General features: G+C 47.7%; 1 long non-coding RNA gene across 1 annotated transcript; it reads left to right on the plus strand.

Moving 5' to 3' along the window:
* Nucleotides 1–3383: 3383 nt before the first annotated feature.
* Nucleotides 3384–39632, plus strand: LOC146834633 (uncharacterized). The gene is made up of 3 exons (XR_014960316.1): nucleotides 3384–3436; nucleotides 23424–23509; nucleotides 39214–39632. It is a non-coding gene; the product is annotated as an uncharacterized LOC146834633 (long non-coding RNA).
* The last annotated feature ends 32457 nt before the right edge of the window (nucleotides 39633–72089 follow it).

A 72089-nucleotide genomic window follows, 5' to 3' on the forward strand; every position in this document is an offset into this window, starting at 1 on the left:
GAGAATGAAGAACTGACAAGAGAACCTGATCGAATACCGAAAACCTACAACTAATCATTGTTTGATGTTTATTTATTATCTGTTTGGGATACCGGGTTGGGCATGAGAAATATTTGTGTAATGTTGCCCCAAGACATTTTTCTTGTATTTAAGAAACAACCCACTTAATGCAATTTGAACAGTCTCCTAGATTCTGCCTCTGTGTGGTTCCTATGATTTCTGTATCCCTGCAGTAAATAAACCTTGGTCTTTGACGCCGCCATCGAGAAGCCCGTGTCTCTGTTTGTTTGTGCACCGGGACAGGGGGAACTCAGGGGTCTTCGGGTGTTGTTTCCCTGACACCTCTGGACTCTTAAAAGTCCAGAACCTCACCGGCTAATTGTGCTGCTGGACATCCATTATAAAGCATACGCCAGCATACTACTTCAGGAGCTAGCACAATGGGCTTGTACAGAAGGCCTTGTACCCTTCAACCAAACAGGGTTTCATGTAGGATGCTCAACCATGGATAATATTGTTGTCCTCTCATACTTTGCTAATCATGCAGCAAATTATAAATCACTCCCATTGTTCGCATGTTTCATCAACTTGTTGGCCGCTTTTGACAGAGTCGCCCGTAACATCTTATGGCAGAAGCTAGAGAGGTGGAACATCTGACCCAAATTGTTTCCTGCATACACTAGGCTTGGGTATGAGTAGAACTTAAAGGGCAGACAGCCACTGCTAAGATTGGCACAGACCGTGGATTAAAAAAGGGCTGTGTGCTGGTCCCCATGCTCTTCAACCTCTACACTGCGAATTTGGATCCAGTGTTGGCTGGAGCGGCCCTGGTCTCCACGATAGGAGAATTTCACTCATGCAGTATGCGGACGATTTAGTGTTGCTAGACCACATAAAAACTGGCCTGCATAAAAAGCCCTCGATACCCTGAATACATATAAACTTATGAATAAGCTTGTCGCCAATGGGAACAAAACAAAAATAGTGACCTTTTGGAGACATCCAAAGAAGATGTCTACTAGATGGTTTAAACAGTCACACACTGTTTGTGACTTAACTATGCACTTTAAATTCATGGCCTGCATGGTTTGCACCTTTAAAGTCACACATTTTTTTAGACTTTGCTCTGGACCTTAAATTCATGGTCTGAATTGTTGCAACAAGCTTTTATTAACCTTGTAGTCTGGGCCCCTTAAACTGTAGCACCTTATATTCGAATGTCATAGCACACAATTCAGCATATATGGCCTGCACTAACCTCTTATGGTATCTTAGGAACATTCATGTCCGGCCGGCTAACCCTGCAAACAAATTTTACTGACTTCACCTGTAATTTTCAAGCAGTATTCCTGTAGTCGCTCTATTTCGCACTTTATCTTTATGGCCTCCTGCCACCTTTCCCAACATGATCTTGCGCTGCTTTGGCACACATCTAGTCTATTTTTTTTATATGCCGCCTCCACCTTAAAAGTGGCATACCCATTGAGACTTCATTATGCATCTTAATGTCATAATCTAGTAGCATTTTCGAAGTAAATATTCTTTGCACGATCATCACGCTCATTCTTATTGGCATGTATTTTTATCGCTTTTAAGGATTTTAAAAGACAATGTTTTACAGCAGGATATTTTGTACTTCTATAAATTCTTAATCTTATACTGTGATTTTAATATAAGCTCCCACATAGGAAATGCCCCTTTTAAAAAGTTTTTTCTTTTCCTATCACTGGATACTTCTTTAGTATAATATTTGCTTTTATGGAGTTTGTAATGACTTTAAGTGATCATAAAATAAACTTGAATTTACTAATTTCATATCGGGGACCCTAGTGAGAAACCCACCACAAGTAACTTCAGTTGTGCTGTGAGGGCTGCTACTTGATTACTGCACATGCAGTGGTAGAGCTTCCTGTTGTCTAGGGTCACATTCTTGCTTGCCAGAGCAGCTTCTCCATTTTGGACACAGTTCTTAAGACCAATGAACTCCCATAGGTTTAAGCTTCTTTTGATGGTTTAGGGCAGTAGAGCAAGATTCTAGTCTCCTTAGTGTAATATGTTGGGGTCCTAGGCACCCATGCACATGAAATGATGACACAGACACAAGAATATAGTTAGTGGACCTGGCCCAGGGCACGTGCGACCAGCCCCTTTTATGACAAGGGTCACATGTCCATTGACACCTGTGTTGGATGGGTGTGGGGTGGAGTATAAGCCAGCCCTCAGAGAGAGTCTGTTACAAGAAACACTCAAACAATGACCAGCAGGTCACTACATCCCTCCCCAAACTTTATTAAAACTGTAATAACAAGTCCCACCTATGGGAGAGAATATAACAACAATTGAAAACTTCCACTGAGTCTATTCGGCTGCTTTCAGAATAGGACGATGGTACAACTGCAGCTAGGATCACAAGTTCTACTTGGCACCGTTCAATGGTGCACTGCAGATCTGGTCCTCCCTGGACTCAGCATGGAAGTTCACAACCAAAGTCTATATGCACATTTTACGGAGACTGTGCATGTGGATTGATAGTAAATATGAAGGATGTTATGTTTCCCAAATACGTCCTGGTTCCATTAACCTCCAGCCTCCGACAACAGATTACATCATGGTTGTTTTGAGTCTTCCACAGAAGCAGCAGCCTTTCCAGCTGCAGGATGGTGGAGTAATTCCAGACATCCTTCTCTCACCAGGATGCCCCACTCATGGGTATTCCCCTCTCACGGGATGCCCCTGCGGTCCTCTTCAATAGGCTTCCACTGGACTTGGTTTACTTTGCCGTGTCACTCCAACACCGTACTTTAGGCTTGTGGAGGAAGCACAATGAGCCGCACCTTCAAGTCCCTCTATCCCCCTGGATGGTACTTGTTTCTCGAATGGACTCCTCCTGCCATCCAGTCTCTGGTTTACCGGCATTGATATGATGGTCATTGGAGTAACCAGCTTATGACATGAGATCTTCGTCTTCCTGGGACCTGCGCAGTGGCGGTGCGTCCATTAGGGCGCTGGGGCATTGACCCACAACAAGGCCGCGCCAGCAGCTCCCTCGGCGGCATGTCAGTCAGCATGATGCCAGACCGCCCACCACCTTCAGAGTCTTCAGAGTCGGAGCGCACAGCAGGCAGCAGCACAAGTGCTCATGCTGGGTTTAGGTCGGAGAATTTATCCAACCAGCCCAGTCATGCGCACTAGTGTTTGCGCTGGCTGACGGCTGCGCATTAGGAGAGTGAGGGTGGATCAACACCGCAACCCTCGGTCTCCTAATGGGCAGGCGGGTGGAGAGTATCCCTGCTAAGCCAATCCTATCTCTTCTGGAGCAGCGTCAGTATTGGCTGAGAGGAGATACTCGCCGCCCGCCTGTGACGCGGCTGTTCCTGTTGAGAAGAAGTTGAAGGCGCCAACCGCCCTGGAGCTGAGGTGGCGCGGACCCGGTCTGGTAAGTTAAGTTTGTTTTGTTTTTTATTGTGATTTTAAACTCCCATGGCCCTCGCCCAGACTCCGAGCCGTAGTACACGTGTGCCCACAAAAAACACACGCAATCACTCTGCTCTTGTCAGCTCCATGCAGGAGCTTAATAGATTTAACATTGAGTGCCGTGTGATGACTGTTCCGATGAAATCTGGCGGACCACAGTTAGAACGTCAAACAACAGAAATGATTAGCATGTAACAAGCTCCTGAAACTGCAATCATCCTTATAAAAGAAATTAAAGCAGTTACAATACAAACGGATTCACCATGTGAACTGCCAGCATAAATGGAGATTTATATTTACAGCTAAAAAATAGCATATTTCTAATGCAAAATAAAAAAAAGGTAATAATTGCATAGTTTTGCCTGTTCATGTACGGTTTGAAATAGTGGAAAGTTCATAGGTATGGAGGCGCTTATGCCTCACAGCATGGCTCTTGGCATTTTTGCAGCCGAATTCCCGCCGCTCATTTGCGTACTGCTAGCCACTTTACTGGCGCCAGTAATCCCTTTAATGGCGCCGACAGCCATCATTACCCTGTGTGTAATGGGCCCCGCGCAGAAGTCTGCGCCCAATATTCGTAGTGCAATTTCTCAAAATGTTGATGCTACACATTCAAGCCTCACAGTGAAAGCAAACCTTGCTCATCATCTAACACGCAAGCAGCTCTGTGCACAAGCTCACACTGAGAACCGCAAACACTCGAAAACAATGCTCTCAATGTTTACAAGATGCCGTCCAGTAGTGCACGCTGCACAAGTACTACACACACACTCTACTCAACACCAGCATGCCTCACAGTCACAGTGCAGAGAGCACACCAACCCTTGCTCACATGCCTCACTCACTATGCACAGCTCCCCCTCCCCCTTCGGCAGCCCGCACTGCACTCCCCGTTGTTTACATCACACCCACTGCACACTCTCTTGGCGGCTGAGCACCGCACACTCTTAACTGTTTACATGGCTCAGTGCGCACAGCACAAACAGGCTGCTACCTCAATGCCGAGCCCGGCCACCCACGCGGGGGCTCGCAACAAAAGTAAAGCTTTGTTATTAACTTGTTCTTGTTTCCGTCCCTTGGGCTGCGGGTACATGGCAAGGGATATGGCAAAGCTGATGCCTGGCACGTCTTTAGTGTGTGTGCTGTGGGGGCTGCGCCTGGACGGGGCTGTGTCATGTGACATGTCTTCACCAGCGTGGAGCTGTGCCTGGACGTGCCCGTGGGCAGCGCTGACACCTGCGATTGTTTAGCATGGAGATATGCATAATTGTGTCTTTGCCTTCCTGGCTGCGGCAGTGAGCTGTGCCACACGCAGTGCTGTCATCCATATCACTAGTAGCCAAGAGCTGTAGTCGGATGTGTCTCGTGAGCAGAACTGACATCTCTGCCACTCTAAGGCATGGTGCCCTGGATATGCAGAAGTGCCTTTAGCAGCATGGTGAAGTGCTTCGTCGTGCACTGTGGCGCTATGCTTACACGTGGCACATGTTGTCTTGTAGTGCAGTCTCGTGCACGCAGGTATACCATGGAGCGTTAGCAGTTCCTATAGTACCCCCAGGGGCACCCCGCTGCCCCCCCTCCCCCATAATAGGTTACCCAAATGACACACACAAGACAGTTGGTGTTGGGTAACAAAATGCCGCAGGTTTATTACATATTTCCAGAATATGTAATGGGTGGGTTATCTTACGGGCGATCCAAGGGCAGGCAACCAACTGGGTCGCCTGCCCGCCTGATGAGCCGGGCAGCGCGGGAGCGATGCCCGCCGTTGCTGCCCTCCAGGTGATTCTTTCTATGATCACGTGCCGTTGGTAATTCTACTCACGCCCCCCCTATCGGGGCGGAGCGTCGCAGAGCAAGCCCCCGGTTGTACAGGCCCACAACCGCCCGCAGGACTAGCGGGGCGCCGACACGGCTTCCGGGACCTCCCATGAGGCTCCTCGTTTTGGCTCAGGCACCACCTCTGGTGCCGCGCAGAGGTACCCTTTGTACCGGCCTGCTTCCAGATCGCCCTGTAACTCCGCCTGCAACGAAAAAGGAAAACATTACAACGCTCAGAAACCCCCCCCCCCCAACGCCTATGCCGGGTAAGCGGTAGGGAGGGAAAAAGGCGAGGTGGGCGACAAAGAGGTCGCCAGGAAGGGTGGGAGAAGGCTAAATAGCTTCCACCTCACATCAGGGCCAGAAGTGACACGCATTGCGCGTCACTTCCGGCCAAGCCCGAGGAGGGGGGCTCCGCGTCTGCGGCCCCGCCCCCAGGGGGTGGGGAGGGGTGACCGGTGCCCCGGGCCCACTAAGGCGCCGACCGCCTATTGGCCCCCTGCGGGGGCCGCGGTCAGCGGCATAGTACCCCCAGGGGCACCCCGCTGTCCCCCCTCCCCCATAATAGGTTACCCAAATGACACACACAAGACAGTTGGTGTTGGGTAACAAAATGCTGCAGGTTTATTACATAATTCCAGAATATGTAATGGGTGGGTTATCTTACGGGCGATCCAAGGGCAGGCAACCAACTGGGTCGCCTGCCCGCCTGATGAGCCGGGCTGCGCGGGAGCGATGCCCGCCGTTGCTGCCCTCCAGGTGATTCTTTCTATGATCACGTGGCGTTGGTAATTCTACTCATGCCCCCCCTATCGGGGCGGAGCGTCGCATAGCAAGCCCCCGGTTGTTCAGGCCCACAACCGCCCGCAGGACTAGCGGGGCGCCGACACGGCTTCCGGGACCTCCCATGAGGCTCCTCGTTTTGGCTCAGGCACCACCTCTGGTGCCGCGCAGAGGTACCCTTTGTACTGGCCTGCTTCCAGAGCGCCCTGTAACTCCGCCACAGCCCTGGAGGCGGCTCACCGTCGCAGCCAGGGCCCCCCACCAACCCGCTATAGTCTTACCTGCCGCCTCTCCTATCTAGGGCTTCCTGCAACTAGCTGGAAGGGAACCATCCTAGCAGAAGGAAGAGTTCGAAATTCTGCCACTTCATGACATTGTGACAGCGCTAGCGGGACTCAACCCTGTGAGATCCCTTATATCCACAGGCCCAAGACTTACTAGTGAGCTATAGCTCCTGGTGTTGTAGATGGCCCCATCTAAGCCCCCAAGGCCCGAGACGCTATCCTAATCGGAATAGGGTCTGCTGAAATAAAGGACCAATTGGGCCTGGGGAGATGTGCCAAGAACTATTCGCCCCCCATGCGGGCAGGTTACCCTCTTCACAATTCTGGGCCTGCCCTCTTAGGCTATGAAGGCGAGAAGGGGTTTACTTAACCTTTGGCCAGCCCCCTCTGATTGCTAAACCTGGAGCACAGGAGTGCTCCTCGCTGCCAGCGCGTGACCATGGGCAAGGGGCGACTCCTGCCCCTGCCCACCATCCCCTATTCCTTATGGGAATTATGCCCCTACAGATCCCTCAGTGATGTAACCCCCTAGGCATACCAGCTTCGGGAATCTGTCTGGCTTAAACATTGCGCGCTGTCAGTAAAGTTCAAGCATTGAGGATTGACTAAGTCCTGCTACGCCCTTCCCATCATGCTCCTCAGAAGGAGGGTGGCGGGGGGTGCCCCCCACCACACACCCAGAGCATCCCCAGCGGTGCCAAATTCCTGCTCCGTTGAAGTGGAGATTTAGTGCACCCTGGGCGTGTCAAATGTACTATTGACATACTGTCCCCTTGCGATTGCCCCGCTGACACCCCAGTTACTGGGACAGCAGCACCCATGTTTGCTGGCAGCGCCCCTAGCGCGGTAACGTGTCCGTAAACCCGGATCCCGGTCTCCCGCAGCTGCGGTATGCGACCATTGAATCCGGTGGGGGCTACCCCTAACCGCAATGGTCCTTTAGACATTAAGAAAAGCCCTATTTTACCTGGGCCTATCTCCAAATGATGGTGGTTTCACCCAGCTGTAAGGCCCGAGGCCCGCCTATGGAGCCTATTTACTTGTTTTGCTGCTCGGCCCCTTTATGGGTGGCCTCAGAATTAGGGCAACGCGCGTGCTCCCAGAAAGCAGATGTCCGATACCCACACGCTGATACTTTCATCTGTTGCTAACTGCCCTACGGCTGGAAGCTTCCCAGGAACCGTAGACTTCGAGGTCCCACCTAAAATGAACCCATCGACTGGCGGGAACCCAGTGGAGGCAGGACCTGCATGGTACTCCATCCCCGCGTAGCTAACGCTTATTTGTGACGCCGGAGCAGGAGATGCCCCCTTAGTCTCAAGTTCTACCCCTAAAGGGTAACCTCGGGGGCGGACAAGTCTGTGGGAACCAACCGGAAACTTTGGTGCAAATACCGGCCCTATTCTGAATGTTGCGAATTCTGCATGGTCCATAATGCCCTGACGCCATGAGGCTCTACGTGGTGTTTACCAAACTTTTTGAATGACCACACCCTTGCTATATAACAACTATACCACCCACAAGCCGCCCTGGCTAAAGCGCGGGTGGAAGGTCCTCACTGAAGCAACCCGAAATCTGTCTTTGGTTGCAGTGGAATGCCCCCCAAAGTACCCTGGACCTATTCCTATATGGTTCTTTCAGCTACTTCTCCTGCAGGCCTAACTCTTGGTTATGGTGCCCAGCTCAGTGTGCTGCAGGCTAATCGGCTTAACAATGAACTATCGGTGGGTTTGAGACAGAGGGACACTCCAAGACACCGAAATAACCCCGGGTTAAAATCTGCTCGCGAGCGGCGCACCCGCAACCACTTGGTCGATCACGCCGGTAACCTATGTGGTGCTAAGTCAGTGCATCCCCGTATTCAATGCGAATGGGGCACTGAGCTACACCCATACCTACACCCATCTAGTGGCTCAATCCAGACTTCCTTTAGCATTAGATAATAACTACCAATCTATCTCGGTTGCGTTGCCCTGCCCGACTAGGCACCCACCTGGGTGTCTAGGTTACAGTTAGATATGTGTGATTTCCCCCCTATCAGTGCCACTATGAGTGACAGGTAAAGGCGGCCCACATAAGCATGTTGGCGGGGCAGGGTTGCGGGCTTAAGCATGCCTCTTTTAGACTGTCAGCAGCGACCCGTGTTTAACTGTTACTAACATGGCAATGACCGTTCGTCCATGCGCCCCATATCTACATACATACTCGGGCACAGAAGTGGGATCATGAGCCGCCAAGATTCGTGACCCTCGGGGGTCCTGGCAGACCAGGCCCATCAGCACGCATGCATATCTGGGCCTGGGGTGATCAGTGATTTGCCCAGTCACAACGACAGCGAGAACTCGATCCGAAGGTAATGGCGCGCCGTTGCTGAGCACCGTATATACATACCTATTTGTGCACGGTGGATTAGTGATTAGCTCAAACCGTAATGCTCGCAAAATTATTAGAGCGCCGGACACAAGCACCGGCCAAATAACCCATTCGGGTGCAGGGGGTGTCGTAATGCCTAGATTCACCTAATGCGCGCGAATGTGGGCACGAGCAAATTCTTGTTAATAATACATGCACTTGTATCATGTGCCTGCATTATAGGAAACCCGCCCATACATGTTGCATATTTATCTTGCGTGAACTCGACCCGAGGGTACTGGAGCAAAATCTTGTGAACAATGCCTGCACTTGTATCAAGTATCTGCCTCATAGGAAGCCAGCACATACATGTTGCATGTTTGTATGGCGCGAACTCGCCGCCAAAGGTATTGCACCGCTTTAAATGAGCGCCGTAATTACGTTACACATACAGGCATGGGGAGCGTGAGGGATTCGTACCATAGAACACGAACCCCGTGCCAGGTCACGCGAACACCGCACCAGATTAACCCTTGAGGTGCGGGGGGCCCAAAGCACAACTATGTGCTCACCATACTGTGCGGGCCGACTTGTAATTTTGCTGTTTCTGACCTTGCTCCTAGCTGTATGATACGCGTAACATCATACCTACCACAAGTCAGCACTATTGGCTTCGTTCGTGACTCGCACAACTGCCCCCTTTACATCACGCGACAGTAGCGGGGGCGCTTCCCCCAGCTCAGCGTATGGAGCAAAAGGCCATAACGTCAATCTACCGGCCCTAATAATATACGCGAGGCCAAACAACCCGTTTACGCGAAGCCTCTGTCGCTAACGCCTCCGCGCGCCAAGGCAACTGAGCCTGGACGTGAGCACCGTACCACCTAACTCAGGTCAGGTGAGTGCGCATGTACTGGAGCGCTGGACGCCCGCTACATGTTACACATGCCTGCACGGGGAACGACGAAGTTCCTTAAAACAGTAATACGCGCCAAAGAGTAATGTCCTGAATCGCCTAATGCGCGCGCATATAGGCACGATCGAGATCCTGCGAACAATGCCTGCACATGAGCTCATAGGCCTCCAGCAATCGTAGCTTGCATATTCATCTGGCGCCAACACGGCCCGAAGGAATTGGCGCCAAATTCTTGTGGCCAAGCAATCTATGCATCGCGCATCTGCCCATGTAGGCCGCAAACCAATACCTGTTGCCTACTATATAGCCCGAAATCGACCCAAGGTATTGAGCGCTTTGCATGAGCATCACAAGGCACTGGGAGCTCAGTACCGTATTAAATGTTCCAATACGAAATCGACCAGAGGTATTGGAGCGCTTTACCTGAGCACCGTAGTTACATCACACCTGCAGACACGGGGAGCGTGAGAGATTCGTACCATATAACGCGAACCCCGTGCCAAATCACGCGAGTACCGCACCAGATTAACCATTGAGGTGCGGGGGGTTTAGTAATGCCCGTAAGCGCGTGATGTGAATAATGCTTGTACTTGCATCATGTATCTGGCTTATAGGAAGCCAGAAATTACATGTTGCATGTTTATATAGCGCGAACTCGACCGGAAGGTATTGGAGGATTTTACATGAACACCGTATTTACATTACGCATTCAGGCACGGGGTGATTTGGCCAGAATCACCGGATGTGGGCGCGACCCCCACTGATCGAACTCTGGTTACCAGCACCCAAATCAGCAGTCCAGCCGAGGCCCATCCCTTCGCATCTAGCGCGTGTTGGAGCGCTTCGCACCGCAACGCGTTTCCATCACAGATTCAAGCGCGCGGTACAGATAATGTTGCTTCATTGCTAGAGCGCTTACCCAGACCACGTTCAAATTACAGCGTCAGGTGCAGGTAAAGAAGGGCTCTGCGCAAGGATATTCTTGAGCACGAGGGCGCCCTGACGGTAATTGGAGCGCTGCAACTATTACGCGTTCACAATACCGCCACTGCACCAGGTATAGCAAGCCTCTTAAATTTTTGGGCCCACCATAACGCGAACGCGACTCCGAGGCACGAGGCTTGGTGTCCTACCCTACCGGTGTCGCAGCCTACGAGCGAAAATCGAGCCCTGCAAGTTAACACCCTATCTGCGTTACCGCCGACCGAGCGTTTCGGGCCGGACGCCAACCCAATTATTATGCGGTAGCGCCTTGCGGAGGAGTACACCCAAACCAGTTATGTTATAAAACGGCACATTCATTTCGCAGTAGGCACGGTGAGATTAAGTGAGTTGCCCAAAATCAATGGCTGTTGCGGGGCTATATAGCCAAAAGTCGCGAGGCCAAACCAACATGGATGCGCGAATGCCTGCATCCGGGTATGTATATATTTGCCCCTAGAATGGTAGGCCGCCTAGAGGTGCAGGGGGGGTGTCGTAATGTCCGGAATCGCCTAATGCGCGTGACTGTGGGCACGTGGGAAAACCTATGAACCATGCATACCCATGTATCCTGTATCTGCATTGAGGCAGCCAGCAATTACAGCCTGCACATTTATATACTCGACCCGGAAGTGAAATCGACCCGTAGGTATTGGAGCACTTTACGTGAGCTCCGTATTTACATTACACATCCAGGCACGGGGAGCTTAGTACGCTGCTACCAGCTGAAATGTCCCCAATCTTGAGCACCGTCATAACATTACACATCCAGGCCCGAGGATTTCAAATGCAATCCTACCAAACAAAGCTGCTTGGAGAATGCGGGCACCGATCCCGCTACCTCACACATGCTAAGCGATCGCTCTACCATGTGAGCTAATGCCCGTCCTGCTAAATGTCACGGATCGCGCTAGCTCGACACCCGCGAATGCGGACGCGACCACGCGGGCCGGAACCCGCTTCCTCTCAAAACCCGCGTCCTGCTCGCAGGCCACCCCGCAGAAACACGAGGCTACGTCCTCGAACACGCGCGCACCCGTGCCCGGTCCGGTACTTCACATGTACCGCCACAAGCGATATTTCATGCGCAGATTCGAACCCGGTTCCACCGGACCAACTGGGAGCAGCAGATAAGATGCATGGAAGAATGGGAATGAAGATGCAGGAACAGGAGGTGCCCTAAAGGCAAATAATTATTTCAACAAGTTGGAACTCCAGAGACCCTTTGGGGACTAATGCGTTTCTTATTTTAAGTATGTTTGTCAGGGGTTGCCCTCGCTGCCCTACACAGGACACCATTATCCCAAGCCAATTTTAGGGCATTAAATGTCAGCGGTATGAAATGTCGCCTTCAGGGAGCCGGCGTGGCTGCCGAGCTCGGGTTATAGCACAAACACCTAGTCTTGTTGAAGAGGCCCGAGCCAGCAGATTTACTTCCTAAATGTGCATCGGTTCAAGAGAGACGTCCGTCCCCGCTGCTCACATGAAAACTGCCCTTTAGCTCGGTGATGTGTGGCCGGGAGTAGAGGCCTACACTCACCCCTGTCCCACAGCTGTGGCCACATTTACCCCGCAGCGGGGGCAATTATCCAGTCACGGGGTGGTAAGTTCAGTCGGAACTAACTGCCTGACACGGTGGTGGCCGGGGACGGGGCTAGCCGGACGCGCCCTTCCGCCCAGTGCCTGAAGGGATTGGAGCAGAGCAGGGCTCCCGACATGAGCGCCTCTGGAATCCTGCCATGGGCAGTGCTAGCGGAGGCTCACAATGCATGCCCCCCCCCGCATCGTAGCCTTGGGGGTGGGGGGGGAGGATTTACAATGACAGAAAGCGGCCGGCCAGCCGCTCCCATGTACCCTCACTTGCGCAAGGTCCGCCATTATTGGCAAACACGCCCCCAGGGGACGAAAGGCCGGCAGACACACGGTTACACGATTCAATTAGTGTGTCCCTGACCGGACCTGAGTGAAACGCAAGGGAAGCATGTCGGCGCTTTATGTAGGACCAGCTGCCTTCCAGCCGGGCACATTCACCTTTGTTAGGCACGGGGAGATCAGTCGCCGGCATTCCCTGCTGTGCTGGCTCTCATTGCATTGCAACCAGTACGCCCCATATCGTCCTATGAGAGAGAGACTCGACCACCGTGCCCATTTGCTTGCTGGCCTCTCTACTGAGACAGCAAGCCACCGTGGCTGTGGAATGGATTTGCCCAGCATCACAGAACGCCCAGCGTGATTGCCGAGCCTCGAACCGCCACCTCGACCTTGCCGCTCCCACCCTCGAACCACGCCATAAATTTCGCGCCCTTTCGCGCGCAACGCCAGGGCCTCCCCAATCACGCTACGTCCCTGACGAAGCGTCCATCGAGCCACCATGGCCGCACTTGCGCCCCCCCCACCCGTGGCCATCCGAGCCACAGGGCCCCGTCGACCTGGTACTGCCCAGGGACAGGGCCGGGCGGGAAGGGTAGAGCAAGACTCACCGTTGTTCGTGAAGCCGAATGATGGTGGTAGGGCCGAGATCGCAGCGACGAGGACGACGACCGAAGGAGACTGCGACCGATCAGAAGGCGAGGTGGGCGACAAAGAGGTCGCCAGGAAGGGTGGGGGAAGGCTAAATAGCCTCCCCCTCACATCAGGGCCAGAAGTGACACGCATTGCGCGTCACTTCCGGCCAAGCCCGAGGAGGGGGGCTCCGGTCTGCGTCCCCGCCCCCAGGGGGTGGGGAGGGGTGACCGGTGCCCCGGGGCCACTAAGGCGCCGACCGCCTATTGGCCCCCTGCAGGGGCCGCGGTCAGCGGCATTTTGTGTTCATCGTGAAGAGGTTGGTAAATTGTAGTGTTATAAGCGATGGATAGCTGTTACATCTGAAAAGATAGACCTCAAACTCTTGGCTGTGTTACATTTGTTAGCAACAATCTCTGATTGGAGTTGTGGTTGAGTGAGTAAATTAATTGTTGGTTTTGGAGACAGAAGACTAGAGCGCTAGTTCTGTTCTTTTCTATTCGCTAAACAGTGTGATCCTGTGAAAATTATTTTTATCCCATTTGTATTGTCTTTGAAACTGTGGTGCTTATAAGCAGTCTTTTGCTGAAATTGGATTTATAATTTAGCAAGTCACCTGTTCAAGCCCGTATCTATGTTGAAAAACAAACCTTGCTTTAATTTTGGGAGAAGTGAGTCTCAAATTTGCTTACAAATGCACCTTTTTTCCACTCATTTTTCAAAAATTTCTAGGGGGGAGAACCCCGCCGAATCCCCCTTAGGTTGTTTGTGCTTGCTCGCTTGCCACACGGCAGAGCGACAATTATTTTACGCTCACCACTTTCAAATGTCACCAGCCGCCACTGGACCTGCGGGGGAGCTGCTGTAGACTCATCTCTAATTTCGGGACCCCGCTCTCATCAGCTGTCCCTGAGGCCCTTGTGCCTGGATCGTCAAGGTCTGGTGTGGAGTGGTCTGATACTCTTCTAGACCTCACGTCTGAGGTCACTCAGAACGTCCGAGTAGGACCACAGTCCAGTCTCTTGTGTGACCCCCAAAGGTGGATGTCACAAATGGTCCAGCTTGCTCACATCTGCAGATGCCAGGTTTTTGTCTTCTGTACCTTGTGGTGTGCCAGATGTCTAACCACACCCTTCATTGTTCCTCTTTCTTTGAACTCACTTTGCGGTGGCCTCATGCCACCCTTCTTACGTTTCCTCTTCTTTCACTGTACAAAGTGGTTTGGTCCCATCAAGTTATCCTCTTCGTTTCTGACCAGGCTTATCCAAGTGATGTACACTTCACACAGGTCACCCCGGACATGTCCTGCTCCTCGGACGATGCTTTCTCCTCTTCCAGTGACCAGACCACTTGTTGTGACCTTCTTCCTTCAACGGCCTCTCCAAGGTCATTTTTCAACTTCAAATCACTCTTCTCAGACCTCTCATAGGTTGTCATCTCTGACCTCTCACAGGTCATCTTCTCAGATCTCTCGCATGTCATCTTCTCTGACCTCTCACAGTTCATCTTCTCTGACCTCTTGTAGGTCCACTTCTCTGTCATCTCTCTGAGGCAACATGGGCCCTCTTCCTCACCTAGCTCTCACTCTCAGGCTCCAGCCGGGACAATCATCTTTTCCACTGCGATCTTCGGTGCACTTTTGACTGTGCGCCCTCCATCCTTCACTTGAGGGTGCTCCCACCACTTGCGGTGGCATCCTTTGCTTCTGGGCGCACATGTTGCGCACTTTATTCAGTCCTTCGAGAACTTGCTGCCCGGGGCTGTTGCCCTGTACCACACCTGCCATCCAGGTACAGTAATCACTGGTGTCCTTACTGCTGCAGTGACCACCCATGGCTATTAGGTGTCACTGCATTCCTCCATACAAACTCCGGCAGCCTTTTCCCTCAAGATTCCTTTCTTGCCAGTGTCCAACTCAATTCCACTGGTGTGATCACAGCAGCCTTTCCTGTGCAGCAGTCCACTTCTCTATTACTCTGCTTTCCATGGCCATTGGCTCTCAGCAGCCTTCCCTCTTAATGTTTCCTTCAGGCCTCGCTGGACACCACAGGTGGCTCTTGCTGCTTCACATACTAGCCACATCAGTCTCGCACACTGCAGACTGCTGTACTTCTCCCAGGCACTTTAGTCTTTTTGTTGCCATCCTCCTTTGAGCACTGAGGAGGCAGTCACGTTGGACACCTCTGCCATGTGGGAGCTTAACTTGAACACGGGGAATCACGCTGCATTAGAGCTGCTTATTCATTGCATTGTCATTCATTTACTTTTACCTTCAGGTCGCAGCAGCCTTTCATGTGCTGTGACAGTCTGTCTGTGCTCTGTTCATGGGTGCAGTGACTCCCCGTGGCTACTGGGTGGTAGTGTAGCACTTGATTGTGTATTCCAGTAGCTCTCCAGCTCTGTTGGCTGCCGCTGCTCTCACTAGTGCCACAGAGACAAATGCAGCACAGCAGCCAACTTTTTGCCCTATATCACGGAAGGTTCTCCTGCGCTGCCCTACATTCTCACTGATTTCTTTGGGTGGGTCACTCTCTACAGCGGCCCCTCCCACTTACTTCAGCCTCACTGGCCGCCAGGTAAGGGCAGCGCTCCTTTTTATTGTCTTCTGAGCCCTGCTGCCTCCTCTCATACACCAGGTAGCCCCATTGCTTACTGTCGATTTCACTGCCGCAGCAGGCAGAAAACTTTCAGTGTCGGAAGTGCCTCGGCAACGTCAATCATGCTGCAGGGCATTGCCTCACAAGGGCACATGAGCAGCCCCTCCTATCCTTCACCGGCTGCCGCTCAGTTACCGGCTGAGTGCCGGTCCACTCCGCTGCAGCTTCCTCACTTCCGCTGCTGGCCCCTCACACATGCCGCTGGTCGCCTCTGTTCACGAGCATGAGCGGCCAGGCAGTTCCTTCGCTGGTTGCATCATCGTCCCTGTTGAGTGCCGGGCCTCTCCACAGTAGTTTCCAGTCTCTGCTGGCCACACCGCACTTGCTACTTTTCACACACCGTGCAGTATGCTGGCTCACAGCCTTTCCGCTGACTGTCTTCTGTCACATGCACTCAGCTGGCTGTCATCCCGGTCATCTCCTTCTTCAGGGTCAGCGTCCCTAGCACTCCACCCATTTTTGCCGAGAACAACACCGTCCTGCTGCACCTTATCACCCCTACTCAGGTGCCGGGTGGGTTTTGCCTCACTGAGGACATCTGGGGCTGACCTCTTCTCTTTCATGGATACTACGCCACACCCCATAGCACCTCTGTCACCCCACGGGCTCACCTTCTGCCCACTGGGTCGGCTAGCACTTGGCGACGGGGACGCGACAGGCAGCAGACATGGCCAGGTTACCCCTCCTTGTTTCTGAGGGCAAGCTCGACGCACCAACTCAAAGCGCCGCCACCGGCTCACCTTCCGCCTTGGTGTTGTCATGGGTGCCCTCAACTCAGGCTATTCTCTTCCCCTTATCCACCCACAAGGCAGCAGCACACGCCTGTCCAACCTGCTCATCACCAATGTAATGTGTTGGAGCCCTAGGTCCCCATGCCCATGGAATGATGACACATACACTAGAATATAGTTAGTGAAACTGGCCCAGGGCACATGCACCCGGCCCCTTTTATTACCCGGGTCACATGTTCTGTGATGCCTGTGTTGGATGGGTGTGGGGTGGAGTGTAAGCCAACCCTCGGGGAGTGGGTGTCACAAGAAACAATAGAACAGTGACTTGCAGGTCACTACACTTAGAAGTGAGGGTTTGCATGCCACAATACACTTTTGAAACACATTTTGCACTTTCATCGTCTTTATTGTGATTTTTAATTTACTAATAAACCATATGCGTGGTATGGGTAGCTTTACTGAATGGCGTTCAATTTTTTTCTAGAGTTTACATTTTTATTCCCTGTCATGGGATGAGTAATGCTTTACTTGAAATTAAAAAAATATGTATGATTTCAGGACTACATGGTATTTCTGTGAAAGTTTCTGCACATACATTGACACCCGATGCAATCCCAAAATGCTTTTTACTTGCCAAATGCTTCCCTAATCAATTTTCAAATTTGATAATAGTGCTTCCATTATTTGTCCTCCCACACCCAAAAGGAAAAGAAAATGTTGGAAGCTCCCCATGATAACTGTGGGAGCGCATACTCCCTCGATCATAACGCCAACATGTGCAGTGGCAGTGACTTGATCAAGCACTCTTAGGGGTGCCTACAATGGGCACCATTATTGGCAGGAAGAACCTTCAGAATGCAGGCCTTGCTAGTACCAATTTGGGAGAAGTTAGAGCTCCTGATGACTGAGGTGGAACATATCAGAACATACTATTTTAATCCCTCCATGGGGAAATCGACAGGGGCCCCTGACAAGTCACTAGCAGCAACTATAACATCTAATTTGTCATGGACTAATACAGTGGCATCTAGAGCTAATACTGAGAAGCCGCAGGAAGCTGGTATTGTGTTTTCCAGGGGCCGCGAGAGACCATCTGCTTCTACGGCCCAAGAGCAGCACTTGTCACAGCAATCTATTGTGAACAGCATGCATTAAACATTTATTGATGCCTCACGTCTAGAGGCACATTCTCAAGAAAATCACCCAGTAAGGGCAAGCAATGCCAAAAGAGTGACTTCCCATGTTACTATCAACTTACACTGAAATGTTGCCTATATGTGGAAGTTTTAGTTAATGCCCCCGCGCCCAGATCAAATATAAACTCATGATTCATTTACTCATTAGAGTGGTACGCTGTCTCAATAGGAATTTCCAATACCCAGTAGGTGATGCCCATCAAATCTTGCTTACAGGGAGAGTGAGTTGGATTGCCCCACTGAGAAAACACTGTAAAGGAGATTGTATCATAATCAACTTCAGGGCCCCTAGGTCGGCAAAGGGAGATTTAACAGAGATGGCACCTCAACCACAATTGGAACAGAATATATCACTGCAGCCCTTGGAATACTTTTACATGCATTTCCAGTTTCCAGAGCCTCAGACGAGGAGGACAAGACCAACATTTAATAACCATGTCCTAGAAGATCCCCAATGTCAGCCCCTGGTGGTTCCTAATAGGTACCAAATACTGAGCAATCTCCAGGACATTAACATAAGATAGGGAAACATATGATGAATGTGCTCCCAATTTGTGAAGGTAAGAAGAGGACACAAACTCTGCCACCAAAGGTACCTTGTAGTACTCCTGATATCCTAGCTATTGCCCCATTGCCACTTATGAATAATATTGTGGACTATAAAACCGAAAGAGTTGTTTCAACTAACTCAATACCTTCTAGTAGCACTGGCTCAGAACTGGAAGGTGGTTACAAAATTGCGACCTGGAATGTAGGAGGTTTAGCAAAAAAACAGGGTACACTAGGTTGGTCAGATTGACAGATTGACCTGGATATAATATGTAGTGACCATATTTGTAATGTATTGACCGCTTTCTTCTGGGGCAAAGCCAGCGATGCCTCACCAAGTCGTATTACTGACATTGCCCCTATAAGACCTAACGGGCCAGCCTTAAGTGGGATGAAGCGGAACCAATTCAAATTAAGTGTGACATCTGTTCTAAGGGCTATAGAGATGTTATCTACTGCTTGAAGATTAAGTTATTCCTAACCAGTTACTCTTTAGCATTATTGGCATCACTAACATAATAAACAATCTCCTGATCTTCCCAAGTAAAACAGGTCATGCCCAACGTAGAAGTTGGTTTTACCAAGCAAGTACCACAGCCTCCAAAGATATGAAATTGGCCCTCCATAGTCAACCTAGAGACAACTTATTGATTACATCTCTTAAGTTTAACTTTAAAGATGTCCTTCTTGCCAGGAAAAAAAGAACTCCAAGAATAAGCCTGGTCTAAATTCTCACGGGTTGCAGATACAGCAGATAATACATTTTTCTGGGATACTGTTAACTCTCCCTTTTTAATGGGTGATTCTTTCCCTGAGTTGTTATCGCATGTTACATGCGATGCCTGGGTTGCCCACTTTATGGACATTTTTAGTTCTCTGACTCCACAAATGGAGGCTATTTTAAGGAAGGAGCAGTCAACCTGGGTTCCCTTACCTCTGGATATTATGATAGAGGAGGTCTCACTGGCATTAAAGGAAAGTAAAGAGGGCGAAGCTCAGGTCCCGATGGGTTCCCAGTGGATGTTTTTAAGGCTGTTGTTGACTTGTGGGGCCCAATTCTAACCAAGTTTTTAATATGGCTGTGACTACAGTGATTCCACCTTCATGGGGAATGTCCACTCTAGTCCCAATTTATAAGAAGGGCAATAAATCAGAACCAAAGAATTATAGCCCAATATCCCTTTTAGATTCTTCAGTGAAAGTAATGATCAAAGTTCTACTTAAGTGATAGGAAGAATGGGCATGTGAATGCTCAATACATTCGCTTGTACAGTTTGGTTTTAGGAAAGGTGTGGGGACACTATGACAATGTGTGAATTTCAACCTATGAATAGGTAAATATACATGTGCTAAAGGTGGTAGACTGTATCTCTACTTTGCAGATTTGAGCAGCGCATTTAATTTAGTTGACCACACTGTTCTTTGGTCAACTCTGCTCTCTATAGGGATGCCCAGGCCCATCGTTTGCTTTCTTGCAAGGTTAAATGAGAAATTAGTGTGTAAAATACGTTATGGTCCACGAGGCAAATGTGTACCAACAACTTTGCTGTTAAACGTGGTATTCGGCAAGGTTGTATAATTGCCCCCTTATTGTTCTTCCTGTTTATCAACGGGGTGTACAAGGACCTACAAGGAGTACAAGCGGCATCCCTTAAGTTGCTGGGTGTCCTACACCAGTGCTCTTGTATGCAGATGATGTTGTTTTGTTGGCTAGGACCCCGATGAGGTAACAGCATTTAATGAACTCCTTTGGAAATTGATTGTTAAGAAAAATAAAACGTATAAAATGATCTGTAGGGCAAGGCACCAGAAATGCCGAATGTTTGTTATGGATAAAACCCCAGTAGTTACTGTTGATACCTTTTGCTACCTGGGTGTTACCTTTTCAGACAATGGCTCATAGTTCCAGAAAGTTACAAATGTTAGAGGCAAGATGAACAGGTGTACCCATGGAATTTTTAGATTCTCAGCTAAGTTGGGCTCCAAGCGGATAACGGAGATGATAGCAATCAATAGGGCCAGGGTTTTAGCTATCCCCACATATGGAGCCGGTGTGTGGGGCCACTACAATAGTAAGGTGCTTCAGATTGAGTAAAATAGTTTCCTCAAACGCTTATTTTGTCTGGTTATTCCCTGGCTAAGTTTATATTAACTTTTTTTATATTAAACTATTCAAGATGTGAGTCCAAACTAACCCCTTATCAGTAGTATCACTTACCAAACAGTCCATCAAAGAAACCTTGATGTCTTATAAATGGTAAGCCCGGATGGATTGTGAGGGAGGGAAACCAACAGTTACATTTTATCTAACACTTACGTTAAAGGAGGGATGCCAAGACTACTTAACTTATACCTCTAAATTAATGCATCGTTTTGTATTATTTAGATTTAGACTGGGAATCGCTCATCATTTAGTTGCCTTTCCCACCATGAAAATGTGTCCCTGATACGACCACTGGTCCCTGTGATGGCCACAGCAGGCAAAGCACCATGCACTTTATACAGTTTTGTGACTTTTATTTAAGTTTTAGGCGCCACTACCTAAAACCTCTCTTGCTTGCACAAGTTATCAGATTGCATACTGCTGCTCTGAAATATATGCTTTAGTTAAATGATATGAAGGTCTGTGTTAATGTTGCACTTTTTATTACAAATGCAATTAATATACGCAAAAGTATTGTCATACCGATACCATGATGGTTTTATGGATTTTAAATTGGAATCAATTTAAAAAAAAAAATATTTTAATATTTTCCTTTACCATGAATAGTTGTTATATATTGATGTGCATTGGGTGTTGTTTTTATTTTTAACTTTCCGTAATAATCATGTGCAATTGTGATTTGTCTTTTCGCTTCTCCTGAATACTTTATGGTTGTTTTATACATATAGAATAAAGTTCCTTGAATTGAACTGAACTGATATATTTAGATGTTCACTCATTCTTCAGAATTGGATGGCATTGGAAAAGCCAGGCTTCGTTAGATGTTTAACAATATGACAATGTACACTGAGCCAGGATCACCTCATGCACTTCCAACACCTATACTAATGAATATTTCAATGGCCAGGACCTCGTGGATCAAGAGAGGCACAACTATATGATGAGCCATTACACCGAGCTTGTTGTCAACTAGCCAAGAGCATATTGACACAGCGGAACACGTGATCAGACAGTGGAGGAATGTGAACGTGCACTAGGATGGAGAACCCTAACATAGATGCTAAGATTCCCAATGCTGCTCCAGTGCAGGTTTTTTCTCTTTTATTTCTGGTATCTGTAGTCCTGTTTTACAAAGGAACAAAAAAGACTACAAGGCTCTGAATTCAGAGAAAATACCTGGACTGGAGCAGCACATCATTCATGGATCAGTAAAAATTGGCAGGGCTGCCCTGACCAAGAACAATCTGGTAACTCTGTAGATTTTACATATAGCCAAGGTACAGACAAAGACATGCACATAGAGCTGCAGCTTAACTATTTTTCATATCAGTTTGAAATTTATTTTATGTTTTACCCACTTGAACAATAGACATAGGCCTGGGTCGCATGCAGGGTTTGGACTGGCATATAGGGCAACCAAGCACTGTGTAATCGGTTGGCCTGACAGGTCTGTGTGTGGGCTGTTCTTAGGCTGTTTGTGGGCCTGTTTTATGGACTGCTGGGGCAGTTTTTACAGTTCATTTTCCTGATATTAAAAGAAACATAGTCTGCAGCAAGCTCAAACGCATGCAGCCTACCACATCTTGCAAGACACTTATGCAGCACATGTTCACAAGTTTAAAACGATCCCAAATTGCAAACATGGCCACTTTTTACCTAAGTAATTAACTAATGGATGCCACTTTTCTTTTGCTGTCTATAGTCATTGAGCACAGTTAAATCGGGTGCCGGAGTCCAAGTTGAAGTTATTGTTCAAAGCTCACACGCTTCTTAATGCTTTACCTGACTAGAAAATAGGCAATTGATACTTCAACCCTGAGGCTGTTGTGTAGTTTCCACTAATCCGTAGGATCTGTGCATTTGTTGGACAATTTAAAATTTGGGTGAGGTGCCTAGACTGATTCCGGGCACCCCCAGCAGGATATGTTGGTCTAGAGACCAGCTAGCTCACAGTGCTACCACCTGCCCCCCTAACTTGAATAGGGAGCAAATGGTTTCGGGCAACCATTAAACATGACAACCGTGACCCCTCAGAGATCAGGACCTTTCTGCCCAGTCACTCATGCTCGTTTGGTCTCTGCGAAAAGATATAGAGAATATACACTGGGACATTTTCAATATATTTATTGAACCAACGTTATTCTGCCTTAAAATACATTTGCTGTGATAATCAGTGGACAGAAGCAAATGAAACTGATTACAAGCACGAAAAGAGTAAATAGCAGATGTTTTTCACTGTGTTTTTTTAGTACGGTGCTCAGAGAGTGTATATATGAAGGCATATAATACAAGGTAGTAATCAGGTGTACTCCTACTATGCAAACCCTACTCTGTGTGTGTCTAGAGTGTGTGTAGGTGTAAAGCCAAGAATCCCACAAGAGACGATCTAACCCCCATTACCTGGTGGGAGAGAATGTAGGACCCTGTCCTTGTCATGAATTGGACAACCCTCACGGAGATGTCAGAATGCTGCATGGTCAAGTCTCAGCATGCAGGGACCCTCGGTGTCAGCTGAAATGCCTCACCTACTATTCTTTTGAGATGCTTATTATTTATAATAAAAAGCCTCCTTGCAATGTGTGTATAGATCAGTAATGTTATGGATATGTTGATAGCCTGTTGCCCCGTGGATGAAGATAATACAACATTTGTAGCCCGTGCATAGAGATCTTGTACTTGGCATTCTAGGCATTGTGAAAATGTTATGTGAAGCCAGATGTGTAAACATAAGTAGTTTCAGAGAAACTAATCCAACATTGTCATGCGCACAAATATGTGCAAAAGGTCACAACAGTAATGATATTGTGCGAAAAGAGGACAAAGTAAGAAAATGTACAGCTTCGCTACATGGGCCTTCAAGCTACTGTTTTTTTATCTTTACCAGTTAATTCATTGCAGCTATGATGTGCGTGTGTAAAGTACAGAGGTTTTTAACTCTTCTGAATCTGAAAACGAGCAATAGAGGGACACTGATTAAAAAATTAATCACTATTTGTTACATGCTCTGTCAAAGGTACAAATACACAGAGGGAGGGAAGCCAGCATGTGATGGAACACTGACAAGGAACAAAATGAGAGTGATGATGGCACCAACATATGGTAAATAATGGGAAGACTCTTAGCCCTTTTCTTTTTTGTTCTCACCTAGGCAGCACATGCTCTTTCTCTTCAAGACATGCTGTATCTAGCCCACCCATCACTTTTCATTTATTACTTTGTGAGTCCTTCGAAAAGGCTTGCTTCCATGTTGTTAATCTTTCTTCTTTGTCTTCCATTTTGTGTACTGCTCCCTTCCATGAATCTTTCCCCTATTATTTGAAGCATTTCACTTCTGTGCATTTAGGTTTGTTTTGGCACACTTTTTTAAAAATTTGTTTCTGCCCGAGTTTTAGGAAAGTAGTCTCATCTTCCTCTGTCGTGTTGTTTTAAACGTGCTCACCTGATAGGAGTTCAGGTAACATTAAGTATTGCTGTATTGTTTATCAATGTAGTTTTAAACAGCTTCATAAAGTTGCATTGCACGCGGTTTCAGAACAAAGCTCGTTCCACCAACGTGAGCCTTGTCATAAATTAGGGACGTTAACAGCATGCTTTGCTGTCTTGTTTTAAAACTAAAAATGAAAAAGCTTTATAAAATTGCCTCCAATGTGCTTTCTGACTAAAAAGCGCTCACCCCAGTTTTTGTTTGTTAGGTCGAGGACCGTCCGGTCTGCCGAAGGCAGAACCGGAAGTCCGGAGATCTTATGTTTCTTAGAGTGGCTATTTAGCCCGCCTCTCTTTTTGCTTCTCCTCCATTGGCTGGCTTCCTAAACGGAGGCCAGCCATTGGAGGAGAGAGCCGTCCCTCCAAATAGGCTCCGTCTTTTTCAGATTCGGGGGCGTGTTCCGTGCTGTTCTTTCCACTTTTTAGCCACGCCCTTTTTAGGCGTGTTTTTCTCTCTTCCAGCCAATGGCAAGAGGAGAGAAAAAGAAACACGCCCCCGAATCCGAAAACACCACTGCGCTTCTCCGAGGCATTTCTGCTTTGCCTCGGAGAAAGGCAGTGGTGTGCTTGCCTTTTGCTCTGCCTTGTTTGGGTTGTCACATTAACATGGCCGCCGGAGCCATAAAACTCAGTTGCCCACGTGCGTTTCCCCTCTCTCGTTTTCTCTTCCCTTTCTTTCGCTCCCTTCTCGCTCCGCCATCTCCTTTTCAGTGCGCTCTCTTCAGACTTCTCTAGCCTCTTGTCCCGGAACCAGTTCGCTCCCCAGTTATGCACCGCTGCCTCGCGGTGGCATCTATGGCTGGCACGGTGTCGGCTGCGAGCCAAGGGAGCGTCCTTGTCATCTCGAGCCAAGTCATGCGGGTGATATTAGCAATGTGTCTATGCATGTGCTGTGTCTGTTTGTGTGGCTGCTTCTGCAGTAGTTTGTGTGTCTGCCTCCGTGGTGGCTGCTTCTTCCTGTTTGGTTACTGTGTGCGCGATTGCTGGGTTTGAAACTGCCTGAGTAGTATGTGTTTTTTTTTATTTAGAGAAGCTTGTGTGCTCGTGTATGCCCCTTGCCCCACCCCCCTCCCCAGAATCTCGCTGATATCCTCGCGGCTCCACAGTGTTGACCCCCGGGGTTTGGCTCTCAGCCCTGCGTGGAAGGGCGCAGGCCCTCCCGGACACGCTCTTGTTATCTAGCGGGCCCGGCCGCCTTTGTGTGGATTCGAGGGAGGTGGAGTCATCCATGTGTGCACAGCACCTGAGAGGAACGGCACAGTAATCCACAGAGTGTCAGGGGCCAAACGCAGCCACCCCCAATCTCTAAGGGCCCCTTTCAGCCCCAGACATCTGAATATTTGTGACGTGGGAGTCTCAGTCCCCCATCACATCTTGCGGTGGGGGAGGGGGGTATTTTGAGTTACGCCAGCGCTGCTAAGTGCTGTGTGGAACGTTGCTTTAATACAACAGCTGCCAGCTCTTAATTCGCAACCATTGGCATACTAGAATCCACCTTGCGTACAACCACCCCAACAAGCATACCAACACATGGGGGGCTTTGTGTAAATAGCGCCAAGGGCAAAACCAAATTTGGCACCACAACCAGCGCCTTCCGTAAAAAAAATTCCTAGCACCGCCTGTTTCAGCTCTGTTTGTTTTGAGTCCGAGAGTGTCATACATCCTACATATCCCCCATGAGTCTTTAAAGCAAAGATTACCCCCCCCTCCCCCAGTGCTTTAAGACCCTCATGGGTGAGTAGTAGCGCTTTACAAGCCCCTGACTGATTGATAAGTTGGTTAAAAGCTAGGGTTGAATACGGCATTGGCAGTTCATGCAGAAGAACAGTGTTTAGAGGCTGCTGTGTGTGGCCTGTGTGCAGAGAGCTGCACGCGCCCTTTGCTGTGTGTCTCAGGTGCTCCCTCGTGTCACCAGGAGCGACCATAACCGCCGGCATTGTTCCTTTCCTAAAACAAAACACCCCGAGCCTGGTTAGGGTGGTTTTATCCTCACAGTTCCGCAGTCTCTCGTTCACTTCCGAGACCTGCGTCACACATGTTCACGAGTCTATCTTCCTTTTATGTTTTAACGACCATCTGAAGTTCTGCCTCTTGGGAGCCTCACAACTTTGGGCTCGGTGGCTAACACACCACACACACAGACCGCCCTTCCCCACCTCCCACCGCTTCCTTCTTGCAGAGGGCCTGTCTCTCCTGGTCTTTCACGGGCCAGGCTACAGAAGTATTCATGGGGAGTGATGTCCCCAAACTTGAAGCCCCACCCCTCTCACTCAGGGGCTCTCAGGCCAGGCTACTGTGCTGAGGGGGCCACCCGCACTGCGGGGGGCCTTAGTTATGCCACTCTTCCTGGGTAAGATCCAGTACTTCAATCTGAAACGGCATCAGATATAGCGCCCAGAAGAGGGGGTGAACATGCCACTTCTCGGATCCCCCACTCCCAGTTTTATACCAGTGAGTGGCTTAAGGAGAAAACCTTTGTGCATGAGTGGTTGGTTCTAAGCATTCAAGATGCCACAACAGTAACAATATAGAAATGACCAGGCCATGTGCAGGCCTTTTACATTGATTCACTCCCAGTGAATACCACGGGTGGTCTCGCCCAATCTGGTGTCCCCTGATCTAAGGATTCCATGAAGGAACAGACCTGTAAGGAACAAAGACATAATCTTTTCGTACAATGTCCCAAACACCCCATCCAGAAACAGACCTATCAATACAAGGCCTCGTACACAATCAATATTCAGAAACAGTAACCCATTAATTAAAATTCACAGGCACTCTATCAATATTCAGGAACAATAATCTATTAACAGAAGCTGCCATGCACTCTAGTACTATGACAAAAACAGAAAATACATCAATACCGCATGCCCAAATCGCCTACTGATAAAAAGTCTCTGAAACCCTATGAATATTCAGAAAATACAAACTATATAAGAAAATATTATACCAATAATCAATATCCACAATAACCCAGGTATTCTGCTAATTCTGCAAGGCAGACAGCCCTGGGCAAGTTTTTGGGGCACAAGCTCTTCTTGTCAGTGGTTATTGGTCAAAGCATCTTGTGAAATACAGGACTTGATTATTTGCAGTCAGCCTCGCAAAATGCACAGGGGGTAGCTTCTTCAGGAAGATTGGGGGGGGGGGAGGGGTATGTACGTCAGATTTCCCAACAATCACGCAGGTTAAAATACATTATATGCACTCTCTCTCTATCTCACTACCTCACTCTCTATCACTACATCACTATCTATTTCTATCTCACTCTCACTACCTCACTATATCACAACACACTCTCTCAAAACTTCACTACATCACTCTCTCACTACCTCGCAAATTCACTCTCTCTTTCTAACTCACGAATTCACTCTCTCTATCTCACTACCTCACTCTCTCTCTCAAATACACTAAGTCACTTACACTCACTCTTTCACTACCTCACTACATCACTCTCTGTTTCTATCTTAATACCTCACAACATCCCTCACTACCTCACTCTCTCTTTCACTACCTCAATCCTTCTCTATCTCACAACATCACTCACTGTTTCCATCTCACTACGTCAGAAAATACCTCACTCACTAACTCACTCTTTCACTACCTCACTCTCTATCTACCTCACTCTCTCTCACTACCTCACTCTCTATTTCAATACCTCACTCTCTCTCTGCTAATGCAATAGGTATCACATATGCAAAAAAAAACTAATGCCAATAGAAATGACAATGCCATTTATTTAGGGACACAAAAATGATAAAAAAGTAATGAGCAATACCAATAGCTCTACCTATAATATTGCCGAGACCATTGCATTGTAAATGCTTGTTTCTGCCTGTGTTTTAGGAATGTCCTTTCTCCGTCGTGTTGCTGTTTGCTTTTTCATCAAACTGCACTCACATGACTGTTTGTTAAATTAGGATTGTGATAGTGCCTTTAAAATAATATTGTCAAGGCTTTGTAAAGATGAATCAGATGGGCTTTTTCACCAAAACGCACTCGCTTGACTTGAGGTCTTTGTTAGATTAGTGATGCTAGCTCATGAGCACCAAACTGTCTTTCAAGTGCCCAACTCTGTCCCAGCTCTTCTGGCTCTTCTGAAACACACTGTCTCCCAAATCAATGACTGTGCCCTAATATTAGCGGCTCTTCAGAAGCAATTGACTGTCTGTCATGTAACCGACTCTGCCCCAGTCTTACCGGCGATTCAGAAACATTGATCTAGGTCTTTGACTCTACCTCAATATTACCGCAATTGACATCAACAGGTACTTATCTGACGGGAGTTTTTTGTTAAATTAGGTTATCTAACATCAAGCATTTCTGTATTGCTTTTAAAATAATACTGTAAAAACTTAGCATAAATACATTCAGCATGCATCAATTATGCAGTAAAATATTAAAGCCTATTTTATTAACAAAAACACATTATAACTCAATCTACACTTAACGATAAACACACACTAATGTAGAACCGAGAAAATATAAAATAATAACTCTTACTAGGGCGAGACCTATTGGCTTTGCCAATGCATTTTTTTATTTAGGAAACATAGGAGCTTGGTGACAGCGCATGCTCTGTCTTAGTGAGACCTAAAAAGGGAAGGGAACCTAATTAGGACACAATATCTGCATCGATTAGGGCAGCAACTGCTCAAAGTGCAGAAGCTGTAAAAACAGACTAAACTAAATAAAGAATCTAGCTTATAGAATCAATTAAATGAGGTAGATATGGCAATATACTTATTTATCCTGCAGTGTAATGATGGAGGATATTTAATCCAGAGAATTGAGAGGAGTAAGGACACATAAATTGTCTATCGAGAAGCACTGTAGACTTAGCCTGGTTATGTGGGTGTGCAGTTATCTATTTAGAAGGGACAATAAATAAAGAGCCACCGTTTCACTGTCAGAAGCAAGTTACCAAATATCCTAGCAGAGAAGCAATTTTCCACTGTTAGATCTGGGGGTCTCTAGTTGGCAGAGGTAAGTACCTTTGTCCAAATAGGGACCCTTACTTCTAGTCAGGGTAAGGGGGAAAAACACTGTTGATAACCCCTGCTCACCCCCTTGGTAGCTTGGCATGAGCAGACAGGATTATCCCCAAGGCAATGTGTAAAGTATTTGTACCAACACTCACAGTAACACAGTGAAACACCACAAATGGATGCTACACAAGTTATTTATAAAAATATAAATCACTTTATCTTGATTAGGCAGAGTCAAAACGACATAAATCCAACATACATAAATAGATTCTCTTCCAGTAATGGTTCACTGTAGCAATGTTCTTTTGTAAAAGGTTCACTCCAGCACTTTTCTTAGCAAAAACGGGCTTGTAAAAGTAGAGGCACTTGTAGTTACAGAATGGTGGTGAACCCCTTGTTTGCAGCGTGTGGAAAGTCACCTCAAAAGATGTGCTCCTACCAACATTGGGCACTTGCCCCTTGTGCGCGGGGCCTCTCTTACCCTACGATCGGTTTGAGTTAATTATGGCATTCTTACTGAAACAAAATGCTACCACAAAGGTTGTGGTTCTCACAACAATGCCCCCACTGTACTTGTGGTGAAGGATGGGGTAATCTCCGTATTCCGCATGAAAGCGTATAGAAAATAGCTCTACCCAGTCCTCCTTAGCACCTCAACTCTGAAACCGATGTGAGGTGGCAGGGTTTACGAAGATGCCTCCTTTAAGCCGGCCCCGGTACCACATGCCATTAATGGTGTGTGCGTGAGCCGGCCGACACAACTCCCAAATCAGCAGGACACGGCCCGCCTGCAGTGCTCCCCTCCGCAATAGTCTCGGGCACTGGTTCTGATCACTTGATCAGAACTGCTACCTGGGGTCACGAGGATGGCGCTGTAGTCCTGTGCTGGCAGCTCGTAGGGGAAGCTCTCTCTCCTCGCAGATCTCTCCTGGCCTCGCAGATCTCTCCCGGCCTCAGGTGCAGCTCCGTTCGCGGCGCCGGATGTCCCGCTGGGTGATTCTTCTTTGCCGGCAATGCTTCACTGGGAGACGCCCCTGGTTGCTAGGCGACACCTCATGGCCTGGACTTTCAATTAGGTTTCTCTTCTCCTTCCTCGTACCGGGCCGGCGGCGGTGATTTCAGCCCCTTTTGAAGGTCTCGGGTAGTGCACTGGCACGCATTCTCAAGCGCTGAGACGGTCCCTTAGAGGATTTGCACTGGAGGCAAGGCAGAGCACCCGCTGTATGCCGACAAGCACACAAGTCAGTGAAACACGGGCAGGCAGGCCAAGGTTCACGAGGCCACAGTCAGTGCACAGAGACACGCACTCCGCGCTGACATGATGATTTCTATTTCCCAGAAACATTTGTATCCCTGAGTTTCCAACAGGAGGCTAGCTGTTCTTAGGCCCTTGGAGACAGGAATACTTCAGCGGGGGCAAAGCACACAGCACAGCTTCTCTTCAAGCAATGGGGACACAGCACACAGCAGACAGTTCCTTAGTCCTCTTCCTCATCAAATAACAGCAACTGCAGGTTAACTCCCGGACACTCAGCAATGGCAGCACTTTTCCACAGTCTTCCCGGCTGTTTTCTTTGGCAGGGATTCATTCTTGATCACAAAGTTTTTCCTAATCCAAATTCTAGGGGTTTCAGCTCAGATATGTATACCCCAAAAGTCTTTGTTCTTCAGGTGTGAGGGGTCCTACACCGAGTCCAAACCAGTACTGGGTGCACTCTGCCAGTGCACATCTTCTTCCTTTGTGAGTGTGGGCCAGGGCCATCAGAAGCACCGCAGGAGGTGGAGCCAGCATTGTGGAAGGCAAGCACAGCCCTATTCAGACCCAGGTGCTACTCCTCTTACCACTCTACATGCAGATAGGTCTATTCAGCCTGCTGCTGACTCACCCAGCCTCCTGGAGCCACCCCAGCCCTTGTCAAACAGAAGGGGGATGGGAGCACACTGCTACCTCCCAGCACAGTTCGCCCCTTTGCATCCTGGTACATGCAGTTCAATTTAAATGCTTACTTAAAATTTTGCAGAGTGTCTCACCAAAGTTGGTGCAGGTTAGTGCTGTTAATCTCTAGACACATGTGTTTCTGGATTTCATCCTTCTTCAGTAGAGATAAAACAAAATTCTTCTGGGGTTTGCTGAGAAAGCTGCCACAATCCTCTCAGGTCTCTGTACCTCTCCCTGGCGCACAGGTGCCTCCCATGAGCTCGTCAGCCCAGTGGCTCAAGGGAGCCTTTATGAAACAGAAGGGGGATGGGAGCACACTGCTACCTCCCAGCACAGTTCGCCCCTTTGCATCCTGGTACATGCAGTTCAATTTAAATGCTTACTTAAAATTTTGCAGAGTGTCTCACCAAAGTTGGTGCAGGTTAGTGCTGTTAATCTCTAGACACATGTGTTTCTGGATTTCATCCTTCTTCAGTAGAGATAAAACAAAATTCTTCTGGGGTTTGCTGAGAAAGCTGCCACAATCCTCTCAGGTCTCTGTACCTCTCCCTGGCGCACAGGTGCCTCCCATGAGCTCGTCAGCCCAGTGGCTCAAGGGAGCCTTTATGAAACAGAAGGGGGATGGGAAATTCTAGGGGTTTCAGCTCAGATATTTATACCCCAAAAGTCTTTGTTCTTCAGGTGTGAGGGGTCCTACACCGAGTCCAAACCAGTACTGGGTGCACTCTGCCAGTGCACATCTTCTTCCTTTGTGAGTGTGGGCCAGGGCCATCAGAAGCACCGCAGGAGGTGGAGCCAGCATTGTGGAAGGCAAGCACAGCCCTATTCAGACCCAGGTGCTACTCCTCTTACCACTCTACATGCAGATAGGTCTATTCAGCCTGCTGCTGACTCACCCAGCCTCCTGGAGCCACCCCAGCCCTTGTCCCTCACAAACCAGACAGTGAACCCACAACCAGGCAGAGGCACACAGAAAGGCTGAGCAAGAAAATATCCACTTTCTAAAAGTGCTATTTCCAAACTTAGAATTTAAAAACCATCTTCACTAAAAGATGTGTTATTAAATTCTGAGTTCAGGGATACCAGATTCCATATGTCTATCTTGCCGTTATGGGTAGATATGCAGGTAAACATGTTACACAGCATTCTCCATGTTATCCTATGGGCATGATAGCCTTTCAATAGTGAAAAACAACATTGGAAGTATTTCACTATCAGGACATGTTACCCACACTAGAACATGTCCTACCTTTCACATACACTGAACCCTGCCCATGGGGGTACCTTGGGCCTACCATAGGGGTGTCCAATGTGTAGGATAAGGGAAGGGTCAAGCCTGGTAAGTGTGTACACTGGTCAGGACAACATTGCAGTTAACAGCACTGCAGTGGCAGGCCTGAGACACCATTTTAGGGCTACTCATGTGGGTGGCACAATCAATGCTGCAGGCCTACTAGTAGCATTTGAATCACCAGCCCTGGCACACTCAGTGCACTTTACAAGGGACCTAGTGGTAAAACAAATATATCAATCATGGATAACCAATCACAATAATAATTTAACAAGGGAGCACTTGCACTTTGGCACTGATCAGCCGTGGCAAAGTGCCCAAAGCATCTAAGCCAGCAAAAACGAATTCCAGCACAGTGTGAAAATATAGGAGATAGAGGCAAAAAGTCAGGGGAAACCACGTCAAGGAAGCCAGGTCTAACATCAACTGAACCCAGAGCTCAAGTAGTTTTCTAAGCAATTAAATGCTGGCAGCCATTGAGCCCAGTGAATTAAAAAGACCAGGGCTGCACAGATCATTGGTCAAGCAGAGCTATAGCCTGAACAAGATTCTGCAAGAGATCAAATACTTACATTGAGAGAATAAGACATGGAAAGCCAAATTATTGCGTTAGGAAGCAAATTAACCAAACATCTATTGGTAGTAGTGACTTAACACACAAAAGAAAGTTTAAGATGAGTTTATGTAGAATGAAATAATAGGCAGTTAAAGCCCAGCTCTTGCCAAATCTAAATACAATACAGAAAGAGAATGAACAATTCAATATTTTAGAGAGTGTAAATCAGACAAGGGTAAACTGCTTCTATTCAGAGCGGCTCTCAAAACATAGTGGAGGAGCCAACTCTAGAAAAATAAGGTTCCAATAAAGAGACTCAACATTATAAAATGGAGATAATAGCAGATGACCTGCTACATGGTAGTGCAATAAACCATACCCTGAAGGCGATGCATGGTTGGGCCTTATTTGTACAAACCACAAAACTCTGGAACTCTTTCCAAACCTAAATATGAATGCTCTCCAATCACCTTGTGCTCTGAAGAGCATTAAAGACAATGCTGCCCCCCTATTGAACAAACCTTATCTCACTTCCATATATGAATCAATCACTTGTCAACAAGAGAAAACTCAAGAAAGTTGCAACAAGTTTCTAGCCACCATTGAGATACTGTTTATGCTACAACAGAAAGAACAAGTCCAACGACATTCATTTATTATATAATTTCGGTCTTTGAAAAGAAAATGAATGAACAATTAGAAAGGCATGTATTGTTCATGAAATGCTCAACAACCATTCAACCTTTCCCGTCAAAAAGAAAAATATCAAAGACAAATCAAAAACATAAACAACTACCAAAACCATAATAGTATAGCATATGTTTATAAAACCACAATAGTGCCAGGTGTTCAAATCCTCACGCTGTGCTCCCGTTAAGTGAAAATCCGTGAAGAATAAGTTTGCTTGAACAGAGAATACAAGGACGTTTAGTTTTCACTGTATATTGCGGTGTAGTTGAGATGTTTCAATAATGCGTATTTCCATTGCAATTATTATCGTTAGAAAATTGTACAGTCCAAACTATAAATGTTTCAGACCTAGGTAATTTAGAATGGGTCTTCATTAGGACTGGGGTAAAAAGACATTTATAAAATACTCAATGCCTGAAAGGTCAAGTCACAAATTCACAATATCTAATAAACATGTGTCCCTTATGAAGCACAAAGCAACAAATCAATTCAAGTGCCACTGTGTTTATTCACCAGTGAAAAAAACGTTCCTGCCCAGGGCGCAGTCTCACTCAGACATAAGAGGCATCTAGCTTAATAAAAATGACTTCTTTGTGGTGAAGGCCCAGAACCTGATGAAAGCACTTGAAAACTGTTTTGGTAAAACCCCATGCAAGAGACCCAGGGAATCAACATGTAGGCCCACCTTCTAAACTGACCAACTCCTATTCAACAGAGGTTTGCTGTTTATCTGGTGATTGGATGAAAACATAGACGTTTGCACAAGGCAAGATGTTTTTTACTGTCAACAACGAGAAGCAAGGGATTATATCCACCTCACAGTCTTCAAAACCATCTATCTTTCAACAAATAATAATTACTTAAAACGCATTGTTCTACAAGGTTTCTTTAAAAAAAAAAACAAGCATTGGCATAGCCAATAGGTCTCGCCTTTAGGACCTTATAAGTGCTTAGCCAAGCAACAGTTGATGTTGTTGCACCAAGGATATTGTGCTGCATAACTAAATACTTATAAGGTCCCAAAAGCGAGGCCTATTGGCTATGCCAATGCTTGTTTTATTATGTGCATATACAACTAGTACCACAAAGGGTACTTGGGCGGATATGCTAAATTAAAGAGCTGCCAATGATGTACACACCATCTCTGCATCAAATGATATACTCAAGCATTGCTTTTTAAATTCTCAGGCCCAACTCATAACTTCATCATCTTACTTAATAGTAGAACATTGTACTTAATGAAACAGAAATAGCCCACATAAATTCATGCAGATTTATGGGCGATATGAAACAAGCATGTAAATGCAAAAACCGACTGGCAATATGTGCTTCGTTCATCAAGTGTGGCTAGCCAAGTGTAAGAGGAAATACAAGGGCAAATGAGGCTTCATATATCCCTGCCAGTCTCAATCTGGAAATGTAAAGGTGTTTCTGACATTTTATGTCATATTAAGGGAAATGGAAGGCCCAGAAATAAGTACGGCGGCACAGAGAAAGAGTTTAATGCAGCGAGAGACTGGAAAAATAAATGTAATATGGAAACATTTTAAAAACAACTGAATGAGGGCAAGGGCATTTGGTGAACATGTAATGCAAAGCATTGCAGCAAAAAATTGTTAGACTGGTGGGTATGGTAAGAGGGCATAGCAGCAAAATAAACTAGGGGTCAGCAACTGGAGTGGGAAGTGGGAAGCAGCGGCGGCTGGGAGAGGGTATCTACGGGAAGAGAGTGGGGAGTTGGAAAGCAGCACTCAAGAAAAAAGCACACATGCAAGAAAACATACATTGCGGGCGGCAGAAGCACATATGGGTGAGCTCAACATGAAGGAAGCATGGGAGAAGCACACGGATGAGAGAGAGCAACCGAGAGTGTTGTGAGAGAGGATGAGGAAATAAGTACACGAGGGAGTTAGCTGAAAAAAATACATGCACTCTTATTGAGCGGATAAAAACAGGAAAGATGATTTCCAAAACGTGAGCAATGCAAGGATACAACCAAAGTGGCTATGCACCAGAGGAGGGACAAACACATAAGAGGAAGGGAAACTCACACAAGGCAATGAATAAAAAGGAAGTTACTAAGGGGCATATCTACAAGCTGGCGATAAAAAATTATCGCCGCTTTTGCGGCCGTTTTCTGATGAAAAGCGGCGATAATTTTATCGCCTAATTAGCAAGGCCACGCTAACGCGTGAAACCTTGCATTAGCGCTCAAAATCTTAATGCCCAGCTTTGCATCTCTAATGAGATGCAAAGTGGGCGTTCCTGACCTAACATGACAGGAGAAATGTCGCTAAGCGACATTTCTCCTATCAGCAAGCCTAACGCTATGAAGCATAGCGTCAGGAAAAGTAGCGATAACCCCTGTTATCGCTACTTTCCTTACGCCTGCTTCAGGCCTGACTTAGCCATGATATCCTATGGAAGGTGGATATCATGGCTAAGTTTGTGAGTCCCTATCAGCAAGGTAACGCCACACTACGTGAGATTATCGCTGAGTTTCCAGCGATAATCTCACGTTCGGCAGTTAGCGTGAGGATTTTTATCGCTGAAGGATAAGCGTTGCTAATAGCACGCTATCTCAGCGATAAAAATCCACGTTACCCGGCGATAATTATCCTCACGCTAAGAGCGCTGAGCGATAATTATCGCCGGGTGTTGCTGATATGCCCCTAAGAGTGGCAATAAAGCCAAACAATGGCGAGCAATTGGATGGGCTCTAAGCCCACTGTAAATTCACAATTGGTCTTTCAAAAGCAGACAGCTTGCACTTTCATATGCTCAAGACCTTAAAACGAATACAAAAGCTGTAGCAGTGTTGTCCCTGAGAATACTTTGTGCTCGATGATTTTATAGAAGTGGACATGTGAGCTTCCGGTGTTTTTTATTTCCAGCAATCAGTTATGGTGGGAAGCCTGCCATAAGCACACTGAAATAATTCCCTTGAATATTGTTTTCCACGGCTGTGTCTTGGATTACTAAAGTGAAGTCACTCTATGCACCAAGGCACAAATCACAGAACATAACCAGCAGCTGCAAAAGGAAAGTCAGATCAAGGGAGATGGCACCGCAGCCAAGCAACAGGAAATTGGACACAAGACAGAGGACATAAAAGCAGTGCAGTGGGGAGGAGAACGAACACAAACACCTTTTCCTCGTTCCCTGAACCATTTAAAGCCAAGATGGTTGGCTTCATGCACTATTTCCCAACACAGCTTCAGCCAGGCAGTGGGCAGCAGAATAGTAAATGAGAAAAAAAACGACGAGAGGAAAGAGTAAAAAAAATAAAGCATGCAATTAAAAGCAAATCATGATCAATAGTCTGTACAACATAAAAAAGAAATAGAACAGAAATAAACACTTATGTCCCCAGCCTAACACTGCAAACGGGCCATTCATCGCAACCTCTGTAACACATTCTCCAATCTGTCATTAATCTTCTAAACGACTGTCCAAGGCCCCTTAAAACAAAAACAAAAGGAAACAATTAATGAGGCAGACAGGTAGAGAGGTTTGGAAGGAAGGTGCAGCGATTTCTCAAAAACAAATTGTGCTAAACGTTCAAAGGTTGGAAGGATGTGAAACCTCTATATAGGAGAAACAAAGACATTTTAGTGAGAGAAACTTTTTTTTAACAACCTAAGCACAAACTCTCCCTACCCTGAGCAATGACTAGCTTATTGTTTGGGCTCAGGTTCTTGCTTTAAGTTTAATTTATGGTGAAGTTCACCATTCAGAGAATGATTTAAGGTTGGCGCCGACCCTGCAAAGGGGAACAATTTGATATCATTCCCAATGAAATGGGCCTTAAAGAAAGCATTCCACCTAAAATATCATTGTTTTGTCTGCCAATGTTATGTACTTAATACTTGTTCTACCTGGTAACTTCAAGACATTAGGAAGGCAAGGCATCCCTACATAGTTTGCATCTTTACACAATAAATTGATTTAAGTGCCGTGCCCGAGCTGCTGAGGAAAAATACATTTGAATCAATTGCTAGCTTTTATCAAGTAGCGGGTGATAAGCATTTAGAAGTTCTTGCATGTCTTGTGCTTAAAATCCGAGGCAGCACCGACCACCTGTGGGCAGGTCCCCTTGGAGGAAAGAGATGACTCCTAAACTCGGGGACGCAGGAGGTCAGGAAAACCATGAAAGCGTCGTCAATGCAAATTTAAATAAAAGGTTGGCCAGTAGATGGCAGTATGCATACTAAAACAAAGTCTACACCCTGCCAATGTGTATTTAAAAACAAGCATTGGCCGTGAAAGTGACACGACCGCGCGAATAAGCAAGCCGAGGTGACAAGAAGGGCTGGGCGAGAAGGGAGGGGGGAATGCCAGCATCAAAGGAGCCTGAAGCTGACGAAAAGGGAGGGGGAGAAGGGAGGAGGGAGTGCGAGTAGCAGCTGTGCACGTGCACGTCATCGTGCACTCAAGCTTTAGGCCTGCCAAATCATGTGGGTAGCACTTTTGAAAGCCCACTTACAAAATGTCTCAAAGAGACAGCTTGCGCTGTCTCAGCGAGACCTAAAAAACAATCAGTTTCTTTTGTCATTTTAATTATAGGAGGTGTGATAACATAAAATCTATTATGGGGTCTATTCAGGCATGTGTATATTTACTTATGTGTGTATATATTTTCTACTACACCTTTGTGTAACTCCCTAAACCCCTACTTAAATTTTCATACTGCAGTACTAGTTTATTTACTACAAACTGCAGTGTATGAATAGTGCCCAATGATTATAACATCCTACAGTCATTAGCCAAAGGGCACTATATTACTGGGGTACACATTTCATTCGCGTTGATGTTTGAGTAAGCCTTAATTGAAATATCAAGATATAAAATGTGTTCGCAAAATAAAACATTACCCCCATACATCCAGACTAGAGGGAAGGTTTTGGATGCAGGATGTGCAAAATCGTAGAAGAGGTCGTTTTGCTAGGCCCTGTGGTGTTATAAGTTGTCTTGCTTCATTAAATTAAACACATGCTCTGTAATCAGTTACAATGGCATAGTCGTTTGACCTGAACTAATTTGATAGCCAGAGACATAGCTCAGTAAACTGCTGCATATGTTGCTGAGATCTGCGTGCGTCCTGAGTATCACAGATGTGAATCCCAGTCTTTCCATCCAGACTTCTGCCATCCAAGAAAGATAAAAAAGGCATACCAAAGCACTTGAATGGAAAAAAATCACACTCTTTGTCCTCTGTTAACTTTGATTTATTTGTCTGTGAGCAAACAAAATTAAGAAAACTTCATGAATCGTAAACAATATCTAGCCTCAAATTAGGAATTCCTTAATACTTCAGAAGTGTGGGCAAAAATGAAACCACAAACTATGATCATCCTTTGTGTATAATATGAAAAGGATCCATTAGAAATGGACCTTAAAAACTGCTGTCACAGGTGAAAGCATGCCGTGAACTGTCAACGTGAATTTTTGGGCACTTGGATTGAATCTTAATCAGTAAAACAAGTTACCTCCCTAGTTGTGACAGAATACATTGAGTACGGTTATCTCAGTCTTTAATAGAGGAGCAGTGGAAGCTGCCAAGAAACGCAATCTGAGCAATAATATATAGCACACACTGCTTTTGTATTGTTTTAATTACTTTATATTGAAGCATCACTACAGGGGCTTTATTTTGAAGAATGTGTAACACAATAGAACAGCACTATGAATAGAGAATGTGCTTTCAGAGCACAATGAGGTTACACCATTATGGAAGTGGCCATGAGAACATGCTTGACCACTGAAAAAATGCAGATTTTCCACAGCATGTTGGAAAGAAAATCATGATTTTTTGTTAAAGAAATGAAGGCTAACATTATGAATATCCCTTTACAGCTTTCATACAAAGCAGCAACAAAGATAGAACTCAGAGATGTAAACCACATTGAACATTGTAGGACATGCAGAACCCATGGACATCTTTCTTCTTTTCATAATGCAACTAAACAACATGATCAAGCTTGAACTAAAGAACTCAATTTTAATCATCTTGATGAATTTCCAAAGGTCCATCTTATCTTATCCTTCAAGTGTCCCAAAAAAAACAGAGGGAAACAAGCATTGGCATAGCCAATAGCTCTCGCCTTTGGGACCTTATAAGTGTTTAGCCAGAGATATTGACTTTGCCAATGTCTTTAAGCTATGTTGTCGAGAAGTGTGACTGCTGTGCAGCATGCTGGAAAGTTAATAATAAAAAAGAGTCTGAAGCATTTTTGTTACCTTATATATGACCAAGAAGGCAATATGTACAACTGAACGACCATAATAAAAAAAGTATTTACAATAAAAAATGTCTTCAGTATTTTTTTGTCCTTGCAATGCTGGCAACTTTATTCTGCCTGTTCCAATGGTTGTTTGTTATAGCTTTTTGTTTTATGGGGGGCATAAACAATGGGAGGGTGAAGGTTGAGAAATAGTTCCTGTATTACAACACTAGCAGAAGCCGGACGCTAGGGGAGAATCAACAGATGCCAGATTGCGAGGGCAGGCTGAGGTGGTGCTGAGTGATGCTGAGGTGGTGGTAATGACTGGTGCAGAGGTGATGCTCAGGTGATGCTGAATAATACTCAGGTCTTGCTGAGTGATGCTGAGGTGGTGGTGTACTGGTGCAGAGGCGATGCTGAGTGATACTGAGGTGGTGCTGAGTGATGCCGAGGTGGTGCTGACTGATGCTGTGGTGATGAGTAATGCAGAGGTGGTGGTGCTGCAATGGTACTCAGGGGGTGCAGAGCTGGCGCTTAGATGGTACTGAGTGATGCTGAGTTGGTGCTGTGTTTAAGTGATGCTGTGGTGGTGCTGCACTAATGCTGAGGTGGTGCTGTGCTGATGCTGAAGTGCTGCTGTGTTGGTGCTGAATTGCTGCTGAGGTGGGGCTGTGCTGGTGGTGGTGCACTGATGTGGAGGTGGTGTTATGCTGATGCGGTGTTATGCTGATGCAGACATGGTGCTGCGCTAGTGCTGAGATGGTGCTGCACTAGTGCTGAGATGGTGCTGCGCTGGTGGTGGTGGTGCACTGATGAGGAGCTGGTGCTTTGCTGATGCTGAGATTGTGCTGTGCTGATGTGGTGCTGAGTGATTCTGAGTGAAGGTTTGGTGGAGCTGTGCTGATACTGAGGTGGCGCTGTGGTGGTGTTGAGTGATGCTGAGGTGATGCTGAGGTGATGCTGCGTTGGTGCTGAGGGGGTGCTGAGTAATGCTGTGGTCGCGCTGAGTGGTGCTGTGGTGGTGCTGAGTGATGCTAAGGTGGTGCTGAGAGAACCTGCGGTGGCGCTGAGTGATGCTGTGGTGGCTCTGAGTGATGCTGTGGTGGCACTGAGTGATGCTGTAGCGGTGCTGAGTGATGCTGTGGTGGCGCTGATGAGTGATGCTGAGGTGGCGCAGAGTGCTGCTGTTGTATCACTGAGTTATGCTGTGGTGGTACTGAGTGATGCTGTGGTGTCGTTAAGTGATGCTACAGTGATGCTGAATGATGCTGTGGTGATGCTGAGTCATCCTGTGGTAGTGCTAGATATCAAAAATGTGGGTATTGGCAATGTAGAGTTTAGTTTGTAATTGTTTGTGTTGTTTATGTTTCATATATATGTATTTTTGTATGTCCTTGTGCTTTTGAATTTTGTAATAATTGATGTTCAAAGATCGGTCCCATGGCAGATGTGTGTTTTGAATTAACTTGGACAATATATTTGAATAGGATTGTACACTGATGATAGGGTAGTTGATTGTTCCCTATGATAAAATAAAATTAAGATATTTTTGTCTCTTTTTGCATTTTGATTGTATTCTATACCCAGGTATAGGAGGGTGATTTGGGTAAACCCCTTGCTTATCGCTAAACGAGTGATCCTGTAGTGGAGCTGAGTGATCCTGTGGTGGCGCTGAGTGATGCTGTGGTATCGCTAAGTGATGCTGAGGCATTCCTGAGTGATGCGAAGGTCGAGCTGAGTGATGCTGTGGTGGTGCTGGGTGATGCTGTGGTGACGCTGAGTGATGCTCATGTGGCACTGAGGTGTCACTGAGTGATGTTGTGGTGTCGCTGAGTGATGCTGTGGTGTTGCTGAGTGATGCTGTGGTATTGCTGAGTGATGCTGTGGTATCTCTGAGTGATGCTGTGGTGGCGCTGAGTGATCCTTTGGTGGCGCTGAGTGATCCTGTGGTGATGCTGAGTGATGCTGAGGTGGCACGGAGGCGCTGAGTAATGCCAAGGTGGTGCTGAATGATGCTGTGGTGATGCTGAGTGATGTTGTGGTGAGGCTGAGTGATGCTGAGGTGGTGCTGAGTGATGCTGTGGTGGCACTGAGTGATGCTGAGGTGGCGCTGAGTGATGCTGAGGTGGCACTGAGGCGCTGAGTAATGCAGAGGTAGTGCTGAATGATGCTGTGGTGATGCTGAGTGATGCTGTGGTGAGGCTGAGTGATGCTGAGGTGGTGCTGAGTGATGCTGTGGTGGCACTGAGTGATGCTGAGGTGGCGCTGAGTGATGCTGAGGTGGCGCAGAGTGATGGTGTTGCAGCGCTGAGTGATGCTGAGGTGGCGTTGAGTGATGCTGTTGTGGCGTTGAGTGATGCTGAGTGATGCTGACGTAGCGCTGAGTGATGCTGTTGTGGCGCTCAGTGACCCTGTGGTGGCGCTCAGTGATGCTGTATTGGTGCTGAGTGATGCTGTGGTGATCTTGAGTGATGCTGTAGTGGTGCGCTGATGAGTGATGCTGAGGTGGCACTGAGTGATGCTGTGGTTGTGCTGAGTGATGCTGTAGTGGTGCTGAGTGATGCTGTGGTGGGCTGAGTGATGCTGCAGTGGCACTGAGTGATGCTGTGGTAGCACTGAGTGATCCTGTGGTAGCACTGAATGATGCTGAGGTGGCACTGAGTGATGCAGAGGTCGTGCTGAGTGATGCCGTGGTGGTGCTAAGTGATGCTGTGGTGGCCCTAAGTGATGCTCATGTGGCGCTGAGTGATGCTGTGGTCATGCTGAGTGATGGTGTGGTGTGGCTGACTGATCCTGTGGTGGTGCTGAGTGATCCTGTGGTGGCGCTGAGTGATCCTGTGGTAGCACTGAGTGATGCTGAGGTGGCACTGAGTAATGCTGAGGTGGTGCTGAATGATGCTGTGGTGACGCTAAGTGATGCTGAGGTGGCGCTGAGTGATGCTGTTGTGGCGCTGAGTGATGGTGAGGTGGCGCTGAGTGCTGCTGTTGTGGCGCTAAGTGATGCTGTGGTAGCCTAAACCGACGCAAACCCCTAGTCATCTACACAAGCTTATAGTATTTTTTATCTTTTTTTAACTAATGGATTCTCAAAAATGTTCCTTCTGCCAGGAACTGGTTATGGCAGCTGCAGATTCACTGCTGGAGTTTGCCCACATTGAGAGGCACACAAACTTTAGGAGTGGTAGCTGCTCATTTTACATATAATTTTTGGGCACCAGTACACTGGTTGTGAAAAAGAGAGATCAATGAGTGATAGTATCAGATTCACAATAAGTAGGATTTGGAGCTTTGCATTTTCTTATCAGAAGAACCAACCCTCTATGGATAGTGTTTAGTTCTTACTTTATTTCAATCTGATTTAAAAACTTACACCCTGAATGGAATTGCATTGAGATGTTATGCTATTACGTTTTGAAAGTGGCTGTATTTTTTTTTTACACTCAATCTTGTTATGGAGTATCACTGGAGGTGGTCTGTCTAGTTCAGTTGTAGATGCCAAGTGTGCTACATCTCCACCCAAGCGCCTGCTAAGAGTTCTAGGATGCATGCATTCATCCAGTACCCCACAGAGGTAGGGCTGATCCCCCTTAGCAATAGAGTGTACACAGGAGTAGGCCAGTAGGTAATAATAGGCTACCATACAGTGGGGCTTTTGAAAGAGTGAAAGAGTGAAAGACTTACATCCAGAAATGGCTTAGGTGGGTGAAACCCAGCAAGAGAGTTGATGCAGAGTTATGGACCCAAATCTGCAGATTGCGACAAACGAGCATCCGAATAGTACCTGATCGTGAGGCACCTTGAAGTGCCTTGACATTGTGGTTGTAGTGAAGCGATTCATCCATGATGTTCATGGTGAATGACTATCACCATCGCAGGTGCAAAACCCTCTACTTTGCTGTGGTTCACTGGTTCGCATGAGGAGAGCAGTGATCTCTTACAAGCTGTCACTTTTGGAGTTCATTAACTCTTTCCAGTTCAAAGTTGACTGTGATCGTCTGTGATCGTCAGTATTTTTATTATGTCCAGAGGAAGCTTCTTCATGGATGAGATAGGAGTCACAGAGGTAGAGAGGGGACGTTTCTCTTTAGTTACATCTTAGGCCCTTGGTACATCGCATTCAATATTGGGCTAGACTGGGACAGTTGCTGCCTCAATGCTCCCCCAAAACATGCAAACCAACTGTATGTATTGTCATTTCAGACAATATCTGACGCGCATAGAGTAGGGCCCCAAAGGATACTACACACCACACTATCCTATAAAAATACTGCAGGTCTTGCAGCAAGAATGAATATCCCACATTACAAATACTAGACATAACTGCATATTCGCACAACAATCACTCAAATGACAGGATGCCTTGATCACCCTTAACCAACTGACCTACACAAAAAGAGACAACAAAGCAGTCACAATCCTTCCACATTGTAAGGAAAGCCTTGCTATCTTTACTGACATGATGCCAACTAAACTTCAGGTCAAACCATAATCGCACGACCCCCTTAGGTTTTGCGATCACCTTGAACACGACGCTCTTGAGCATCTTGTTTGCTGCACACATCAGGACCTGCAGGATATGTAGTTGGGGATTCCCAGTGGCCTGATGGCCAGGAGAATGAACCCTAAAGCCCCTCGTGTTCAGGTGTTTCCTCGTCTGTCCCCAGTTTGCACACACATCAAGACGATGAGGGTGAGTGTAATTTCACTTCATCAAACAGTCACTGTAGTAAGGACTCCCTTAATACGTACATACATTGTTAAGTTAGCATAACCACGTTAGATGTTAGAAAGCCATCTTGCTGCTTTTGCGCACGACACTGCGTTCACATGTTATTGCTTAAACAAACTGCTGACTCGAGCTTTGCCTCACACGAGAGCAATCTGTTGTTACCATCCAGAGCTCTGCGCAGCGACCTTGGTCTGTACATGATGTGACAAACAGTCTGGGTTGTTAGACAATGCATGTTTTCCACTCTAGGTTGATCGACCCACTATTTAGCCATAACACACAGGCAGCTGCAAAATACCTGAAAGTTGGTGCTTTTAATATGGCAGCCCTCATGTTTAGTATTCAGACCGAAGACGAGCCTTCCTGCGAGAAGACTCCTGATGCTCCTGTGATGTGATTTCACTAAGCTGATCTTTGAGGTATGGGGTCCCCTATTCAAGCCTAAGAGACCTTCTATTAGCCTAATAATAATATTAGCTTCTTAGTAAAGGGAAGGTGGTAGTATCCACTGTCATTATAACATGATCACCCCTTTTATATTCTATGGTATTGTAACGATGCTGATGGTTTTGATTTTAATCATTTGTCTGCTTGTATTAGCCAAAGTACTGCATCTTAGGACACGTGGTCTATAAAAATAAACTCTTTTTATTTTCACCGTGTCTCTGTTGATTCTTGTTGTGGACTGATGTGAGAATAATATACGAACAGGTATTTCCGATTCCCACCATTTCTGAGAGTATACTGAGTCGCTTGTTCTGGGTTGTCTTTTCATTGGGATCGCCGAGCTAAACCTCGGATAACAAATGGGACACTTATGCTAGCCGGATACTGGGTTCTGGGTTCTGAGGTGAGTTTCTGGTACACCACAATTCACTGAGGTCCTGGGCTTCTACGCATAGTTCTGTATATAAGCAGAATCCCTGCAACATGGCGCACCTAACGTTTGGTCTATGAGTTGAAACGCCTTAGTAGTGCTTATCTTAGTCCACAACACCCTCATTCTTGTTTCCGGATAACAAGTCTGACGGATTTAAACCTACCTATTTCTATTGATATAGGTTTCTTCAAGCTTGATCATTAAAAAGGTTATTGAACCCTTGTGCTACTGAATACTTCAAGTGTAGCTTGTCCTTATGCTGGTAGATATTGCGGCGCATAGCCGTGCAGCTCTGAAACGTCATTTGACGCAGTATGGGGTGCCGGACACTGGTATGAACGTCATCTTTGTGGTGGGAGCCGATGCGGCTCATCCCTATGAGTTGTTCTACTCTTGGGTGACGATTCCGGCGGTGAGTGAGGATGATAATACCTTTCATTCTTACACTGCCACTGCCGTGCCAGCGAACTATACACCGTATAGGACACAAGAAATACCAATATCTGCTTGGCAGCATCATATTTGGTTTAATGGCGCCCTTCCCCATGTGGTTATACCGCCAAGAATGGGCCCTTTATCAATTGCAGGGGCCACTTGGCCGGTACTAGCCGGATTTACGCCTCATCCCCGTTACCTCACGGTGACGGTGGCTGAGTTGCGTGTACTACACACTGCCCTTATTACGGTATATAGGGCGTTAGTGCAGTACGTGTCGCGCAATATGCAGGCGGGGGCGCCTGCTGTTGCGGGGCAGCCTACTGACCACCACGCGGTGGTCATTAGTCCTGTTATGGTTAATTCTGTTATGGGCAAGCGCCCCCAAACTAGGGATGATTTCCCCTTTTGGCTTGCTGAAAAAATTGACCAAATAGAAGCGGTATACCCGAATACGTCTCCTGTGGAGAAACACAGGATCCTCACCATTAGTTTGCCTAAAGACTTGGTCCCCCACATAGATGATTGCGTTACCTGGGGTAAGGTCTTTACAGCGACGTACGCGCAGTGCTTTGGCACTCCGTCTCTGTTGTAGCTGCCCTCCGTTATTAAACGTGTTCAAGAGAACCACGGTGCGGAGTCTGCGATAGAATTAGGGATGCGGCTCCTCGGGGAGTTTGACCTGGTGGCTACCATGATAATGGGTAACCTTAAGGGTGATGCTTTGCAATTCCAGGTTCGTAATGAACTGAAGAAAGTTGCCGAGGAGGATAAGCCGCAGGAGTTTGCGAAAATAATCTCAGGTGCATACAGAGATTTAGGTCGTAGCTCTTTAGGAGTTAAGCCTGTGATCAAAACTCCCGATTTTAAGCAGCAGGGTAAGGCAGAAGCCTCTGGTAAGGATGACCGGCCAAGTTTTCCAAAACAAAATTGGCGGTCTAAATAACAGGGAAAGCAGCAGCAGAAACAGGGCTCTCGGCCTGCCTCTCCCGTTCAGTCAAGTAGTGAACGCACTTATGATCTGCGAGATCGTGCTACTATTAAGTCTCCTGATAGATTTCAGGTTTCTGAACAACGTTCTCCTCGTTCTTCACAGGAAACATCGGCTTCACAGTCCGGTGGCGGAGGCGGTGGCAAAGGTCGGGGTGCACCACAAACACGTGACCAGCCCCGACAGACTGAGGGTAAAGGCAAGCAGGACGAATTTGCACGACAAAGACCCCCGTTTCAGAAGAAGAAAGTGGCGGCTCTGACGGCAAGGTATGCCTCAGATAGTGCGGACACAGCTTCAGAACCGGACATGGGCGCTGACGCTACTTGGCAGCGCAGCGGAAATTACCATAGTCCGTCAAGCTCTGCGTCCATTTCTGGCGGCGACAGCAACTGATATAATGGTTACTGTTGAAACAGCTGACACCAGAGTGGCTCCCCCTGACAGACTTTATGAAATAGTCTTACTAATTGAGGTGACATACAACGTACAATTAAGGGGATTTTTTGGGATAATCTGACTACCACCTATGATATCCTCCTAGCGGAGGCAGATTGGCCCCCAGCTTTCATTTTAGAAGCTCCTAGAGGGGAGGAGGTAATCCTCCCGTCCTTTGCGCACACGGTGCCTAAGGACCAGGCTGAAGTGTACGCTGAGGAGTGGGCGCTGGCGCTTGCGCCGGCGGTATATCGTACTCAGGTGGGATGGGACCGGTTGTCCCCCTGCCATGAGATTCCATTGTCGACAGTCTCGTGCGTAAAAGATTTAAAACGACACTTGACATTTCCAATGGCTTTTTTAGCCACAACCTGTCCACACTGAGTAGCCAGTGGACGGCGTTTACTTCGGGCGGCAAACAAAAACAGTTTACGCGATTGGCCATGGGCTACAAAAATAGCCCTGGCGTCTTTTCCGCTCGCGTGGTCTCTCTCTTAGAGAGAATAGACCCCGACGCATACTCCTACGTTGACGATATCTACCTCACGGATGATGAGCTGATGCCACATCTGTCTCGAGTCGACAATATTATAGTGAGTTTTGCTGACTATGGCTACAAATTTAATTTTGCGAAGTCTCACATCGCGGAATATACAGTGTTGTTTTTGGGCTACGAGCTCAACAATGAGGGTAAGGGATTAGCTCCTCACTTTCTGGAGAAGTGCGCATGCTTGCGCGCTCCTACAATGCTGAAAAAATTACAATCTCTTCTGGGCTTTCTGAATTTCGGACGTACGTATATTCCTGATTATGCCCAGCGTATCAAACGGCTTTATGCCTTGGTACAACCTTCCTTTTCGAAGTCTAGCTGGAAGCTAGAACACTCTGCTATTCTACAGTCTTTACAGGCTGATCTTCTTGCTTCACAATACTTGCTGACGTGTGATAACCGCACTAACCTGGTAATAAGAATAGTACCGGGCGCCGTGGGTTTCACGTATTTAACGTTTAATGAGGGCGATACAGTCCCCATTGCGTATAAATCACACTTGTACACCTCTGCTGAATTACGTTTTTCCACGGTCGAGAAAGTTCTGACTGCTGTACAGATGGCGATCCTTAAAGAACGCGCACTGTCGCATGGGAAACAGATTCTGGTTGTAACACCGTATCCTGCCCTAGAGGCAGTGACTAAAGCAAGTGTACCAAATTCTAAAGCTTTGCATCCACGGTGGATACAATGGGCAACAACTCTGACGTCGCCAGATGTCACTTATATCTTTGACGCCTCATTACAGACTCAGGAGTACTTGCAGTATGAATTTGTTCATCCGGCTCCTCTGTCTTTGCGCCCGCTCGAAGAATACCATTGTGTCATATACACTGACGGCTCGGCGCAGCCCGCGATTGGATCAAAGCACGCTTATTCTGCGGCTTGTGCAATTGTCGTCGGTACATTCGTAAATGGTGAATTCCAATCTGATGCAGTGCATACGCAGTCATTGGGTGATTGTACCGCGCAATTGGCGGAGCTTCGGGCTCTGGTGCTTGCACTGGAGTTTGCTGATCCCCGTGTCACGACTTTAATAGTTAGTGACTCTTTTTATTGTGTCCAGTCATACAATGACAACTTACACTTCTGGTCTCAAAATGATTATCGAGACACCAAAGGTAGCACAATTAAGCATAAATTGCTTTGGGTTCGAGTGGCAGACTTTAAAGAACGTCTCCCTCTCGTGAATGTTATTCACACTCTTGGTCACCAACGACTTGGTGTCCATGCCGTCGGTAACAGCTTGGCTGACGAGGCGGCAAAAACCGCAGTGGCTACATACTTAGTGGCAGCAGTTACAAGATCCAAAAGTAAGATTGATGATGACATCTTGGCAGCTCTTGCTGCTACAGAGAAGGGAAGTGATTACCCGAAGGGTTTTCCTTCTCGTTATTCTTATCATTTAAGTCCTGATAACGTCCCGTTAGTGAGGATTAACGACGTTGGTGACAGAATTATTCCCAACGCGGACTGCAGACCAGCACTGATTCTAGCTGCACACGAGGGGTTGGCGTCAGCCCACGCCGGTGTGTCCGCTACTATATCTCTGTTACAACAACGTTACTGGTGGTTTGGTTTATATAAACAAGCACGCGCGTATGTTCTTGATTGTGACATTTGCCAACAGATTAAACCTTCTACTGTTGCGCGTCCACCACAAACACAGTTGTAGATATCTAATAAGCCATTTGGTTGTGTTTATTTAGATCACTGCGGTCCTTTTTCTTCTGATACTGCGTACAAGTATATCTTGGTTGCAGTGGATTCGTGCACACGTTTTCTCTGGGTATGGCCACAAAGGAGTGCTGATTCACGGACTGTCATCAGGGATTTGCGTGTCTTTGTGGGAACTTTTGCGTGTGGTACCTTCCATTCTGATCAGGGCCCTGCGTTCGCCTCTAAGGCTTACAAGGAGGCTATGAGAAATTTGGGGGTCCTAGTCAAATTTTCGTCCCCCTACCGACCTGAGGGTAATAGTGTGGTGGAGCGAATGAACCGTGACTTAAAGCAATCATTGACAGCACGTGTTTTAGGCACAGGCCGGAACTGGCTAGCCCATTTGTATAACGTCCAACGTGCACTTAATAATCTCCCTAGAAGGTCTCTGGGTGGGCGGACCCCATACATGATGCTCTTCGGAATCAGAATGTTTGTTCCAGACCTTGATGGTCTAGACATGGCGGCGTCGACCGCACCCTTTGACGTAGATGATCACTGTGCTGTTTTGCAGACTCTACAAGAAGCCAGAGACTCTCTTTCGAAAGAACACTTGCCCTCCACATCTGAAGCTGAGGTTCAGATTCCGGTAGTCGGCTGGCTACCCCGAATTGGAGACCTGGTCCGTGAGAAGGTGGAGAACAAGAAGGAGTTCGGCCCCTCTTATCGTGCACCAGTTCCAGTGCTTGGAGTGCAGGGTAGAAGAACAGTCATTTTACCTCCACTTCCTGGTCGAAAAGAAAACAGGTACATCTCTATTGACAATGTCAAACTTCAGCGAGTGGCCGATACTTCTTAGTCTGACTCCAGCAGTTTCATGCCAGACGATGCAAAGAAATTCAACGTTGGTTCCTGCTTCTTCCACCTTGTCTGATGTTGCCGTCGAGATGCAGTCAGTTACTGATCCCCTGTTAATACCACCGGCTGGTGGTCTGCCCGACGAGACTGAGTATGCTTATCCTACAAATGGTCACTCGCCTGTTTTACAATCTACGGCGCTTGATCAGTCCAGTTTCTCCTTTGACACTAATTCATTGCCCTCCACCCCCCCTTCGAACATTGCTGTTTTTGCTAGTTGGTTTAAACGACATTTTTTGGTTGCCCCTTGGACATACATCTGGCTAATGCTTTTCAGTATTTTTTTGTTTATGTCCATTGGATTTGTAATAGTGTTTTTCCGTCTGGTGGATGGTCACTATCTCAAAGAGAGATCAGCAATTAGACTTATCAATGGAACTTTGGCCCCCCACTCCTCGTCCCACATCATGAAAAGGGACCAGACTTTTGTGAATATTACTGCCTGGCCCGTCATGGATGGAATCGCATGGGATGCTGTTAAATTTCAAATTCATGGGCCTACAGAGGTCATTAATGTACCTAATGTATTTCGTGTTTCTATGGGTGATGTAGTTAAACAGAACATACTTTCTGATGATTGGGATGTACACGCCATTGAGGCACTGTTTTCAGATTTGAAATATTATGCCGCTTTTGATGCTGAGGATTTGTATGAAAATGCGGCTAATTATGCAGAACAGTATTGTTTTCAGCATTATGGCAATCACTTCCTGCATAAAGTGAATACATTTAGAAATTTTGTAAATTTTACCCAATGGGAACACTGTCCCACCCCCTCTTTTGGCAGTTCACATACATTAGTTGATAAGTATACTTATTTTACTGATTTCAGTGTTTCAGACCCGGCATCCTTTTATTTTAAAGTTAAGCCTGAGTCTGCCTCAAAGGTTAGACTGACACACACCAAATTGCTTTATTCTAAGTCCTTTATGGATGAGTTGTCAATCAAAGGTTATGATCTATGGAAGGCTACTATTGATCTTAAGTCGGTTTGGGGTTCCAAACCGTGGCAGGTTCAGGGAACTGAAGCTTTACACCGTGCCTGTCTAGTACCAAATCATATGTTGTTTTTAAATTCAACCATCTTCCAAACCGGGAGGAGCCTAGCGCGCATCCAAGATGGTCGCGTGAGCACAGGGCTCCCCGGACCCTCTCTGCTCCTCGGAATTTATCCTGAGAATATCCTGACGTGGCTTATGGAATCTGGGAGATAACGACCAGCTGGGCGTATATCTCTTTTCAAAACTCAAATCGGACCTGGGAATCCTGAGTTGTTGTCATCGGAACTTTTGGGACCCACCCGACGGAGGTGGCCGGGGTGAAGGAGACCCGAGGGACCGGGCTGCAATTGAACAACAGCGGCTTCAGCGCGGTGCCAGCTGCCGATCCACCACTTTCGGTTTCGGTTTTGCACTTCAGGAGACCGGCAGGGAGGTGCGCTCGGGGTGGAGAGGTGCTTCCTGGGCCTCTGCATGAGGTTTTCTTTCACCTGCCACTAGAGTGCCTATCGCCTCGGACCCCCTATACCGACAGTTTGTGGTTTTCTTGCTGGTGCCCTTACACCTCTTGATTGGAGGTCCCCTCGGGTGACCGTGTTCACATGGGGGGCAAAGGGGGTCCCGAGGGCCGCAAGACCAAGGCTTCCCTCCGCGGGGGAGCGGTCCAGAGCAATAACATGGATCGCTACACCCAGGGCAGGGGGCCTTCTGGCGCTGCTGGCCTCCCCTCGGACACTGCGGAGGGAGGCGCGACCGTCACTACGGAACTATCCCTGCAGGACATTATGGGCGCCATTGATGGCATCAGGGAAACCATCGCGACGCAATATGAGGCCCTGGCCCGTAAGATTGACACTGTCGCGATCGATGTCACCCTGATCCGGGCCGACCTCTCCAAAACTAACGAGAGGGTCCAGGCTCTCGACGCACGGACATCCACCCTCGGTGCGGAGGTGTCGGATCTGCGGGCCGCGCTTGGAGACATCAGGGTGGTTAACGATCATATGGCCCGGCGGCTTGAGGACTTCGAGGGACGGGCCTGACGCAACAACATCCGCGTCATAGGTGTACCGGAGTCCTCTGACGGCCGCCCGGTTGACCTCGTGGTCGAGGAACTTATCCTGAAACAGTTGTCCTCGGCTGGCCTAAGTAAGTTCTTTGCCGTGGAGCGGGCCCATCGAGTTCCGGGCGGTCGGCCACGGCCGGGGGCCCCTCCGAGGCCTATCGTGGCCAAACTGTTCTACTACAGGGACCGCGACGCTATTCTGCAGGCCTCACGGACCCACGGCCCGGTTCGACATGAGAACTCGACCATCAATTTTTACCCGGACTTCACGCAACTGGTCCAGAAACAACGTATGGGATTCCAAGGGGTGAAGCGTCGTCTCCGTGAGCTGGGCCTAAAGTATTCGATGCTCTACCCTGCAAAACTCCGAGTGGAACACGGGGATCGGACAGCCTTTTTTGACTCTCCTGTGGCTGCAAGTGACTGGCTGGACTCTCTGCCGGACGGAGGTGACCGTCCCGGACCCTCTGCGGGCACCGCAGGTGTTGGGTCCCCTTTAGAATGACTTTTGGTCCTTGATTTTGCCTTTTTGCACTGTACAGTCGGGTCTTATTTCATTTGCACATTGTGTTTTACCAGGACCAGTGAGGGGGGCGGGCGGGGACGGGTCCCTTACCTCCTCTGGGTTCTTTCCGTAGAATGGGGTTAGTGGGGCGACAGGCACACTGCAAGTTGGGGGGGTTTTTTGGCCCGCAGGGGTGCAGGGTGGGGGGAGTTGGTCATGGGGTGGGGTTGGGGGGGAGGAGGGTTTGTTTTGCTGTGTGTTTTTTGTTTACAGGGCGAGGTACTGATTTTTGTCCACATTTGGGAACTGTGCTGCAGGCTGGGGGACCCTTGATCTATTGGGGGGGATGGGGGGGACGGGTTGAGGCTTATGTCATGGAACGTCAATGGGTTGGGGGACCGTATCAAGCGGGGTGTAGTACTGCAATATTTGCGTCGTTTGACTCCTGATGTGGTGTTTCTCCAGGAGACGCATCTGGTTGGCAATGTTTGTCATGCAATGAACAGGGGGGGATACCGCCTCGTGGCCCATTCTGGTTTCACAACTGGTTCCAGGGGGGTGGGCATTCTGCTGCGAACCTCACTTCCGGTGGAGATCACTAAGATAGTCTCGGATGACAGAGGGCGCTATGTGTGTTTGATTGGGAGGTGGGAGGGGCAGCCCCTTGCCCTGGTTTCAGTTTACGTCCCCCCGGGCCTCCAGAACTCCACCTTCACTGACTTGGGTCGAATGCTGCTTGACCTTCCGGACAGCCTCCTGCTCATGGGCGGGGACTTTAATTCTGTGGTTTCGGGTGAACTGGATCGTCACCCACCGAGGACCCTCCCCGCTGCCCAGGCATGGCTGGGTGGGATGCTGGAGACCTTCGGCCTGGTGGATAGTTGGAGATTAATGCATCCGACCCAATGTCAATTCACCTTTCACTCGGGGGCGCATGGGAGTCTCTCTAGGTTAGACTACTTCCTTATGCCCGCGGCGCAGACTGGTCGGATTCGAGAGGTCAGGCATCTGGCGCGGGGTATCTCCGACCATTCTCCGCTGTGGCTTCTTTTTGACACCGGGCCGCGGTCTGCAGGACGGATCGCTCCCATTAACCCATGGTACCTGCGAGACCCTACGACTCGTGACAGCCTGGTTAAGGCTATGGACCAATACTTCCTGGATAACGAGGGGTCGGTGTCTTCTGCAATGTCCCTGTGGGAAGCCTTTAAAACCGTGATCCGCGGACACGCCCTTTCCCAGATAGTGGTGACTAAGAGGGTCAAGAGTGAGGCAGTGGTGAGGCTGGAGACTGACATCTTGGGGCTGGAGTCGGCCTTGGAGGCGAATGTTACTCCGGACGGGCTCCATGCCCTCAGCCTGAAACAGTTTGAATATAGGTCCCTGGTCACTGACGCGGCCAAAACTATGTATAGGGAGCAGCAGGGTCGACTGTACGATGCCGGGGACAAGGCGGGAAAGTTGATCGCGTGGCTGGACAGGAAGGAGAGAGTGAATCGTGTGGTCCCGGAGTTGCGTGCGGCGGATGGTGTGTGTGTGACGGAGCCTGACGAGATTGTGGAATGTTTTGCCGACCACCTCCGGGCTGTGTACTCCCCAGTGACTGACAGGGATGAGGACGACTCTCGCCTTCTACTGAGGGATATCGCCTTGCCCTGCCTGTCCGTTGAGGACCGTGAGCGGCTGGACGCCCCCTTGTCGGCGGATGAAATAGCGACCGCGATCCGCTCCCTTCGCTCGGGCAAGGCTATGGGTCCCAACGGTCTGCCCATTGAGCTATATAAATTGCGCCCCGACAAGCTTGCGCCCTTCCTCAGTCGCATGTTCCGTGAGTCTCTGGCGGCGGGTTCCCTCCCGGCCGATCAGCGTTTGGCCACGATAGTCGTTATCCCCAAGGAGGACAAGCCGCGAGATCGCTGTACGTCTTACCGGCCTATTTCATTGCTAAATGCGGAGCCTAAGATCCTGGCGAAAGTACTTGCCAATCGTCTGTTGAGCGTCGTGTGCGATCTGATTCATCCGGACCAATGCGGATTCATCCCGCATCGTAACACCGCTCTTAACTTGCGGCGTCTTCATGGCGCCCTTGCCAGGGCGGAGCTCCTCTCTGAACCGGCCGTGCTGGTTTCTTTGGATGCCACGATGGCCTTTGATACCATCGAATGGCCATTCCTCTGGGCTGTCTTGGCTAAATTTGGCTTTGGGGAAGGATTTATTGGCTGGGTGAGGCTTCTGTACACGGGACCCATGGCTCAGGTGGTGGTGAACGGGCGGGTCTCTCGGCCCTTTGCCCTCGGCAGGGGCACGAGGCAGGGATGCCCGTTGTCCCCTTTGCTCTTCGCTCTCGCCCTGGAGCCACTCGCGGCTTGGCTCCGCTGGGAGCCCTCGCTTAGGGGGATCCGGTGGGCCCCGGGCTTTGAAGACCGGGTTTCGCTGTATGCGGACGATATTCTCCTATATCTCACCTCACCGCGGCAGTCGCTCAACGTCCTCTTTGACGTTCTGACTTCCTTTGGGAATAACTCGGGTCTCACGATCAATTGGTCTAAATCCTGCGTCTATCCGATCTCCGGTGGTCCTCCACTCCTACCGCCTCGGCTTCCGATCCAGGTATCTCAGAGCGGCTTTAAGTACCTGGGGATATACGTTTCGCTGGACCCGGTGGCTCGCTATGAGCAGAATCTCCTGCGTCCGCTCCGGCGATTGCGAGAGGATACGGCCCGGTGGTGCAGGCTGCCCCTGTCCCCGCTGGGTCGGGCCGCGCTGTTCAAAATGATGTCCCTTCCCAGGTTCCTCTATGCACTCCAGAATTCCTTCGACGTCATCCCAGTGGCCTACTTTCGGGAGGTAGAGAGCCTGCAGAGGAGACTGGTGTGGGACGGGCGGGCGCGTATTGCTCTTGCTAAGCTTACTCTCCCCTGGTACGACGGGGGCATCGCGCTTCCTGACATTCGCAGGTATTATTGGGCCGCGCAGCTTTCGGCCATCAACCATGCCACGTATGCACCTGGCCCGAACCCGGCGTATGAGATGGACAAGTTCCTGCTTCCCGGCGGGGACTATAACAGGGCGCTGTACTCCCGCTCGGCTGGCCGGACCCTTACGGGTCCTACTAAGATTGCGGTGCGGACCTGGAGGGCCGCCACTGCGGCCACGGGCTGGGGTGAGCGACTGACATGTGCTACTCCTTTGTTTGCCTCCGATCGCCTGGGGAGCCTTTGGACTACGAAGGGGTTTGACCAGTGGGACACGATTGGTATCAGCAAAGTGGGAGACCTGTGGCAAAAGGGCGCGGTTAAGACTTTTGCGGCTCTTCAGGCCGAATATGAGCTTACAGACAGGGAGTTCTTCCGCTATGCCCAGGTTCGACACGCCCTGCTCTCGGTCTTTGGAGAGGGGACCAAGATCCCGGTTTCCTCGCCCCTCGAGGACCGCATACTTGACGGACATGTCCCGGACAGTACTATTTCTTTAATTTATAAGAAACTGATTAATCATCGGGCTGACCTCTTGGTGCGCCTTCGGGAGGCTTGGACGGGGGATGGGGTGGAATTGGACGACGAGGACTGGCAGTCTGCACTGTCGTCCCCCAAGGAGGTCGCCATTCCAGCCCGTCTCCGGTTGGTACAGCTTAAGATTCTTCACCGGGTGTATGTGACGGGTCCTCGCTTGGTCTCGATGGGATATTCCGACGATGGGCTCTGTAAGCGGGGTTGTGGGCTCAGTGCCACCTTTCTCCATATCCTGTGGGAGTGCCGCGAGGTGGCGGACTACTGGCGCCGGGTGCATACGGTTATGGGACAGGTCACTGGGGTTGTGCTGCTGCCGGAGGTGCGTCGCTGTGTCCTGAATGTGTGGGAGCCCAATGATTATAGCGCGGCTCAGACTCGGTGGGCGGCCCTGGGGAACATGATTGCCAAGAGAGATATAGCGCAGCTTTGGGGTGCCCAGCGGCCGCCCGCCGTGTCAGTATGGAAGGAGAATATGGACTGGTGTATGTTCAGGGAGAAGACTGTGTATGTTGCCCGTGGTAAGCCGGGGGCATGGGGCAGAATCTGGGGGCAATGGAATGCATATCGCGGGGGTATCTGTACGCCCCCCCTGGTGGACACCGATATCGCCATGTCCCCCTGACCCTTGACAGTTCCGGGCACTTTTTGTAATGACTACATATGGACGTTCATTTCCCTTGGCCCCCCCCCCCCCGTCCCCAGCCTCCCGGTACTCCTTCCTTTCATGTGCTGCTTAATGGTCTGACCTGGAGTTCCCCGGAGGAAGCCTGACCTGCGCCGTTTGTCTTTATGCCTCGCCTTTTGTTTTTCTTTTAGTTTTCTGTGTTTGTTGGATTTAAGTCTCCTGTGCCTCTAGAACGATCTGGACTCACTACGGGGCCGAACCCCGGGAACCGACTGCAGCTTTGATAAATGTATATCGCACTCTGTACTTAGCGGCCGGCCCTGGTGGTTGTAGGCCCGTGCTTGTAATCGAATTATTGTTCAATAAAAACTTTTAAAAACAAAAAAAAAAAAAAAAAAAAACCATCTTCCAAACCACCTGTTTCGGATTGGCCACTTCTAAAAAACTAAATTCACCTTCTGTGCCGGATCTGGGCGCTTACCCCAATTGGGATAACCACACAGATCTATCCCTCCCTGCTTTGCAGTCATTAGTTTATAATACATCTTTCAATATTTCGAAATTTAGCAGTGAAGGATGGTTAGTTTGGCAAAGCAGTTCTGATGCCTGTCAACGTCGTTTTCTAGGACTGAAACCAGGGTATACTCAGGAACGCGTAGACCCTCGGTTTGAGTCGTCACATACAGTAACTACATACTCTGTAGGAAAATTATGTCAGTCCTGGCTGCGACATTCCACCTTGGCATCTGTCAAAGTTCATTTATCAAAATTACATGACAAAATAGATTTGAATGATTTTGTTAAAGGTCCTGTGGGTGGCAGATCCAAAAGGTGGGCTTATGCTATTTACAACGAAGTATGGAAATTGTCGCAAATTGAGGCAGCTTCACGATTGAGAGCTATTGATCAGGCTAATATGGAAAAAGTATTAGCAGTTATTGATAACAGCATTAGCACTCTTTCTTCTCGTATTTATACATTAGATAATATTGTTTCTTCAATTGTTGATATTGTGCATGATGATATGTCGGTATTGTATCATGGTCAAAACCAGTTGCGTTCTGTTATGCAGTTTGCTTGGACATTGCAAACGTTAAAGGCAGGGAAGGTCCCCTGGGACTATCTGAATACAACATCATTATTTCTTCCCTTTAACCTTACTGACAAACAGCAGTTCATGTCCATGAAAGATGCTTCATATTCCTTGTTACATATTGAAAAATTGGAGCCATTACCTTTCTCTGTGGCAGAATTAGATTCTGCAGTGTGGTTATTACATGGGTTGATAACTCTCCCGTTCGCCCTTTTTAAATTTACATCTTGTATGAAACACTATGCTCTGGGTAGATATGAACAGCTGGGTACCGCTTTCATACATGAGGTCTGGTCCCTCCCTTTTACGTATCGATGTACTAGAGACGGTACTGAGGTTTATCTGAAAGGTGAGGAGTGTACGACGACACCTGATCATTCTGTAGTATGTAGGCACATTCAGTTGCATGGTGCGTGTAATGTGAACGCCCCAAATTTGGCCTGCGTCCTCAAAGGTATCCCAGTACCAGTGATTACACCATCTTTCACGCTGCTTGCAAACGGTAGTTATTTACTTTTAAATAATGAAGCTTGCTGCGGGATGTTGGTCAGAATCCCATATATAGTAACTGTATCGCAGAGGGTTGTCTGCTGCAATAATGTTCTGTTTCCTCCCCCGCATGGGCGTCTGGATGCTTCCATCTGGCCTTCGATTCCAACCTTTAAAGCAGAGTTCAACAAGATGAGCAGAATAAGAGCGCTATTGTCCCAAAAGGAGGTGCCATTGACTTCCTCCCGGGAAACATTTGTCCTTCACGTAGCAAATACGCGCACTGAGGTACAGGCGCTTTTGAATACTGACCTCCCCCTGCATTTTGGAGCTTTGATCCAAACAATTTTCAATGCCTCGTCCACGACCGGCCTGGCTCATTTTTTTAAACTTGTGGGCTCGGGCCTCGTGACCTCTTTCCAAACTATTTTTGGTGTGATTCCGGCATTTTTTCATTCTATTTTCTCGAGCGTCTTTGGAGGTGTCCCGTTGATTCTGGCGCTAGTGGCAGGTGTGCTACTTTTACTTTTCATCCTACGGAATGGCTGCTCTTTCTGTGCCACACGACAGCCTGTCCCGTCTGCAGTTTCTTCGTGACAGGATGCTTGAATACTATGGCGTCCTGCCATTGGCGACTCTGAGCCTGGCATATGGATTATCTTTCCGGTATTCCTACTTCACCTGCGTGCAACCTGTCTTTCACTGCCTAGATTGTCCCTTTGAATGGCCTCTGGATTTGTGCTTAACCAACATGGTGTCTCCGGACCCGGATTATGATCGACTGATGAGGCCCTTAGTGTCTCACGAGTTCGCCTGTTCTGGTGTTCGGATTATGGCCTGCGGTGCGGCGCATGGTATCCTGGGTAATTGGGACATCGCGAGGGCGGCATATGACTTCTTGGATATGAGTTATTTGGAAGTACACGCTGGTTGCCCTCTGATGGTGCTAGAGGCTCCGCTAATGGAAGAACATGTATGTTCCTTTTCTTTGATTAACTGGATGGCTGAAACCTTCAGTGGCCGTGCCAATGATTTTCTGCTGGAAGCAGTGGCCACATATGCTGCATATACATTCATGGATTGAGTGAACTGTCGTCCACTGTGTTTTTCCTCACGTGTCTTGAACAGTACCTGTGCCGCTGCACTTCTGCCCGGTGGGGCGTTTTTTCATTTATTTCTCACCCCCCGCTGCACGTTTGAGGTTTTTTGTTTTTTCTTTCCACTCTTGGTTTTTTCATTCTTGGACTTTGCCTAAACTGAAACTTGTTTTTTGAATTGGATACGCCTTGTTCTGCTCTGTCGCACTTGAACTCTGCGTTCTCTCTTTTCTTGCATACTAAGTAGTGCTTCGATCAAGGGGGCATGTAGTAAGGACTCCCTTAATACGTACATACATTGTTAAGTTAGCATAACCACGTTAGATGTTAGAAAGCCATCTTGCTGCTTTTGCACACGACACTACGTTCACATGTTATTGCTTAAACAAACTGCTGACTCGAGCTTTGCCTCACACGAGAGCAATCTGTTGTTACCATCCAGAGCTCTGCGCAGCGACCTTGGTCTGTACATGATGTGACAAACAGTCTGGGTTGTTAGACAATGCATGTTTTCCACTCTAGGTTGATCGACCCACTATTTAGCCATAACACACAGGCAGCTGCAAAATACCTGAAAGTTGGTGCTTTTAATATGGCAGCCCTCATGTTTAGTATTCAGACCGAAGACGAGCCTTCCTGCGAGAAGACTCCTGATGCTCCTGTGATGTGATTTCACTAAGCTGATCTTTGAGGTATGGGGTCCCCTATTCAAGCCTAAGAGACCTTCTATTAGCCTAATAATAATATTAGCTTCTTAGTAAAGGGAAGGTGGTAGTATCCACTGTCATTATAACATGATCACCCCTTTTATATTCTATGGTATTGTAACGATGCTGATGGTTTTGATTTTAATCATTTGTCTGCTTGTATTAGCCAAAGTACTGCATCTTAGGACACGTGGTCTATAAAAATAAACTCTTTTTATTTTCACCGTGTCTCTGTTGATTCTTGTTGTGGACTGATGTGAGAATAATATACGAACAGGTATTTCCGATTCCCACCATTTCTGAGAGTATACTGAGTCGCTTGTTCTGGGTTGTCTTTTCATTGGGATCGCCGAGCTAAACCTCGGATAACGAATGGGACACTTATGCTAGCCGGATACTGGGTTCTGGGTTCTGAGGTGAGTTTCTGGTACACCACAATTCACTGAGGTCCTGGGCTTCTACGCATAGTTCTGTATATAAGCAGAATCCCTGCAACATCACATGACCAGTCTCCGATGTAACCTAATAGCACTGCAGTAAACATACATGCACATCATGTGAATCCATGCATCACTCAAATGTACAAGTGAGCCACTGAACATGGATCTCAATCGCACTCACTCAGAACATGCACGCAATCTACATACATACTTTCCAGACATTCCCTATACATAGGAAAATGGGGGCGCACAAGGTATTAATTTAGCAAAAGCCAGCTCTTTCGCACTACTGGCAAAAAGTGGTAGCCAGTTAGTCTTAAGCGAGGGAGTAATGGGGAGCAGTAAAAGCGGGTGGTACGAAAATTGTAATGGGACATAGAAATACAGAGCTGATTGGAGAGAAGGTGATCAGGTTCAAGAGAAACAATACACAGCTGAACAGGTTTTAAAACTTCGCAAGCTTCAGGAATTACAAAGCTGGTTAACTTTTTTATATTCTTTTTAGGTTTCGCCTAGGCAGCGCATGCGCTGTCTTGGCGAGAGATGCTGTTTACAGTATAGGTGGGGGGAAGCCCCGCCCACTTTCCGGCCATAAGTTTGATTGGCTGCGATACAAAATCCTGCATTTTGATTGGTTTTGGGTGTCTTAGTCCCGCCTGCTGACCGGCATGACGTCATTTTTTCTTCTTCCGAGGCTATCAGCCCCTTTACTAGTAAAACTGTTTTTTTTCCCTGTCTGTCCCCGTTCCCTCCCGCAGTCTGTAACTTTTTTTACCACAACCACCCTCCAACCCCGACCCGTTCGTGCCTTCTTTCATGGCAACACTTCTGTTGAAAATGAAATAGGTCTCGGGTAAATCTGAGTCCTATTGCATTTTCAACGCTTGTTTGTCCCGTGATTGGTTAGTGAGTGTGCACTATATTTTGCCTGGCCTGTCCTAATGACATGCGCAATACAAACAGCTGTCTTACTGCCTTATATTCTACGCATGCGCCAAAAGTCAGCATGCTTGTGGATTCCCTGGCTCATCCGGAAGCTGCATCTAACTAATTGCTGAAGGGGAAAAGGTAGCTGCCAAGGATTATGTTAAAAAATAATAGAGAGATGATTGGTGTTGCCACACATTTTTACAGAAATCGACAGTACATTAAGAAGGGAGCACACAGCTCCGCTCTCCGAAGTGTTATACAGCGAGATCAATGCAGCAGTAATATCTAACGGTATTAGGCAGACTGGCCTCCTCAATTAATGAGCATTTGTGTGCAGCTCTTCTTGTGTTTTGGTTAATGGTAGCAAATTAATCAAAACCACCTATTATGATAATGGTATGCCTTTGGGGTCTGAATGTACGTAGGGGGAGGAGAGTGGCGTACTCCGGAAAGTCACATTTCAGCTTCAATGGCCGGAAAGGACTATTCATCCTGCAGGCCAGCGCCGCCGGGCATTAGCAAGGCTGCGCCAGTGACGGGATCTCGGAGAGGACAAAGCTTGAACATGGAGCACAGTAAGCAGTAATTAAACAATACAGTCACTGCGCATTTGGCTAAAGACTCCACTACAGAGCTCATAAAGTGGACGGCCAGGAAGATTAGGCAGGCTTTTAATGCATTGTGAAAGAAGATGCATCAGGGGAATATCGGGTAATGTGCCGACAAGAACACACACCGGCCTCCCGGGAAGGTTGCAGAAGGTTCTATCTCCTTGCCTAGTACTGAGGTACTGTATTGTGGTGTAGATTTTTTTTTATAGTGCTTAATATCCCTGTTCGCAGCGTATGAGCGTTTAGCCCCACTAATTGCAAGTTACGCATTATTACATCTTTAAATTCCAGTGTGGACATCTTTCGACGAAAAGCTCTGCTCTGTTACTATGTTTATCCGTCGCTGCCCGCAAGTGATTTCCTCAGAGGTCCGGAATATTGGCTCCTGCAGTGCTTGTGAGATTTATTGGTTGAGTAAATAGACATCTTTGTTTTAAATATACATTTTTGTTTTTTTATGGATTATTTTAGCACAGTGAAGTAGGTGTGTGTTAGTAAGCAGTTAAAAACTTTTGTTTCAGGAGAGTACCTGCACTTTTTTAATAACAATTTAATACTTTTAATTCGAGAGTACCGGCACTTCTCAGAAACAAGCAACTTCTATTATTCCATTTCAAGCACTGTTTTACACACTCCATGAGAAAGTGCATGTTTTAGTTGCTCTCTCCCACGTGCAATGCTCCCCCCGCCCCCCCCCGAAATACTTGCTCTTCTCTCCTCCCCCTGCATGTTTTGTGTTTAAGCCGCAGCTGGAATGCGGTGCTTGTTGCAATTGCTAGTTTTGAAAGCCCTCGATAATTTACAGAAGCATTTAGTCTGTTGCACAGATCAGCAGGTAGCAATAAATAATCATGGGTTGATTTAAAAATCACGTTTACAAACATAGCCTGAAGGCAAAACCATAACGAGGCATTGGCAAAGCCAAAAGGTCTGGTTTAAAAATGCTATTTCATGCACACTTACTTGGTTGCATGTATGTGTAACGTGTCACTAATTCGGTTTCAGATTAAATATTTAAAGTGTGCTTCTGTGAAGACAACAATTATTGCTTTCTGAATACAATGCATGCATGAGATAAAAAGTGATTGTTTGGTAACCTTTTCAGATGTGAGGGAGTCACTCGTGTATTCCAACGCAAAAACTTGAAGGGGCAGAAAGATAGATCAAATAGCCAATTGCATGAGGCGAGAGAAATACTCCTTTGGGTAAAGTCAAAGCCTACTACGTAGATTTTTAAAAAAACTAGCAACAAAATCATGCTGTAAGTGACCACACTACCCAGACTAGTTTCTCTGGTATTTAAGTTGGGCATGGTTTAGGACACATTTCTGTGATATTTAAGATTCCCACACACCCCACAATGGCATTTCAGGTGGCCACCCACACAGTTACCTTAGTTTATTTTTAAGGTGGATAGGCTTACGTCATTCTGCTTGTGTATTTACGGTGGGCACGCTTCCAGGCAGACTGCTTTTGTTTATAAGGTGACCCACACACTCAGGCATCCTACTCTCAGTTTTTTACGGTGGCCACTCTCTGAAGCATCTTGCTCTGTTATTTGAGGGGCCACGCTCTCAGGCTTCTTGCTTTAATATTTATTGCTGCCTGGAACTGGGACTCCTCAAGCATTTAAGGTGATTCCACCTGGCCATCTTCTCTGACATTTAAGCTAGACTGGATGGACGCTGCACCTAGAAATGTGCTCATAAGTCAGATGTGGAGGTATATGAGTGCATTGAGACGCGGTTCCAATTGTGCCCATAGTTCAAAGAGGTTGAGGGAATGCAAAGCAATGATCATGTTGGGGAACTGACCAGCGCATGTCATTGAAATGTGTGTTGATAGATGGAGAAGAGCAAATACAGGAGAGCACATCTTATTTCATTAACATATTGAATGAAGTCTGTTGTTTCAATCGACTAAGGAAGGTATTGGATTGCTTAATTACAATATGGAAAATGGTTTAATGGGTTGTGAAAATTGATGGAACTGGTTGCATTACTCCAAAGATTAGTTACTATAAACAATAACTCACTTTTATGCAAATCTCTGTAAAGTGAATGGCTAAAGGAGCCTATAAAAAAGGAAAAGGTTGCCCTTAGACAGGGATTGCAGAAGTGGTCTATTGTGCGATCACTTGGGTAGTCTCTTACTACGGCTGGGTGCGGGGTATCTGATGTCAGTCCAACTGGTGGATACATGTGGGAATTAGGAGCATTTTACATTTTTGGGCCTGATGGTTCATATTGGATAGTGGCCGGTTAGATCCTGTTTTTAGGTCAAGCCTTCAAGACCTCTTGTATATACTTATATGTGTATGTACTTTGTGGGCTCTGTAGATCAGCCTTAGGACTTATCTGCTTCTGCTTAGGGACTTTTTGTTCTGTTCAACTGTCTCTATTTAACTGTCTTGATACAAAACGACCACCAGAGGTCCGTAAAATACCAGATTCACTTTAGCATTCTCTAGATTCCAGTCCATAGAAATTGTCTTCCATGAGCACCCTTAGACAATAATATTTTTCTTCAAATCTTGTATTTTCAGTGATATGACCACCGAAGGCCCTGATTTGATATTAAAAACAGAGCTTTGGACTATACCATTTCCCCTGAAAGGCAATGATTCTCTCCATGTGTTCCATACCTGGTGTGTCACACAGTTTGGTGCTTACTTTTCCTCCATGTTATCCAACACTTACCCCACTGTTACCCTAAAAGTATTACGCGTTGTAATGGTATGCATTGTAATGGTATGTGTTGTAATGGCATGCGTTGTAAAATCATGCATTGCAAAGGTAGCTGCGATGTAAAACCCGCGTTGTAAAGGCATGTGTTGTAATTGTTTGCGTTTTTACGTCATATATCCTTCAACTCCCCTCTGTCAAAGAAATTAAATGATTCCTACTTTTTATATCTGAAGATGAAATGTGGGTTCTTGTAGACTTAAAATATACTGAATTGCCTGTGTTACAATTACTATATGTCCTGCCAGGTGCCATAGAGTACAGTTTGGACGACCTATAACATTTGGCAACTGTCAAAGATGTCAAGATCTTCTCTGCAGAGCACCGTAGAAATGTGTCCATCATTCATTTTGCTTCTGACTGAAATATTCTGACCTATTTTCTGAATGCCTTCCTTCACATCTGCATTGAGGTTACCTATATATTAAAATCCATGGCTGAATTCACAGAGACTTTTACACACCTTTGCTGAGCTTAACTTCACAGATACTGCCATTTAACAAAACATTCCCGAACATTCGTACTCTCCTCTTCTATAGCCTTAGAGCCCGCTGTAGCAGGCTATACCGGCCATGAAAGGCCCGCTCCATCATTAAAGGCCTGAGCCGAAGGTGAGGAACTTTACAAGAGAGCGGGCCTTTAATGGACAGTAGAGCCTGGTAAGGAGGGCTCTAAGGCTATTAGCACATTCCACCCCCGGAGGGCAGAATGTTCAAATTTGTAAAACAAAGGGCTCATGGAGCCTGAGGGGGTTGAAACCCACTCGGGTTCCGTGAGGCCCCTTGTTCACAGAATCAGCTGTGAACAAACATTAGAATATTGGAGCTCCGGGCTTTTACCGCCCATTAGAAGCCCGTAGCACTCCACTGTTTTCAATGGTGCACTCAACATTCCAATGTTCTAATTCCAATTAGTTCATCATCCTGCTTTTTCACAAAACTTCCCTTGCTCTTTGCTGCCAACCATTAGAACATTCTTCTACCTGCTCTGTGACCAATCTCTAGATACTATTGGGCCAAGAGTTACTAAAGCTTTACTCAATTGCAAAGTGACAGAAAGTGATGGAAAGAAACATATTGGTATTTACTTTCCAAAGCAAAGGTTATTTTTCCCTGAAAAGGTGTCAGCAGACGGCATAGCAGCAGTCCAACCTTAGCAGATTTTGCTCTGTTATACGTTTGTCCCCTTGTGCAATGCAGCACAGCAAACCTGGTTTCTGCACTGAATGAAAAATTAGAAAATCAGCCCCTCTATATTTCGTAAGAAACTGAAAACTTGGCAATTTGCACTCTGGGAACTATTTTCTCAAATACCTTTCTCCTGCCTGCTGTTCCAGGCAGGTCATGCTCTCTCCTAATGCTTTCAAAATATATCTTTATAGCACGGGTGCTGAATGCATTTGCAATACAATAGGTCTCGCACTTACGAGAGTTTAAGCTATTGGCATTGTAAATGACAATGTATTTTATTTAGCTTTTATTTACAACTACTCATAAATAAAAGGCATTGTCATTTGCAATGCCAATAGCTCAAACGCTTGTAAATGCGAAACCGATTGCATTGCAAATGCTTGTTTTCTAAAGGAGGCCAAAAGAGGATGTGCATGGTCTTTGTGCTGCTCGAGTGAGCAAATTGGGTGACAAAAATGTATTCCAAAAGCTTTCATGTTTTAAGAGAGTGTAGAGAAAGGAACTGCAAAAACATTTTCGAGGTGAGGGAAAAGTAAAAAAAAAAATCGATTTTCTTCCAGTGGACCATTAGCCAGTTTAGGTCTTGTTGTACGTAGAAACATTATTTCAGTAGATTTTGGTGCATCCCCTAACTGCCCGAAAATAAAATATTGCATATAAAATAAAGAGCTTTGAAGTTTATTGAAATCGACATTTATATTTTTTGTTAGCAGTATTTTTGGGCAATATTATATTTTCGTAACTTGCGACTCTCCATTTGCAGACAGGAAGTCACACTAAGGCGAGATGCGGCAGTGTCGTACATGAGTGTAACGTTAACTCATGTCACCGAAGTAGGACGCAGTCTTTTCTCTATGTTCATCAGGTCTCCTGACGTCGTGGCCAATCAGGGACCATCTATGCCGTGACGTCAGGGGACACCGAGAAGAGCGCGGAGACTGTAGCGGGCGGTTGTTTCCTTGCCTGCTCCTCGTGGGCCTTTATGATTGCGCATAAATAAATAAAGATATTCATATCCAGCATCTGCCTCGCTCCCCTCATTCCTGCCACTACAAATGGCGACGAGGGTTGAAACTTGATTGCTGGCCCACGACGAGCTCCGACGAACCGTTACTTCGCGCGACCGCCGGAAGTGTGCGGCGCGTGTGTGTCCCCGCCATTGCAACAGTGGGGGTTTCTGCGAGGACGTCGTCCTGTCTCCGCGGGTGGGTGCCTGCAGCGGTGATTCCACTCTGCATCGGATGTCTTCCGGCGCCGCTCCTTGCTGTCTTCGGTCCTCCGGTGGTGTGACTCCTGCCTGCCTGTCCACGTGCTGCCTCATGGTGTGCTGCCGCTGGTGTGCTGATGTCTCCTGCGTCGCTCCTCTGATCCTGTCGACGCGTGGAGCCCGGTGTGCATCGCCTCGAGGCCAGGTACCTCCTGCTCCACCGGTGTCTCTCCGGTGAGTGTGGGACTTTGACTGTTTTCTTCTTCGGCGTGGGGTGGTCCAGTTCCCCATTGCTGGGGTTCACCCACTGCCCAGTCCGTGGCACGACCAGGGAGCAGCTGAGTCCAGTCTTGTGGTCCCGCCGCTCCTACTTGCGGTGCCTGTTCCTCCTGGGATGGCGCAGCCAAGCAATATCTGTGTGCCTCCTCTCTTCCTCAAGTCCCCTGGCAAGCCGTGCATGAAGTGGAAGGCCTGGTTGCGCGCTTTTGAAAACTATATAGTTTCCATTGATGGCAAGAGGTACGACGCCGAGCGCAAAAAGGCGCTCTTATTCGGATTGCTGGGGAAGGCTGGTCAAGAGGTCTTTGACAGTTTACTGGAGTATGTGAACCCCCCGGGGGTTCTCACTCCCCTGAATGAGTACCAGGAGGCAGTTAAGCGGCTCGAGCTGCAGTATTCTGAGGAGAGTAACATCATGGTGGGGCGCCACAAGTTTGCGTTGCAGAAGCAGGAGGAGGGAGAGACAATCGAAGAGTACATTGCATGTTTACGTGTATTGGCTCAAGACTGTGAATTTGCGGAGATGACTGATACCTACATCAGGGACCAGGTGGTGTTCTACTGCCATTCTAAGAAGGTGCAGGAATGGTTGCTGGCTTGTAGGAACCCCTCGCTTAAGGACGTGGTGGCCATTGCGAAGGCCATCGAGAGATCTTTGGTGTCCACTAGGGAGCTTGCGAGCACTAGCCATGCTTCGAATGTTTTCTTTGTGCAGGACAAACATAAAACTGCTTCTAAGCCTCCAGACAGGGCAGCGAGCGATAGAGGGGGAAGTAGGAGGCCGCTCGCTTGCTTTAGGTGTGGGGCACAGGATCATTTGGCGGACAGCAAGACCTGCCCTGCTCTGACCAAAAACTGCACCAAATGCAAAAAAGTGGGCTATTTCGCTGCCGTATGTAAAACCAGGAAGCCGGGGGGCAGTATGAGTGTGAGCTCTGTGAGCGATAGTGATTTTGATGCGAATACGGACATTGTGCTGTCCATTGATGCTGAGGATGGTAGAGTGAAGGAGCCAATTGGCTCCGTCATGATTGGTGCCGTGGAGTTGCCGTTTACGGCTGATTCCGGTTCCCCTATTACCTTGATTTCCGACACGACTTTTGATGTGAAGTGGCAGGGTGTGCGATTACATGAGACGGATGTTAATCCGAAGGCCTTTGGGGAACAGGACATAGTGATGAAAGGCTATTTCTGTGATACCCTTACCTTTAGAGGGCGGACTGTTGAAACTAAAATATATGTGGCTGAGAGAGGGCGGAGCCTTGTGGGGTGGAAGGATCTAGCGAAGTTGGGTGTGATCCTGGTCCCTGGGGCTGCAGATCCCATAGTCCTGCGCGATGACTGGGTTGGCTATATTCAGCCAGGCGATGTCCATGGTGGTCTGTCTGAGGTCATTGACAAATTCAGCGCTGTGTTAAAAAACGAAGTAGGTTGTGTGAGAGGGTTCGTACACGACATACAGCTGAAGGAGGGTGCGATGCCGATAAAGCATAAGGTGAGAACAGTTCCTCTCTCTGTCAGGGGGGAGCTGAAGGCTGTCCTAGATAGACTCAAACAGGAAGGGGTGATAGAGGAGGCAGGCGCATCGGAATGGGTGTCCACCATTGTAGTGTCCAAAAAGAAGAAGACTGGGGACTGTGGATCTGCGGTCCTTGAATAAGAATATCCTGGTGAATTGTCATCCGCTTCCAAACATTCAAGAGATTTTGTCATCCACCTCGGGGTCGAGGTACTTCACTCTGATAGATTTGAAGTCAGCGTACCACCAGGTGTGTCTAACTGAGGAGTCCAAGAAACTGACCACTTTCATCACCCCGTTCGGAGCGTACAGGTACATACGTCTGCCGTTTGGTCTTGCATCGGCGTCGGGGGTCTTTCAGAAGCTGATGGATCTGCTTTTCTGCGACATGGACGGTGTCGAGGCGTTCCAGGACGACATCTTGATCCACACGAAGGATGTACAAGGGCACCTGGGGTTGCTGGACAAGGTACTGGAGATCTTGCGTGAAAAAGGGATGACGGTCTCTAAAGACAAATGCAAATTCATGGAGAGCAAGATCGAATACTTGGGGCATAGCGCCCAAGGATGACCTGGTGAAAGCCACCCGAGAAGCCCCGTGTCCTGGTGATGAGGACGCATTACGGTCGTTCCTGGGGCTCAGCGAGTACTATTCGAAGTTCCTGCAGGGGTACGCAACCACGGTGGAACCTCTGAGGAAACTGCTGCGGAAGAACGAGAAGTACGTCTGGTCAACAGAACAAGATGCAGCCTTCGAGTCCATCAAGCGTGCCATTGCTGTAGCTCCTGTCTTGCAGCCGTACGACAAGGACCTCCGGAATGTGATCACGGTCGACGCTAGCGCTAAGGGTATCGGCGCTGTGTTCTGCCAATTCCAAGGGAAGAAGGAGAATACCATTGCGTTTATATCACGGTCTTTGAGCGCAGCCAAGAAACACTACAGCACCATCGACGCGAGACGCTCGCATGCGTCTGGGCTGTGGAAAAACTAAAAAATTATCTGTGGGGCAAGGTATTCGAGATTGTCACGGACCACAAACCCCTGATATACATGATGGATGGGGAAGGCCGCGGTAATGGGAAGGCTAGCTCGAGGCTACAGAGATTACTGTCCAAGCTGCAAGATTATCATTTTACCATCAGACACATCAAAGGCGGCCTCAACAGTAGGGCGGATTGCCTGTCGCGCATGCCTGTGAGCGGAAATGAGGACTGTTCCCTGGACGATACGGAATGCGTGGTGGCAATGGTGGATGCAACGGTCATTTGCGAAGGATCCATTACTGAAGAAGAGTGGCTGACGACTCAGGAAAAGGACATGACCATTCGCAGAGTGATAGATCATATGACGTCTCACTGGCCTCCGGTCAGGAATTTGCACGGAGCGCTTAGGTGCTTCCAGCAGATAAGTGCTGAACTTACCCTTGAAAACGGATTCCTGAAGAGGCATGAGTTGTTTGTGCCCTCGGAGGGCTTGCGGAGCAAGTTGATCAAGATTGCCCACAAGGGTCACCCTGGAAGCACCGCTACCAAGAATCTGCTGAAGCAATACTATTGGTGGCCAGGGATGAGCAGCGACGTCTGCAACTTCATAGACCGGTGCGAGCAGTGCTTGAGAGCCGACAAACATTGGAAGACCGGCAAGGGGGAGCTGCAGATGGTGGACATACCGGTTGGCCCCCGGAGCAAGATTGCTATCGATTTTCGCGGATCCGTTTTCCTTGCTACCGGACGACTGCAGACACCTCATGGTACTCACCGACTACTACTCCAAGTGGATACATTACAAGTTTGTTCGAGAGGTTACCACGGAGCGGGTGATCAAGATGCTGCAGAAAGTCTTTGCGTTGGAGGGGCAGCCGAAGATCATGGTTTCTGACAACGGCACGCAGCTGGTGTCCAGGCAGATGACGGAGTTCCTGGCCAAGTTGGGGACCAAGCAGGAAAAGACTCCGCTGTACAGCCCAAAGAGTAATGGACAGGTGGAGAGAATGAACAGGTTCCTCAAAGAGGGTGTCCAGCTGGCTGTCGCATCTAACATGGACGTGAAGGCGTTCATAGCGGACAAGGTACACACCTATCACAATACCCCTAATGATGTCACCGGGCACACACCATTCTATTTGATGAGAGGGAGGAGGTGCACGAGCGAGCTTACTCCCAAATATAACAAATGGTATGACATGAGGGGTGGAACCGAGGCCATACAGAATGAGATGTTAGGAGTCAGGGAGCGAATTGTGGCGAAGCAAGAGAGTAACAAGTGGTACGCTGATGTGGTGAACAGAGCAAAGGCAAAAGAAATAGTGCAGGGAGATTGGGTACTGGTGAAGAAGCCACACAAGGTGATGAAAGGTGAATCAGTGTTTCAAACCCCTGCACGTGTGCAAGAAGCGACTAAAGGGGCAGTGTGTCTGGAAGGTGGAGGATGGTGTAGCAAGGACGACATAGTCAAGCTCAAGGCTGGTCAGGAAGAGATTATCATGAATGGCGGTCATGCGCGTGAGGCCATGGGCGATGACAGTGTGGTTGAGTGGCAGGAGAATGAGGTCGCTTACAGAAGTATGTGCGACAATGAAGATGGGGAAATTCCTCTGTCCACGGGTGGATCGGCCATTGCAGTGGGGCTAAGAGTAGAAGCATGTTGTATGATACGGAGGATGCCGATGGGCGGAATGGGGTGAGCCCTAATCATGAGCGGGATAACAGTCAGAATATCCGAAGCTCTAGCCAAGGCGATACCGGCACGGGCTTGGTGGGACGCCCTCAGTATGTTACCCCAAGTAGGCCGGCAAGACATATCAGAGTGCCCAAGAGATTCGACGATTTTGTTATGAGATGAAAATGTGTTAATTTTTTGTATTGTTGAGGGGGGAGATGTCGTACATGAGTGTAA

Source organism: Triturus cristatus, chromosome 4_2, assembly GCF_964204655.1.
Source record: "Triturus cristatus chromosome 4_2, aTriCri1.1, whole genome shotgun sequence".
Lineage (NCBI taxonomy): Eukaryota > Metazoa > Chordata > Amphibia > Caudata > Salamandridae > Triturus > Triturus cristatus.